The sequence below is a fragment of the Talpa europaea genome (assembly GCF_964194135.1).
Source record: "Talpa europaea genome assembly, chromosome: 6".
Lineage (NCBI taxonomy): Eukaryota > Metazoa > Chordata > Mammalia > Eulipotyphla > Talpidae > Talpa > Talpa europaea.
In genome coordinates, this window is record NC_140072.1 from 39,375,907 (window position 1) to 39,447,995 (window position 72,089).

Below are 72,089 nucleotides of genomic sequence, written 5' to 3' on the forward strand. Positions count from 1 at the left end.
TAGCTAAAGAATAGTGGATGAATGTTACATAGTATAGCTAAGTTACAGATTTTGGAGGAAGTTTGTCCTCAAGATTTTGGGGTGCTAGGTAGCTTTGAGAACTGTGATTGGGTGCTTAATGATGTTACATTCTTATTAGGAGCTGCTTCTTCTAGCAGGTGTTACTGATAAGTGTCTGGTTTGTTCAGTCATCCAGCAGTCGTATTGAGTACCTGCTGTGTGGCGGTACCATCAAGGTACGTGTTTCCTATCCTCATGGAGTTTGTCTTCAGTTTGACAAATTTAGCAGGCTAAGGGGATGGCAGTCTTTTTTAGGCCATGCCTAAATTTAGTTTTTTTTTCTTTTAAATAAAATAAGCATTAATTACAGAATGCTGGGAAATTTCATAACTGACCATCTAGTAAGTTACTTTATTCTCGCCCTCTTGCTCTGCTCAGCGCACTATGACTCAGTACCTTAATTTTCTGGTTTCAGCCCTTTGCTTATGAAATGTCTGCCTTCTGTCCTCCTATATGTCAAAGTAGATGTAGCCCTATCTCTCTGCTGTCCTTTCTGAAAGGTGAACAGAGGAGGTTTTGCATACGCACACATCTAGGTGTCTGCTTCCAGGGCAGGAGGTGCTGTGACACCTCTAAAGGGAGATGATTGGCTGAGGTTTAGTTCTGTCTGACACCACTGCCTCCTAGAGTGGTGCGGTGGTCAGGTCCTTTCCTCTTGGGGATAACAATATCTATCATGAAGCAGCAACCTGGCACACTTTTTGAACAGAGATTTCTCACAGGAACTTTGCAAACATTACACGTTCCATTTGCCTCAGTAATGTGAAACTTATTTTTCTAAAAAAGGTACAGGCAGATCCTGGTGTGACTCACTAGAGAACAATAGTTAAGTCACGGTTTATTTTTGTCTTTTTCCCCAAGAAAAGGAAAAAAATGATTAAATGTATAAGGACTGTAAGCAGGTTTCAATCTTTGGAGAGCTTGGATCAATGAATCATACAAACATTGATATGATTAAAACTGGCAAGTGCTGTGAACTGGGTTGCAGGGGTTCTTGCGGTGCATGGCAGGAAGTCTGGCCTCATCCTGAAGGGACAAATAAGTCTTCTCTGGGAATTGGCATTGGAGCTGATAACTGAGGGAATGAGTAGGAGCTAAGAAGAAGTGGAGCGTGAGGTTAGGGAAGAACATTGACAAAGACCTCGGCTGCCAGGAGATGGGGTGCTGTGGAGGCGGGGGCAGAGCAAGGGCACACATTTACGCTGGTTATGCACACAGTCTCCGGTTCAAATGCAGACCACCTACTTGTCTTGCTCATATTTAGATTTATCCCCAGAAATAGGTTCTATATTTAAATTTACCCTCAGGTATATGGCTTTCTATTCCTACCTGTATCTGCAAGTTTCCATCTGAGGTTAGAGCCTTTTTCCTTCAGTATTTATTTTAGTGAAGGATTGCCAGAGACACATTTTATTGTCTTCTTCTCTGAACATGTCTTTATTTGACCATTTTTTTCCTGGAAACACATTTGCTCGGAAGTTTTATCTACATATAATTTACATAGCAAGAAGTTCACCTGGTTAAAGTGTATAGTCAGTGGGTTTCAGTACATTTACAGAGTTGAGTGACTATGAACATAATTTAATCTTAGAATATAGTCATCTCCCAAAAAGGAAATCTTGTGCCCATTAGCATTTACTTGGCATTACACCTCTTCCCCTGACACTGTCCAACCCTAGGTAAATGCTAATCTACCTCTGTCTCTGTGAATTTACCTCTTTTGGATATTCCATATACATGGATCATACAGTATGTGGTCTTCTGTGTCTGGTTTCTTTCACCTAGAATAATGTGCTCAAGATTCATCTATGGTATAGCATGTACCAGCAATTTATTTCTTTTTATGACTGAATGGTATTCCTTTGTCTATACCATGTTTTTTATTTCTTCATCATTGGGCAAATATTTGGGTTATCTCCATTTATAGCTTACAAATACTACTGCTATGAACATTTATATATACTTTATGTGCACTTTTTTCATTTTTTATTATTGCAAAATTATATAACCTAAAATTTAAAAAATTTTAAAAAATTTTAACATTAATCTTTTTAAAAAAAATTTTAGACAATGTTTGCTTCCCTCCACCCCCTCACATTGAGTCCCTTAGAATTTCCTTCCCCAAGGCACCCGTCCACCATCATCACAGTCCCCTGTGCTCCTCCCTCCCTCCCTCTCATCCTTCTCCCTTCTCCTCCCCTGCAGCATGTCTGTGGTTTACAATTGTCTGTTTTTGTTTTGTTGTGGTTTGTACTGTAATTATTATTTTTTTACACTGATATCCTATTTGGTTCCCCTATATTCCTGTTATAAGTGAAACCATTCGATATTTTTCTTTTTCCTTCTGGCTTATTTCACTGAGCATAATTCCTTCTAGCTCCATCCTCCTTCTAGCTCCATCTATCCATCATTCCTTCTAGCTCCATGCTGCGAATGGCATGAGTTTATCCTTTTTGATTGCTGAATAATATTCCATTGTGTATATATTCCACATCTTCTTGATCCAGTCATCTATTTTTGGGCATTTGGGTTGTTTCCAGGTTTTACCTATTGTAAATAGTGCTGCATTAAACATGGGAGTACAGGTGTTCTTTTGAATCAATGTTTTTGTGTCCTTTGGGTAGATCCCTAGTAGTGGAATTGCCAGATTGTATGGTAGCTCCATTTTCAGTACATTGAGGAACCTCCAGACAGCTTTCCACAGTGGTTGGACCAGTTTGAATTCCCACCAGCAATGTAGGAGAGTTCCTTTTTCATCACATCCTTGCCAACATTTGTTGTTGCTTTTTTTTTTTGATATGTGCCATTCTTACTGGTGTAAGGTGGTATCTCAGTGTGGTTTTGATTTGCATTTCCCTGATGACAAGGGATGTTGAACATTTTTTCATATGGCTGTTGGCCATTTGCATTTCCTCTTTGGAGAAACATCTTTTGAGTTCTGCCCATTTCTTGACTGGATTGTTTATTTTGTTTTTGTTGAGCTGTGTGAGTTCTTTGTATATCTTTGTGATCAGTTCCTTATCAGTAGAATGGAGTGCAAAGATTTTTTCCCAATCAGTGGGGTATCTCTCTGTTTTGGTATAACCTAAAATTTACCAGCGAAATTATTTTCAAATGTAGAGTACCTTGGTCTTTAGTGTATTTGTATTGTGGTACAGCCATCACCCCATCCATCTCCAGAACTCAGTTCATCTTCCAAAATAGCAATTCTGTATCAATGAACATTCTATGTTTCCCTGTTCCCTGACATTTTATATTTTGTCTCTATATAATTTTGACTACTTTCAGTAGTAGAGTCATACAATATTCATCTTCTTGTGATTGACTTGTTTCACTTAGCATAGTGTCCTCAAGGTTTGTATGTCTGAATTTCCTTCCTTAAGGTTGGTAAACTGCTTTGCCATTTTATCTCTGCCTTCTGGGTTTTTTGTCCCTTACTTCCTTCTTATCTTCTTTTGTGTTAGGTTTTTTTTTGTGTGTGTGTTAGTTTTTTCTTTTTTTTTCTGATAGTGAAATGTTTGCCTTCTTTTCTCATTTCTTTTTGTGTATATAAATATTTTCTTAATGGGTACCATGGGGGTTGCATTTAACACTCTAAAATTATAACACTCTAATTTGGATCTATACCATCTTAACTTCCACAACACACAAAAGCCCTCCTCCTTTACATCTCTTCTCTCATTTCTTTTAGTTGATATCACAAAATGACATCTTTGTACGTGGGTCTGAAAACATAAATTGATAATTTAAAAAAATACATTAGCCTTTTAAATTATGTAGAAAACAAAATGTTGAGTTACAAAGTTACACTTATGCTAGCTTTTAGACTACTGATTGCTTTTTTAAAAATGGTATAGTTTTTTAAATCATGTAGAAGACAAAAAATGAAACTTACAAACTGTTGTTGGAATGATTCTAGGTCTATAATTGCCCATGTATTAACCTTTACTGAGATCTTTATTTCTTCATTTGAATACATGTTACTCTCTATAGTGCTTTTATTCCAACCTACAGGACTGCCTTGAACATTTTTTGCAGGGCAGGCGTAAGGGTAATGAACTCTCAGTTTCTGGTTATCTGAGTCTTAATTTCTCTCTTCCACAGAGTTCTTGGTTTGCAACCTCACCAACCCCCCCCAACCCCCACAACACTTTGAAAGTATTAGTCTACTGCCCTCTGCCCTCCACAGTTGCTAATAAGTTATTTGCTGATAATCTTGCTGTGGATCCCTTGTATGTGAGATTTGCTTATCTCATTGCTATCAAGATTTTCTATTTTAGGTGTTTAACAGTTTAATTGAAATGAGTAATTGTTTGATTTTAATGTGGATCTGTTTGAGTTTACCTTATGTGGAAGTTGTTGAGCTCCTTAGAAGTATATGTTCCTATTTTTCATCAAATTTGGCAAGTTTTTGTCTATTATTTATTCAGATATTCTCTCTGCTCTTTCGTCTCTCTTCTCCTTCTAGGACACTCACAATGTGTCCTAGATGTGTATGTGCCTTTTAAATCTCCTAGAAATCACTTCTGCTAGGAAGGGAGGGACTTGAAACAATGGGGATAGGAAGGTGCATTAGCAGTGGCTGCCCACTTTTCTAGTCTCCAACCCTGTGATCATAAGAGTCAATCACAGCACAAATCCCCAGTGTTTGGGTTTGACATTTTGATGAATAGTTTTCCTAAGTGACCATAACATCTTGCATTTCCATCAACAATGAATGAGGACTCTAGTTCTTCATATCCTTGCAGGTCTCTTCATTTCCTGCTCTATCTCTTTTATTACCACCATCCTAGTGAGTATGAAGTAGTAGTTTCTTGTAGTTTAGATTTACAATTTCCTAGAGGCTAATGATGCCAGGTGTCTTTTTACATACTTGCAATTCATTATACTTCTTGCACAAGTATCTGTTCAAATACTTAATATTTTTATTAAGGTATAATTAACATTTATGAACTGAAAAAATATCCTACTGCTTGTTAGTGATGTCTCCACTCTGGGAAACTGCTGAGCTGGCAACTGCAGAGGCTTGAAGTCAGCAAAAAGAAAAAAATAATAGTAGTTGTAGTAGTAGTAACTGTTTTGCTATGAAGTGCCATGCAACCAAATAAACACACCAAGGACACCATATTCCTTGTCATGTTGGAAGTTGCTGGGGGAAGGAAATAGAAGTGAATTGCACAGCCTGGTTTTCACTTCTGCAAAAGCCCACTCTAGATAGAAAAATCTTTGTAAGATTTGGCTCTTGTGCTGTTTCCACAAGCAGATCAAGTCTGACTCTGCAGTGTAAGAGATCCCTTTTGATACTATATATAATTTCCTTTCTTTTTACATTAACCAGAATGTACCCAGATGTCTCCTTTATCTCTGCTATAATAGAATTATGTATCTCCTGTGCATGGAGCCCATTTGCACAAACCCTATATAAGGGCAGGACTAGTACTTGAGAAATCTGGTGTCTCCCCTGCTTTTAATCTTCTGTTTGCTCTGAATAATCTCTTTTGTAAAATTTTTTCTCCAAACTTATATTCAGGGGTGATTCAGTTGAAACACATAAAATTTTAAGTTTCGGGTATACTGTGTAATTATTTGGTATTTGTTATATTGCTAGGTGATCAACACAGTAAGTCTAGTGTTAACATCCATTTCTAATGAATATGCTTTTAATGAGTTCTGAGAATTCTTTATATGTTCTGTACACAAACCCCTTATTGTATTTATATTTTCAGGTACTTCTCTGTGAATTGTCTTTATACTGTCTTTAAGAGGTTGAAATAAAATTATAATTTTGATGAATTCCAACTTCCCTGTCTTCTCTTTTCTCCTCACATCTGAGTAATCATAGCCTAACCCATAATCACAGACTTATTCCTGTGTTTTCTTTTAAAAATTTTATAATTTTAGTACATATATTTATATCTGTGATCTGTGTTTTCATGCACAGTGTGAAGTAAATGTAGTTTTCATTCATAGTGTGAAGTACAACTTACATTTTGTGTGTAAATGTGCAGTTGTTCCAGCACTGTTTGTTGAAAAGATTAATCTTCCCCCTGTTGAATTGTCTTGGCACACTTGTTGAAAATCAGTTGATCATAAATGTATGGGTTTATTTCTGGACTTTGAATTCTATATTTTGTTGATCTGTATGCCTGTCTAAATGCCAGTATCACGCAGTTTTTTTATTTTTATTTTTAAACAAAATACCAATGTTTACTCTCTTCCCTTATGGTAACCTCAGTTCTGTTGTCAGAGTCCATGAGTTTACTTTTGTTTTGTTCATTCCTCTGCTTTGTTTATGTTTCACACGGATTGGTGAAATCATCCAATATTTGTCTTTCTCTTTCTGACTGATTTCATTTAACATAATCTACTTGAGTTCCTTACATTTTGTAGCAAATGGCAACATTTCATCTTTAAGTACTTAGTAATATCTGGCTAAGTAATACTCTTTTTTTAAAAAAATTTTAAGACAATATTTGCTTTCTCCAACCCCCTCAGTTTGAGTCCTCTTAGAATTTCCTTCCCCAAGGCACCCCTGCACCATCACCACAGTCTCCTGTGCTCCTCCCTCCCTCCCACTGGTCCCTCTCCCTCCTCTTCCCCTGCAGGATGTCTCTGCTTTATAATTGTCTGCTTTTGCTTTGTTGTGTTTTGTATTGTTATTATTTTTTTATACTGATGTCTTATTTGGTTCCCCTATATTCCTGTTATAAGTGAAACCATCCTATGTTTTTCTTTTTCCTTCTGGCTTATTTCACTGAGCATCATTCCTTCTAGCTCCATCCACGTTGCTGCAAATGGCATGAGTTTATCTTTTTTGATTGCTGACTAATATTCCATTGTGTATATATACCACATCTTCTTGATCCAGTCATCTATTTTTTGGCATTTGGGCTGTTTCCAGGTTTTACCTATTGTAAATTGTGCTGCAATAAACATGGGTGTACAGGTGCTCTTTTGAATCACTGTTTTTGTGTCCTTTGGGTAGATCCCTAGTAGTGGAATTGCCAGATCGTATGGTTGGCTAAGTAATGTTCTATAATATTCTGTTTCTTTAAAGATTTATTTATTTATACAAGAACCGGGGTACAGGCCAGATGTGTGGGAGGGTGAGAGGATTCACCAGAGACAGAGCGGTGCACAGAAAAGGTAGACTGATGATATACACTGCTGAGGGGAGCAGCGGGTGAGGCAGGACAGGAGGGGTCTGCTGCGCCATGTGGGATTCTCACCAGCTGGCGGGGATCGAACCCACGCTGTAGAGGCTACGGACAGCTTCACAGTGTGGCACTCAACTGCCTGTGTCACCAGGGAGGCCCTATTTTATAATATTCTATTGTATGTGTGTGTGTGTGTGTGGATATATATATATATAGTGTATGTGTATATGTGTGTGTGTGTGTATATATATATATATATATATATATAGTGTGTGTGTGTGTGTGTGTATATATATACACCTTCTTTATCCAGTCATCTATCAATGGACACTTAGGTTGTTTCCATGTCTTTACTATTGTGAATATTGCTGCAGTAAACTTAGGGGTGCATAAAAGTCTTTTAGTTAATTATTTCATGTTCTTCAGATAGATATGAGGAAATAGTATTGCAGAATTGCAGTAGTTCTATTTTCAGTTTTTTGAGGACATGCCAAACTGTTTTCCAAAATGGTTACACCAATTTACATTCCCACCAACAGTGTACTAGGGTTCCTTTTTTCCCAGACCTTCTCTAACACTTGTTGTTACTGGTCTTTATGATGGAAGCCATTCTCACAGGTGTGAGATGATAACTCATGTGGTTTTTATTTGCATTTCCCAAATAATAAATGATAAGCATTTTTTTCATGTGCCCATTGGCTATCTGTATGTCCTCTTCAGAGAAATGTCTATTCACATCTTCTGCACATTTTTTTAAAATTGCTTTTGTTATTGTTCTTGAGTTGTCTGAATTACTTATGTACCTTGGGTATTCACCAGTGGTCAAATACATAATGTGCAAATGTTTTCTGCCATTCTGGAGCATGTCTTTTCCTTATAATGATAGTTTCTTTCTCTGTGCAGAAGCTTTTTAATTTTATCAATATATGATAGACAAGTTATCTTCTCTCATTCATTTCTTTTCATTCATTTATTTCATTCTTATGGTTATTTCCTTTTGCTCTGCAGAAGCTTTTAGATTTGACGTTTGTGTATTTTTTCCTTTTGTTTTTATTGCCATTAGGAAAAACATCTGAAGAATGTATCACCTTTGTTTTCTTCTGTATTTTTATGGTTTCTGGTCTTACATCTAAGCCTTTAGTTCATTTTGAACTTACTTTTGTGTATGGAGTTAGAAAGTGGCCCATTTTCATTCTTTTGCATATTCCCAGCACCATTTGTTGAAGAGATTTTTCTTTCCATATTGTATGTGGAATGGCTCCTTTGTCATGCATTGTATGTATCATGACTTCTTTATATAGATTAACTGTTGATATATGTATGGATATATTTCTGAGTTATCAGTTCTATTCCATTGACCCTTGTGTTCAATACCATGCTGGTTTAATTACTGTTTCTTTATAATATAGTTTAAAGTCAAGTAATGCAATACCTCCAATTTTCTTCTTTTCTCTTAAAATTGCTTTAGCTATTTGGGGTCTTCTCTGCTCCATGTAAATTTTAGCATTCTATTTCCTTATAAAATACCATTGGAATTTTGATAGGGATTGCATTGAATCTCTTTTAGCTTTAGTTAAGATGGCTATTTTAACAATGTTAATTCTCACCATCCACGAAAATGGAATATTTTTCCATCTATTTGTGTCTCTGTTGCTTTTAATAATGTCTTGTAGTTATTGCCATGTAAGTCTTTTACCTTCTTTGTTTATTCTTAGGTATTTAATACTTTTTGATATGATTGAGAATGGAGTTTTTTAAAATTTTTCTTTTAGTTCATTGTTCACATGTAGACATACAATAGATTTTGTATACTAAATACAAGTATAGAGCCTCCCCCGTGGCGCAGCGGTTGAGTGCTGGGTTGCGAAGCTGCCCGCAGCCTCGGCAGCGCTGGTTCGATCCCCGGCTGCTCCGCGGCCACTGGAGGAGGGTCCCGCATGGCGCGTAGACTTCTCCTGCCGCCCGCTGCTCCCCTCAGCAGTGTACTTCGGTCCTTCTGCCTGCTCTGCTCCCCGCTCTGGCTCTGGTGAATTCTCTCACCCTCCCGCGCTTCTGACTGTACCCAGTGCTTGTATAAATAATAAATAAATAAATCTTTTAAAATAAATAAATAAATAAATACAAGTATATCACCTCCCTGGTGATATAAATAGAAAGTGTTTTATTTCTAAGTATTTTATTCTTTTAGATGCCATTGTAAATAGAGTTATTTTCTTAATTTTATTTCTATTAGTTTATAAGAGATTCCTTTTGTTTACAAAATCATGTCATACACAAATAGGAATAGTTTTGCTTCCTCTTTTCTGATCTCAATGTTTTGTTTCTTTTTCTTGCCTAATTGCCCTGTCTAGAATCTTTAGTGCAAAGATGAGTTAGATGTATGAGAGCAGTTATCCTTGTCTTTTCCCTCATCTTAAGGAGAAAACTTTTGTTCTTTCACTTTAGGTTTTTTGTAGATACCTTTATCAGGTCAAGGAAATTTCCCTGTATTCCTACTTTGCTGAATATTTATATCATGAGAAGGTATTGGATTTTGTCAAATGTTTTCTCTGCATCTACTGAGTTGATCATTTTGTTTTTTTATTCTGTTAATATGGCAAGATATTATAAATGTGTTCATTGCTTTTCATATGTTGAAGGAACCTTGCATTGCTAGATAAATCCCACTTGGTTATGATACATATTATTTTAAATATTGCTGGAGTAATTTTTCTAGTATTCTATTGAGAATTTTTGATTCTTAATTTGCATGCCTCCCTTGAATGTATATTAATATTTCTACATTAATTGATTTTCATATATTAGACCAATGTGCATACCTAGAATAAATACCACTTTTATGTGTTTGCTGGGTTTGATTTGCTTGCACTGTGTTGAGAATGCTTGTGTTCATATTTGTAAGCGATTTTGTCTGTAGTTTTATTGTGATATCTTTGTTTAGTTTGCATATCAGTGCAATACTGACTTCGTGGAATGAGTTGCAAAGATTGCCTTTCTTTTGGGGAACAGTTTGGGAAGGGATTGTTTGCTGTTAAGTCTTCAAGTTTTTGATAGAATTCAACAATGAGACATGTAGGCCTGTATTTGATGTTTAAAAATGACTAATCCCTCTTCTTTTTGTAAGTCTGTTCAAATTTTTGTTTCACACTGATTCAGTGGTTTGTGTCTTTTCAGGAATTTCACCACCTCATCTAAGTTATCTAATTTTTTGGTATACAAGTTATTCATAATTTCCTGTAATCCTTTTCATTTTTTTCAATTCCTGGTTTTAGTAATATGAGTCCTCTCTTTTTCCTCTTGGTCAGTTGAACTAAAATTCTATCAATTTTGTTGATTTTTCATTCCTTTGAGGTAAAATTGGTTTACAACAGTGTTTATGATTTAGAGGATTTCCCCGTTCAGGTATGATTACCATACCACATCCACCACCAAACACCATAGTCCTCCATCATAGTCCACTGTGCTCCCTCTCCACTTTGTTCTCTCCCTTCTGGTAGCCTCAGTTCTATGGTCAAGTTTCCAGGGTTTGCTATTGGTTTGGCTTTATCTGCCCCTTTGTTGGGTTTCTCTATATTTCACATACAAGTGACACTATCTGGTATTTGTCTTTCTCCATCTGACATATTTTGCTTAGCATAATCTTCTACACCTCCAACTGTGATGCCACAGATAACAAGAGTTTATCTTTATTGATAGCTGAGTAAAATTTCATTGTTTATATACACCTTGTCTTCCCAATCTACTCATTTGTTTTTGGGCATTTAGGTTGTTTCCACAGCTTGGCTGTTGTATACAGCGCTACAATGAACATGGGAGTCATAATCCCCTTTAAATTAGCATTTTTTTATTCTTTGGGTAGGCATCTTGATGTGGAATTGCTAGATCAAAGATAGATTCATTTTTAATATTTTGAGAAGCCTCCATTACTATTTTCCATAGGGGCTGGGCCAATCTAAATTCCCTTACACTAGTAGTGTAAGAGGGTTCCTTTTTCTTGATATGTTTGCAAATACTTGTTTCTGATCTTTTTGTCACACACCATTCATTCTCTTAGGTGTGAGGTGATACCACATTGTGGTTTTGATTTGCATTTCCCTAACAATAAGTGATGATGAGCATGTTTTTTATATGCTATTGGCCTTCTGTATGTGTTCTTGTATTGTCTTCTTTCCTCTTTCACTCTTTTGCCCATTTTAAAATTTGGATTCATTGTTTTCTTTTTGTTGATTATATGAGTTCTTTGTAGATCATGGATATAAGCCTCTTCTCAGGTAGATGGTGTGCAAATATTTTCTCCCATTCACTATGGTGTCTTTTTGATTTAGTGACAGTTTCTTTTACTGTGCAGAAGCTTTTTAGTTTGATGTAGTCCCATTTGTTTGTATTCTTTTTTGTTTTTCTTGCTGTGTTGGAGAAACATCTACAAAAACACCTCTAAAGGCTGTGTTTTGGAGTGCTTTGCCTATTTTTTTTTTCTATGTATCTTAAGGTTTCAGATCTTACATCCAAGAAAGACTAAGTGAAGATACCATTATTTACAGATGACATGATAATGTACATAGAAAACTCTAAAGACTGCATTAAGAAACTAATTAAAACAATAAATCAGCAAAGTAACAGGTTACAGAATCAATATATAAAAAATCAGTTGCATTCCTATATGCCAGCAGTGAGTTAGAAGAGAAAGAAATAAAGAAAACAATCCCATTTGCAGTTGCATCAAAAAGAGTTAAATGCCTAGGAGTAAACTTAACAAAGGAAGTGAAGGACCTATATATATATACTATGAAAACTATAAGAATTGCTAAAAAAAAAAATAGAAGAAGACATAAAGAAATGGAAGGATATTCCTTGTTTATGGATTGGAAAAATCAATATTGTCAAACTGGCCATTTTACCCGAAACATTTTACAGATTCAATGCCCTATCAAAGTTCCAACGACATTCTTCAAAGATACAGAACAAACATTACTGAAATTCGTATGGGAGCACAAAAAAACCCCTGAATAGCCAAAGCAATCCTGATAAAATAGAGGGAAAATGATGTTTTCACACTTCTGGACTTTCAAATTTTGTTGATCTTTTTAAAGAGCCAGCCTTGTGTTTTCTAATTTTCAAATGTTTTCCCTTTTTTTATTTCATTTAATTTTTGCTCTAATATGTATGATGTACTTCTGCTTATTTTCAGTTTAATTTCCTCAGCTTTGGCCTGCCCATAGATATGAGGCATCCTGGAGAGAAGCTGAGGGGGGAGGAGGAAGGAGAAGTGGGTGAAGAGCACAAGGGAATATGGTGATGGACTGTGGGAGTTTTGGTGGTGGGAGAACTAGGGTGACCACACCTGCAGGGAGAAATCATGTATTGTCCATAAATTAGCAATGATCTAAGAAAAAAGTACTAGATTAAAAAATTTAAATAAACAAATTAATTTAAAAAATAAAGACAGCTACAGAGTTACGCATAATCCCTCTTTTCCTAAGTAAAAAGAAGTAATTTTTCTTTTAATTAGTTTTATAATATATGTATGTTGCTACACACACACACACAAACTAAAAATCAGTTTGGAAGGCTGGGCACACACACACATTACACACACATTAGCTCAGTGTTTTGTAACAAGGTTATTTATCAGTAATTATTTTTTCATTTCCAAGAAGAGTCAAAGATTTCTAATTTAGGAAGGAGCCAAGTGCAAATGGGTGAAATGATAATATCTGGATTGATTTGCTTTGGAGGAGTCAAAGCAAAAAATGTCCTCTGTTTTCCTTTGCTTCAAATTTTTCATAATCAAAAGTACAGTAAAGAAACTCAATGTAAATGAATGATGGTATAACTTTATTTCAAAATACTACATATCTATTGAGTAAACACTCATAAAGGACTTTCATGGTGTGGTATAAGTAGGACCATCAGAAAGTCAGTCTTCCTAATAGGGTGTGTGTGTGTTTGCGTGTGTGTGTACACACAAAACATAGGATAGAAACACTGGAAGGAAATACATTAAAGTATCAACTGTGGTTGTCTTTGGAGGGATTATGGATGCTTTTCATTTTCTGTATTTTCCAGGTCTTCTACAGTGAACCAAAAAACCCCCCTAATTTATGAAAAATGTTGTTTTAAAAAAATTATGCATTGTGTAATTTGGTGAAGTACTTGCTGTTGGTATCTGTTTCCCATTCAGTTGTTCTGTCAGCAACTAGATAAAGGCCTATGTAGTTACTAATCTTAAGCAGTAGATATATTTTTGCCTTATACTGGCCTGTACTCTGCCCTGGAATGTGTCTTTGCTGGGTGTGTGCAGGTGAGTTCATAGGCAAAAAGCATTCACCATCATTTCATTCTCTATCAGCTACTGCTAGACATAATTTTTTTGTTTTTTTGTTTTTATTTTATATATTTTTTACATAATTTTTCATTTTTGTACAATGTATGCATTTTTATCTTGGTTATAGTCCCCATAAAATTCTCACCACCCTTGTTTTGATCCTATTCCCTTCTCCCCTCTTATAGTGTGTTTCTGGTTTATAGTTGCTTGTTGATTTTGATTTTTACTTTATTATAATTAGTGTTTTGGCTAAGATCAAGTGTAGACATCATTTTTTAAAATATGAACTTCCATCTGATTTTAGTGATTTGGCCATGATTTCCACAAGAGTGATGGACATTAAGCTTCGGGAGGCTGCAGAAGGACTTGGAGAAGACAGCACAGGTAACACCCTCACTTTCCTTGCTCAGGACAAACCCTCACTGGGCTTGGGGCCCAGGAGCTAGCCCTTTGGGGCTCTCTGTATGGAGACTGAGAGTGCACAGCATGCTTAGAAATCCCCAGACTCTCACAATGTGGAGGCCACATCCAGATTAGTTAAGACCGCCTATTGACAGGACAGTGCTCCTTTGCTTCTCTAACAAAATAGGGGGTGAGGGTAGGAGTTCAAGTCATTTAGCTCATTCCTGGAGGTAAATATGTCCCTTGCTTGGCTGACTTGAAAACAAAGGAAGAGGGATTCAGTAGAATCATTTATCTCCCAAGAACATCCAGAGGTATCAGTAGGAGGCTGGTTATCCAGAAGAAATAATACTGAGAGAACCTTTGAGCCATCTTTTTTATGACTTTTATTCTTCTTTAGACCGATGAATCATCATCTCATAACACATTCCAAGATTTACCCAATTATGTGATTGGTCCACTGTTATTCATTTATTGCTGTTTATCTCTTAATCGAGTCATAAAATTGACATTGAAAAATCTTGACCTCCCTTTCCCTAGATTGCAGCCATCAAGGAATATAACAAAGGTCTCTGTTTCTTTCTTGTTTAAGGTCAAAATGCTAATAGTGATTTTCTTTGCTGTAGTTCAGGAGGAATTGCTTCCAGTTATATTAAATCCTAGCTGCCAGTCATTTGCTTTAGATACTAACTTCTTTAAAGACTCATTTCATATATTACAGATTTTTCTTACTAGTCCATATTAGAATTACTTTTCTTCTGTCACATTTCAATAGATTGCATATATTATAGGTAGACTTCCTTATTATTACATAATAGAATTACTTTTTCTCTGTCACATGTCAATAGATACCAAATAAACACAATTTGAGGTGGGGCTTTTTAATTGACCCTGAGTTTCGATATTTCTCATATTATGGAACACTGAAATATTACTGATTTTAAAGAAGAATATAGTTTTTGAAGATGTATTTCATTAACCTGAAACCTCAGTAGATACTACTTTGGGATAACATGAAAAATCAATTTTTTAAAAAAGACAGGAACTTTATTTATTGATTACCTTTTAAATTTTTTTTTTTATTTTAAAACAATATTTGCTTCCCCCTCACCCCCTCAGATTGAGTCCACATAGAATTTCCTTCCCCAGGGCACCCGTCCACCATCACCACAGTCCCCTGTGCTCCTCCCTCCCTCCTTCTGATCCTTCTCCCTCCTCCTCCCCTGCAGTATAAGACAGGAACTTTAAATATGCTTACCCCTCCACAAATGGTAGTGAGTTAAGTTATTCAGACTAACCACTTTTCATTTAAAATTTTAAATTCTAGATAAGAACATTAAGATTTTTTTTAAAGATAAGAAATAATGAGGCCAGAATTGAAAGAAAAATGATAAAACCTGGAGGGATCAGTGAGCAAAGAATTCACTTTTGCCCTCAGATCATTTATCAGTCTTGAAAACTTTGAATTTGCTTTTTATATCTTCACGGGGTGGGTGGTACAGGAGAGGATCAAATATCAAAATATAGGGCCTGTATCAAAATACAGGGTCTTCTCATATAACCAACTAGGCAGAGGCAAATAGTGACCTGGCAAATGCAGACAGCACTCAAGAGTCTTTCTAAATAATGAACTCTCTTTGAGACCCATCAACTAACAAAGTAATCATTTTGTGACTATAAAGGTAAGGCAACATCTACTAGAAGTTAAGAAAATGTTGCAGTGGAACTGATTTCTCTTTGGGCAGGGATTTATTCCACTTAAGTAATATATAAATTCCTACTGGAGTAATACTAAGTGTCAGTAATTCTCCACATTGAGATAAGATCGTGAAAACTCCTTCAGGGGATATTAATCTAAGCAAAATATAAATACTCTATTTGGGTTTTTTGAAATTCATCTTAACCAAATTATTTACTTATAAAACAAATAAATTAATTAAGCTAAGTCTCTGGCTGTATGAGCATCATGTAACTATGATGTTGCATCCTATTTTTAGTTCTCATAAATATTCAGAGGAAAGGAATGAACTTAGCTGAGCTGCTGAAGTGAAATCACAGGATTCTTGGTATTACAGAATTTGTGAGTGAGAATGAAGAAGACACCAGAGAAGAGGTCAAAAAAGGTTTAAAAGTGTAAAATCTAACAATCCCAGAAGCATGGCAGAGTCAGCCTCACCACTGTTATTTCTCCCTGAAACTGCTCATGATAGCTTTTGACGCCTCAGGGAGCACCTTTTGCAGATGAAGCCAGACCTCTCTGATTACCCTTGGTGTTCCCATCCATGCTAAATGAAGTATTTAAGAATTATTGTGAATAATAATTTTGAGTTATCACATGGCCTTTGTCTTATCATGACTTTTTGCTTTGACTGTCAATATTTTAGAAATTGAAATTTGATTCAGGTGAAGGGAAATTTGCTTGTGCCTTGATCCTGTAGTCATGCTTCAAAGATTTCTTGGCCCGTTTATTAGATACTCAAAATAAACAAGTCAAGATTTTTTTCAGGTGGGCAAAAATGCCTTGCCATATTACTTGTGTATTTCTGTGTAGTAGAGCTTTTCTGGAGAGAATAATTGGTGTGTGGACAGAAATCTAGCTGTCCCTCCTTCACATGTACATCTCATACTTGCTTGGTAAAGGCTCTCATGCATTCTTTCTGCATAGGGAAGAAAAAATCCAAGTTCAAAACATTTAAGAAGTTCTTCGGGAAGAAGAAGAGAAAGGAGTCACCCTCTTCCACAGGAAGTAGCACCTGGAAACAAAGCCAGGCGAAGAGTGAGGTCATTCCCATTGAGGCCGGGCCAGTGGGCTACGACTCAGAGGATGAGCTGGAGTAAGTGACCTTTCACCTCCTGAGGGCCATGTGCCTGTGAGCAGGGGGGCACAGGAGACCCATGACTTTTGTCTTGGTCACTTTCTGAGCCTGCTTTCCTCCAGTAACCCCACTGGAGGTTCTTCCATAGAAGTTGTTTCTTTTCATACATAGAGATGGAGAGATTTGGAACAAAAACACTATGAGGTAATTGCTGTAGGCTAGGTGCTATTTATATTAAAAGTCTGTAAAAACTGTGAAAGAGGAGGTATACTTTTGTAGATGAGCAAACCAAGTTTTAGAGAAATTTCAGAGAACTTGTCCAGTGCCCCACAGCTGAAAGTGGCAAGATTAGGATATTAACCCTGATTTAATTTGACTTAAAATTCTTTGAGGGGCCTCCCTGGTGGCGCAAGGGGTTAAGCACCACACTATGAAGCAATCCACAGCCTCTGCAGCACGAGTGTGATCCCTGGCTGGCCAAGGAGAAACCCACATGGCGAGGCAGACCTCTCCTGTCTCTCCTGCTGTTCCCCTCAGCAGTGTATTTTGGTTAGTCTGCCTGTTCTGTTCCCCGCTCTGTCTCTGGTGGATCCTCTCACCTGCCGCATCTCTGGCCTGTACCCCAGCTCTTGTATGCATAAATAAATAAATCTTAAAAAAAATAAAATAAGGACCTTGGTACTATACCAAAAAAGAAAAATCTCTCTTAGCTTGAACTTTGAGTAATCTAATGAAAAAATTTTCCATTAGAGACCTGGAGTGGTTATGGGAGAAGACATATTGCTGATTGGTCTTAGAAAAAAATCATCCAAAAATATTATTGTAAAGAACAGACACAATAGGTGTGAAAATTTGGGGAAGTTTAATGGAGAAATTCTTATTTTTGTAATTTGCCTGTTATTCCAACAGTTACTTCTGTGAATAAAGGGGATTTATCGCCATGCCACCTTTTATATTTAACAACAGTAGCCCCTTAATTTGAGGATAAAACTCTTCAGAAGGCATAATGACCCTCGGGAGAGGGAAACAGACCATGTGGAAGTAGGGTCATGGGCTGCAACGTGCCAGTGATGTGACCAGTCCACCTCTCCTCATCAGCACATTGCCTGTTTTTAAAGGAGTAGAAATTACACTGAACACTTGGTGGCACCAAACGACTGAAGAAGAAGGAACTGAGGTTTTCCTTTCAGGGTTTTATTTATTTATTTTTGGGTTTTTATTTTATTTTATTTATTTTATTTTATTTTGTGCTAACAGGAAACACATTGCCTCTTGTAAATACAGAGGGGACAGACTACACACATTTTAAAGGCAAACTCGGGGAGCAAAACATTACGTGTTTTATTCCTTATTATTAGATGTCTTTCCTGGGGGAAATTATAATGCTCCTGCCCCACCTACTATCTCTTGATCAGAACACACAGTGGCCCCACTGACAATGGCCAGAATAGGAGAACAGCAGGAGGGGAAGTGGGGTGAATGGCCTCTCTACTTGTCCATCTTCTCTTTCAACAAAGCCCATGAAAACGGGGACAGTATCCTTTTCATCTTTATATTCCCAGCACCTGGCAGCGGTCTGATCCTCAATTACTGGTAAAATTTGCTGGGGGAAGCTGGGGTGAGGTATGGTGAAGGCGGGGAAGTCCAAGTAGCTTTTTTAGAGAACAGCACAGAGAATGGTTCACTGCAACCAGTACTGTTTGTTTATTTTTGTACTAATGATTTCAAAAACTCATTGCTAAGATTCATGTCCAGGAACTTATTGGACAAGGGGTAAGGTATTCTTCTAGGAGTTTCTTATATTCAAATCTTTAATCCATTTTGATGTTTGTGTATGATAACCATTGTCCAGTATCATTCTTTCACATGGGACTGTCCAGTTTTCCCATCACTGTTTATTGAAGAGACTGTCCTTTTCCCATTGTAGAGTCTTGGCTCCTTTATCATAAATTAATTGACCGTATAAGAGACAAGATCTTGAAAACAGTCTTCCAGAGTTTCTGCATCTTCCAGGGTATTTACAGTTTTTCAGGCATTACCATGAATAAAATGAGTTCTGTGCCTTGGTAAAGGCACCATGAATAAAAAGAGTTCTCCTTGTCATGGGCACTTGTGGGTTTAAAAAATTGATACCCACTTACTAGGTGTGTGTGGCTATGCTTAAGTTTCTTATCTGTGACAATTTGCCCTCTCCCTCTTCTCGTTTCCTGTGGTTGATCTGATGGAGGAACAAGGTTATTTCTTCTGCAGAATATCCCACATTTTGGACTTGCTTTCCCTTTATATGCTTGAACCCATTCCTTTATGTTCTGAATTTCTTGTAAATTATTGGATGAATCTAGAAATTTAATTAAATTTCATTTTAGGATGGTGTTGGATACTTACAGTCACATCATATCATAATGCACAGACTTTCTGGTTGTCTCATTTCTAGTAACACTAAGACTAAGCAGTGGGTTTAAGGGCATTTATACCCACAAATTATTATTGTCTAGATTCATTATTTCATTGGAAAATGGTGGTTTTTCTAATTCTACCATTCATTTTGCATGTGTTAGCTGGGATTCTTCTATGAAGAACTTCCCTTCATCAATATTTTGGTTGCTCTGAAATTAGTTTGTATGGGAAAGCCAGGATCATACTTGAGTCTCCTTTTATTGATCCTCCTTCGAAGTAACGATCGGGTACCCTAGCAATTTCCAACACTGACCAATGAGTTTTGTTTTTTCTTTTCTTTTTCCTTGAATATAATTGTGAATGTGTGGATTCTGGTTTGCTTTAACCCACTTATTTTTATGCTCATGTTGTCCCATTTTATGCTATTGGAAGTGACTTCAAAATAGCTTCTGGGTTCTCTTGACTGGGCCCGCATTTGTCTTTGAAAGCTTCCTTGATTTTTTGCAGAATGAGAAACCCTCCTCTAATTTCTACATTCCCTGCCCCAGGCCAGTAACCAGCCATTTCTTCCTAGGATCCTGGTTCCTTTTAATTTGAAATGGTTTTTACAGACCACAGTGTGTCTGCCAGGGGTGATGATTACTTGTTGGCTGTTACGGCTCCTAGGCCTTTACTATAGATACAGCTAGTAAATATGTTTTATTTTTAAAGGGAAAAACAAATAATTAATTTACTGACATTTCCGTTTTATGTTCAATAAGACAGCAGTTTTACTTCTGTGATTCTTTGCTTGAATTCATTTTTCTCTTATACTGGAAATTTTGGTTCCTAAAGATATTAACAAAATTACTTATTTTCTTCATCATGTAATATACATACAATAACTTCTTACACAGAGATTACATATTATAAAAGTTGTCTGCACTATTTAGTAAATTAACGTTTCTACTAATAAAATTAACAAGTGTAATTTAATATTTTTGTCATTTTTCAGGTTACTACTAATAAGATATATCTTTTTTGTTCTTAGGATTTGTCCTATTATGGAAATAGAGTCAAAAGTCACTAAGATATCGAGTGAAAAAAATCAATTGAAAGTATACTTCTATGTGGTTATGGCAACAATCTGATAGAAATTTAGGCAAGTTTGTTTCTGCTTTCTAGTTTTAGAGCTTGTTTTATTTCTCTTTTTCTTTGATTTTGTCTTTACGTAAAGCATTTACATGGCCTTAAAGACAACATTGTAAATGTAATAACTTGATTCCATCTCCCCATCTTATTCTGTCCTTCTTCTGAAGGGAAACCGTTTTTTATTCATTTGCTGCTTATCCTTCTGTTTTCATTTGTTAAAAATAAAAGCGAATGCCCACATCTGTTCACATATGTTCAGATGAATTTATGCCTCACTTTCCTGCACAGAACTGACCACACCATAAGCATTATTCTGCTTTCTGTTTCTTAATTTTTACTTATCCTGGTGCTGCCTGCATACAGTTTTAAGAGATCCTTCTTACCCTTGTTGTCAGCTGCACAGTCTCTATCATATGATGAAACCTACCGAGGGGCGTTTGGATTGTTTCCATTCTTTTGTTTCTATGATGCAGAGTGAATAGCTCCATATGCCATATGGCATTGTATGTCTTTGCAGCGGCCTTTTCATGCTCTCTCAACTGGAGTGGGGGTGTTGAGGCAGTGGTTATGGCTTTCAGAGGGTGTGGCCATGGGCTGCCTGCTGTGGGAGGTGTGCATGTGATCATAGTGACAATAACTGCGATGGGCAGGGAGGCCTGCCCAGTTCTTTCACTTGGCTTGACTCCCTCCCAGGAATGTGAGGACAAACCCTCCCAGCCCTGGGAAGAAGTTTAACTTAAAAAAAGCATCACTAGCCAACACAATTTGATGTGCAGTGGAGCAGGGCCACACCTAAGTGTCCCAAAATGCCCCTCAATGGACCGGATGCCTGGGCAGGGTGGGTATGGGGGTTGTAGTAACCAAGATGTTCAGTGTCTGTGGGGGCAGGCTTTCCTTCCTTTATCATCGAGTCTCCTTCCACCTATTGTTCTGGCAGCCACCACTGTTAGGAAAATCTGGCTACTAACTTTAACATCCTCTTTGTACTCTGTGATAGTCCTGTAGGTTCAGTTGCACATGAGAGACTTGAGCTTGGAGCTGGGGTGGGTGTTGGGATAATGATGATAGGAGCTTCCATGGACACTGTAGGTAGGCCCTAAGCATAATACAAGATAGATTGCCCAGATCATATGAGGTAATGAAGAGGGTGTGGCTTTGAAGATTTGTAATTCACATTTCAAATCCAGCCTTAGATGTATGTTTTGGACTGCCTTGTGAGGAAGCCTCTGGCAGGCAGGCAGGCCCCAAGCCTGCTGTGCAAACATGGCCTCCATTGGGCCTCCCCGGTGGCGCAAGGGGTTAAGACGCAGCCTATGAAGCTATCCGCAACCACTGAAGCACAAATTCGATCCCCTGCCAGGGAGGAAACCCACATGGTGCAGCAGACCTCTCCTGACTCATTCGCTGCTCCCCTCAGTAGTGTACTTCAGTCAATCTGCCTGTTCTGTTTCCCTCTCTATCTCTGGTGAATCCTCTCACCCCCCACACCTCTGGCCTGTACTCCAGTTCTTGTGTACATAAATAAATAAATCTTTAAAAAAAAAAAAACTCAAAAACAAAAACATGGCCTCTGGTGCTCTGAAGGACTGCATGCCTGTGCAAAAGGAATGATTTTGATCTCCCCAGGCAATAGCCCTGCCAGCCAGCCAGCCAAGTTCCCGGTAGCTGATCAAGACTAGGCCCACCCTTCCTTTCTGTAGGCTGTTTTCTTGGATCTCATACCTCATCAAACCTTGGTTTTTCCATTAATAAATAGAATTGACACAACCTTCCTATATGATCAGAAAATTCCTATCTCTGCAATATTTCTAAGAGTTGACTATGGTACTTGACTGGGTGGGGATATGGTGAAGTTAGGAGTAATTAAAAATAAGGGCTTATTGTCGGGTATATCATTAAGGCACCCCCCCTTTCTTTGTTCCCCTGAGTACCCCCCGCCCCCGTAAGAGATGGAGGTGAGCCGAGTTTCACAGTGCCTCTTTTGTCCTAGGGAATCCAGGGGTGCACTGGGTAGCCGGGCCCTTTCACATGATAGCATTTTCATCCCCGAGTCTGGACAGGACCCTCCTCGACCTGTGCGGGTGTTTTCCCAAGAAAATGTGTGTGACCGCATTAAAGCTCTGCAGGTAAGCTTTTCTTTGGCAGCATCACTTGGTATGTAGTCAAATATAAATCTGGAGGCTTTAAAATAATTTCTGCTTGCTTTATTTTATATATTTGCTATTTTAAATTATAATTACACCTACATCACCACTCAAGTTAGTTTACAACTGGATCTTGACTCGTTCTTAGTTATAACCACTCATTTTCAATATGACAGCAAGAAGGCTGGAGGCTCTTCAGTCCTCTGCGCCAGAGAAGAATGTTGAAAATATCTCTGGAATGAATGAATTAAAGCAGTAATATTTGTTGGTGAAAGTCGCCAATGAAAACAGCAAATGTTCTTGATTCCATTCTAGTTAAAAATACAGTGTAATGTGAAAATGGGGCCACCACCTCCTCCCGGGAGCCTTCCTGCCAAGCGGGGAGATGATGCCGGCATGAGCTCTGAGGACGACGGGCTGCCCAGGAGCCCCCCTGAGATGTCTTTGCTGCATGACGTGGGTGCTGGCACCACCATAAAGGCAAGTGTGTCCTGTGCCACCCCATGGATCCATCCATGCTCACCAGAGGGCAGCTGGGGGTCTTGGGGGCCCTGTGCCTTCCCCTGAGATTTCTGTGGGTGGACATGGACTGCTCCATGTAGCCAGGTGTTCCAGACCAGGTGAGTGGGGCCACCATCAGTCCTTGGGGTGTTTTCATTTTCAGAGAATTCTTTTAGGAGCTAGGGTTTTGGGTAACATTTTTCATGTAGTTCTAGGTCTGATACAATCAATCCTGTATCTGGTTTTTCCTGTCCGAGTAGATGACCAGACTAGGCATCCAGCTTTAAAAGAGAGAAACACCTTTGTTTCTCTTTTCTGTTGTCATAACATTTGACTGGAGGGAGCAGGGAATGGCAAACATATTTTGCTCCTATATTTGACTCTAGGATTATGAGAACTTGTTGATTAGGGCATGGTGCTGGTAAACAGGGCAGCAAGGAAAGTTTGACAAGTAGGAGAGGTGTTTATGACCTCAGCAGGGCCTGGGAAGTGGGCCCAGAATGCTCCCCCGACTTCCCAATGAGAATTCACAGGGGCAACTGAATGCTCTCTCATGTATAAACAGCATGGCTCAAGGAGTTGCCATATTAAGCCCATTCAAATTCCTTGGACATAAGTGATCATTCCTCCTTGTAGACAAACCTTACTATGGTGTGGATGGAGTTGGAGTTTTCCATGTTCTGATGCAATCAACCCTGTAACTGGTTTTTCCTGTCCTAGCAGATGACCAGACCAGGCATGCAGTCTTAAAAGAGGGAAACACCTTTGTGTTTCTAGGTTGGTTTTAGAAAACCAACAAGATAACAAAAAACCTAACAAAATTTAGAGTTCATTTTGTATAGCCACAAACCTGCCTATGTGTCCTTGGAGCAGTTACTTCTGCCCTGCTAGAGGGCATTTACAGTTAAGTCTTAGGGGTTGCAGTGTGAATCACTGTCTTGCAGATTCTGTGTGGCTCTGAGTATATGCGATAGTCACTTTAACCTGGACATCCAGAAACAACCTACAAAGACAGAGGAAGGATATCTGCCTAGTATTATCTCATCTGTGCAGCTGTGGCTACCCAGAGGTTCACTAGTGCAAGACAGAGGATTTCTGTCATGAGCCTGAGTGTCAGAAAGCCATAGGTTTGGAGGTTTACACAGAGATGGCTTAAGGCTGAGCCCTGTGTACTCTACAAGCAGGGTCTGAGGAGTGTGGACTATCCACACCTGCTTTTCTACCTTGAGGGCAAAGAAAAAAGCCCAGAGAGGAAGGTTTGACCTAAATCCTGGACTCGGTGCTAATCCTGCACCCATTAACACCTTAAAATACTGAAGGGGACAGTTTTCAGACTCGCAGCTCCCTGCGAGGTGTAATTATCATGTAACAGACACATCTTTGGGTCCTTATATAAATAGTGTCAGTGTCCCCTGCCTCGGCCCTGTGGTAGGGAGATGGCTGCCATGAGCCAGGGTCAGCCGAGTTCCTCATTCCATCCTCTGTTTCTTTGATGCCTGTGGCATCATTTTTAGCTGGGGTAGGCAGTACAGAAGACAGTAGTTTCGAACCCCATTCATTAAGTAGGGAGACCACCCCCAAACCCACAGAACACCATGATGTACAAATTCCATACTCAGTGAACTGCTCACACTCACACAGGGCAGGGCTATCTTCATCCTTCTCAATGTCACCCCTGTGGTTGTTCCATTGTTTAAAAAATATTCTAGGCTCTGACCAATGTGAACAATACACTAGCTTCATACGAAGCCAAAATTGAGCCTTTAAGACTTAAAGAAAGAACATATAACCTCTGTCTTGTGGCTTGGAAATCACAGTGCTCATGTTTGTGCCTTGAATGTTTTTTTTGGCACAGTCAACCGATTGAAAGGGAGAAAAGGCTCTCTTGAAATTGTGTTTATATAACGTAGGGCATTTGATATAATGGTGCCTTAAATACCTTAAGGGCTGTGATTATGAGATATTTAACCTTTTTCCTATTGGGAGACCTTGTTTGGTCTCACATGCCTGACAGAAACTTAATGAAGGTTAGTGGACAAAAAGGTCTTCAGATGTAAGTATTTGATGAATATCACCTAGGTGATATTTCCTGATAGAATAAATTTTTCAGGAACTATATGGAATTTATTTTTTAATTTCATTACCATGTGAGGGAACAACTTATGAAACTCCACTTGATGACTTTTAAGGTAAAATTGCATTGACTGGTCATATTCTAGGTTTCCCACCATTCAGTAGGAAACACCGAACAGAGGATAGCAAACTGGCAAAGGTGGGCCAAGGTGGGGACAGGTTCCATCATCTCTAGAAATCTGTGTTCTCAGAAGGTTTTGGAGAAGATTAAGTGAGACACGGTGGGACACACCTCCCCTTCTCTCACAAGGAAAGACATAGGGCAACCCAAATGGGAAAGAGGCAGACAAATACAAAAGCGTTTGTCTTTTGGGCTTTGGACTGTGATGGTGATAATCAAAGGCCTGTGTTGTCATGACAAAGTAATCATTCTAGTTCGTGGAGCCCCTGCATTTACAAAGCAGCTCATCTTGTCGTTTTCTTGAGTCCCAGACAATAATAAAGAAGAAAAAAAAAGAAATTTACCAAGTGTTATATACACTGTTTCTCTAGACAAGAGTGGAAATGAAGGATTCTGTGTGATTTTGAAATGTGCCTATGCTGCTTGTGATCTTTAAGGAGGGTGCTTGGGGACGGTGTTGACTGTCCCTTTGGAAGGTGACTTCCTGAGTCATGAGCCACAGTAGTGGAAGCCAAAACCACAGCACTGAGAAAGTTCTGGCCAGGCACCCTTATTTTTTTTTCATATTTTAAAAATATTTTATTCCCATAAAACCTCCAGCAGGTAAAATAAGATAGTTACAATAGATTATGCTATAGCCCTTTACCCCTTGTTTTAGTAATAGTCCTCTCCTGGTTAACAGGAGTTAATTTTATGCTTCCATCAGAAAACATAAGGCACCTTTGTGTTAACAGGAAAAATAAGTTCTTCTCTGAAGTAGTTCGCTTACATAGTCCCTGTGTCAGAACTGGCTCTCCATCAGTGTCATCTTTCTGGCTCACCTTCTAGTTTAGGGGAGGTCAGGGGGCCATGTGATCTGTGTAGGGCACCAGAGGTATGTTGATGCCCTAGGAGCCTGCTTGCTGTCTGCATATTCCTCACTGCCTCCTCCTGAGGAGACTTTTTTCAATGACAGGAAATCATGGTGAGGTGCATAAAATTACGGCCTTAAGTTAAAATACAAACTGGACACCACCTCATACCCATTAGGATGGTTCCTTTGGGAAAAAAAAACAGAAATTGGAACCCTTGTGGCCTGTTGATGGGGATGTAAAATGGTATGGTTGCTGTGGAAAACAGTTTTGCAGTTCCTCAGAAAATCAAGGCTAGAACGACCATGTGATCTAGAAATTCTACTTCTGGGTATGTACCCAGAATTGAGAACAGTTTGTACACATGTGTTCATAATAGCACTTTACACAATCGCTAAAATGTGAAAGCAACCCAAGTGTCCAACAGATGAATGAATAACAAAATGTGATGTGTATTACACACACACACAAACACACACAAACACACACTCTCAAACACAGTGTAATATTATTCATCCTAAAATCTGACTCATGCTACAACATAAATTAACCTTGGAGATACTGTTCTAAGTGAAATAAGCTAGAGAATAAATACTTGAGAGTTAATGATGGTAACTTAGACACAGATTTCTCCAGGAGAATGCAGGAAGATACATAACCCTAGAATGAACACGCAAAGCTCCAGTGATGGAATTCTTGGTGGTGGACTCAGCACATGCTGTGTGCTCTGGTCTGTGAAATCACACATCTGGGTACCCTCTTGGCTTCCAGAGATAGGACTAAACCTGAACCTCTGCCCTTGGAGAAATAAGGTTGATCTGCTTCAAAGGAGAAAGTAGATCTTGCCTGAAGCACCTGTATTGTCTGCTGTGGGAGGGTGAGGCAATGTTACTACATTAAGGGTGCCTACCCACAGGTTCTCTGAGTGACCTTGGAAATGAGTGCTAGGTTTCCAGGGATTGGCCCAACAGTTAAAATCCCAGCCCTTTACCTTTCTATAGGAGTATCATGAACCCTCTTTGTTGAGAGTCCAATTTGAAATATGTTCTTCATGTAAAACCTAGAGACAGCATCAGAAGGGAGAGAGGGGTTAAGGTGTTGGCTGTATCCATTTCATATCAAGAAGTTAATGTTTGATGTGCTTGTTTCTTGTTCCATGTGAAGGTCTCTCTTGTTTCCTCATCCCGGTCGCTGTCTCCAAACCCACAGTTCTCCAGGCAGCTGAGTGAAGCCGCCGTCTCCCTAAGGACCTTGGACAGCAGCATGGCACCCCTGGCTGATTTTGATTACCCCCCGGAATTCTCTTCCTGCCTGGACAACTCTGCTGCTAAGCACAAGCTCCTGGTTAAACCCCGCAACCAGCGGTCAAGTAAAATGAGGCGACTGTCTTCGGTAATTGGGCTCCTTCCTACACTCAGAGGAAGGGCAGGCAGGCTTGGCGGCCCCCTCCCCTATCCATCTTCACCTGGCTTCCCTCAGGATCATGTTCTCTCTATAAGAATCCCCATCAGCAGGACCACACTGTGGGAGCTGGAGCCGCTAGTGTTTTTCCAAACAAATCAGATTATGTCTCTCTCCTGCATGAACACTCCATTCATTCATGTATCCAGTCATTCATTTGTTCATTCTACAGTACTTACCAAGAACCTGCCACGTGCTGTGAGTCTGTTGCCTTCCCATTGCCCTCAGTGTAAAGGATAAAGGCCACACCTGGCAAGACCAGGCCCCCCTCTCAAACTTCCTCTTGTTCTTTCTCACTCAACACAGTTTGGCTTCTTGAGCCCTCCAGGCCTTTCCCCCCTCAGGCCTTGGTTCCTGTTGTGTCCCCTGCTACAGGTGATCTTCTCCTGGCTGACTCCATCTCAGGCCCTGGGCTCTCGGCTCAGAGGTCCTCTCCTAGAAAGACTTACCTGACATCCTGTGGAAAGCAGTCCCACTTTCCTATCACCATGTACACTTCCCTCATAGCACTGGCCACACACAGAGGTGACCTCTGTAAATGTATATACTTACTTGTTTAGTAATAGTCTTCTGTAAGGCCCCATTCCAGATCCAAAACAGTTCTAGTTACAGAACTGGCATTCAGTAAATGTTTTTTGAGTGGATAAATGAATACACAAACTCATGGACTAGTGAATGAGTGAATGGCAGGAGAAGAAGCTGAGCACTGGAGTGGACATCTGCCTTGGACAAGAATCTGCCTAGTACAGGATCACGCCCCTGGTAGAAGGCAAAGGCATGCAGCTGGGAGCAGTCGTGACCTTTAGTTGTGGGAGCCTAACTCACTCATGGAGTACTCCTGCTTCTTGGCATCAGTGGGTTAGAGGTCCACATAGGGTTGTTCCCTTCTTCCCTACCTGATGGTGTCTATGATGCTGACCCCCAAAAGCGCTGAGATGCAGGGTATGGGGCTAGCCTGGTCAGAGAGAATGGCAGTGCTAGGAATGAGATGTTCACACACCAAAGTTCTTTCCCTCTTTCCCTCAAGATAGGATTATGACGTTGGATGAAATACTCGGGATAACTAGGTGCTTCAGCTGGAGACAGTGGGCTAGAGTCTTTCAAGCTGTCAGGGATTCCCTGGAGGGGAGGGTGGGTTTTCTGTGGAACATAGAAGATGCTTTTTAAATTCAAGCCAGAAAGGTTGACTTTGGAGGGGACTTTGGAGGGGACTAACACTGGAGAAAGAAGTGAGCTGTGATTACTTTCGTTCTGATGTGCCCCTCTGCAAGGCGGGGACTAGTGCAAATGCACCTGCCTCCAGCACATTTAATGTTCAAGATTCAGTACTTCTGGGATTTGACATGGTCCATTAATTCCGGATCTTCCTTTCCTCATGCTGAGCTACGAGGCAGGGCCACGTTGTCTCCCTCTGGCTCCCCAGCTTGAGTTTTATTCCCACAGGGATGGCTTTTGCCCTGGCAGGGATATGTGTGACCAACTACAGCCTGACCAAGACTTGGGGACTGCATGGCTCATCTTCCAGGTGGAAATGAGCCTCTCTTCACTGTCCCCAGGCAGGGTTGCACCTCTCTCTCTTTACTTTTGAACCTAACTCTTGAAGCCCATTTTTCAGAATAACAGAAAATCTGATGGAGTCAGTCTGGGTAGACACAGTCATTCCTTGATTTATACTCTGCTATTTCTATATCTTCCCTCATTTTCCTTCCTTTCTTGGTTGAGATAAGACAGTTTTTGGAGATATCCCTGTTTTCCTGGCTGGGCAGACCTATCAGGCCAGTGTCCTTGTTGGGCCCTAAATTGGAGACCTTTGTCCTTCAGTTGACAGCCCCCTTTGCCTTTGGTCATGAGGTACCACTACTCAATACTGAGAATCTGGCACCCTGGCCTCTCTCAAGGAACCAAAGTGCTTTCAGATGAGTCAGTCTTGCTTCCAGGATGGGGAAGAATGAATAGGCTGCCCTCTCTGCTGCCCTCCTGGCCCCTGGGACTTTAACAGGTGTTCCCTATCCTTTGAGCTTCACTGGACAGTGAGGTCCAATTTTCCCTTAGTTCTGATCCCCTGTAACATCTGGGGATTTGTTCTCCACCCACTCTCATTGCTTGCTCCCCTGGATTAGGCATCTTGAGATTCTCCACTTCAGTCACTTCCTCCTGCTGCCCGAGTTCTTTCCTCTATTTGAACCAAACAGCTGGCCTTGTCTGGCCAGGCGTCCTCCTGCAACTATCCACACCATCTAGACTCTGCATCCTTTTGGAGTTCTAGGAAGAAAGGAGCCTCAAACCCTGTTGTATATGTACAGGAAAAACAAATCAAGTAATATTTATTATGAGTTTGAAAACCCATTCAGAAATAAGTTTGGCTAAACCTGCCCCCACCAAAGCAGAAGTTGAGAAAGGGAAACACTGGTTGTTATCTTGACATTTTACCCCACTGCCCAGAATTCTGCCCTGTGTATGGCTCCAGTGCAGGAGATGGGGAATGCCTGAAACATTTACACTAACATCTCACTACACCAGTTGGTCCTCATCCCGACTCAGGCAGTGCCAGTGCAGGGAACATTATTAACTCCATTTGAACAGGACCAGCACAATGAGATGATTATCCAGAGATCATGTGGTTGGCCAAGCTGCTAGTTACAACTCTCAATTCTCAGATGGAAATGGGCCCCTCCTCTTCACCCCAGTTGTTCAGTGGCAATGTCCTCTATGCAGAGATGACATGGACACTGTCCCAAGACACTTTGTCTGGCAAGAGGAGGCAGCAAACATAATCTGCACCTTGGTGCAGCCCTAGTAGGTTCCCTACCTTTTTTTTTTTTTAACTTGGGAGGGTGGAAGCTGCTTAGAGAGCCCAGACAAAGAAAGGAGGAAAGTCTGGGGACATGAAGTAGACACAGGAATCTGTCCTGCTGTTCCCGGCCAGAGTCTGGCTGAATCAGAATCCACTTTATTCTCTGAAAGGCCTCTACATCTACCCTCTGGATGATGCCTCATGCCAGCCTTCATCCTGCCTATACCTCTTCTGTTACTTTCTTATAGCTTCCAGTGACTCTCTTTGGGATTTTGGGATATGCCCAAGTCAGGTCTCCTTTTCAGTTTCCTGATGACTTTAGTGCAGGTTCCAATAGTTTTAAAATGTGATTCACATTCTGAAGAGGTTTCAACATCAATGACTTCCTTTAGTAGCGAAAGGGCAAAAGGTAGCAAAGTCAAGAACCTGCAACTTTTGAAAATTCTGCATAGATTTCTTTGCACATCTTTTTATATCCAAAGGAATGAGATTGTGTATTTTGGCAAGAGTTAGCTTATTGTCAAAAACATCCCAGTTATCCTGTGTCCTGTTAGCAAGTAAATGCCACCTAGAAAATGTTAAAATGATAGCAACAGCAAGTATCTTTTGTGAAAACTCCCTAAGTATCACATTCCCTAAAAATGGGGAGGAGAGAGCTGCAAAAGCTTGGTAACTCTCCAGGTCTGATGTCATAAGCTGTTTTAAAAAATCAACATCAAATTTGATCATTTTCACACTGCCTTTGAATGATTCATGTGTACCTTAGTTTCCTTTCTAATGGGGAACTGTCTTTGTGCACTGTAAGGAGGAAGTTGGGCTAAATCTGAATTCCAGAGACCTTTCAGAAAAAAATACTGCAAGGAGGAGTATGATTGTCAGCCAGGAGAGCAGGGAGAGCACCAAGCTGCTGGGAACAAGCAAGGTTTCCTGTAGAAGTGGAGTCTGAGATAGTCCTTGTAGGTGATGGTAGAGACATGGGGAATGGAGGGTGGGCAAAGCAGCAGCCGGGCACTCAGGCCCAGAGTCTGGCACTTGGTAGTGGTGGGGACTTCACTCAGCCTCAGTAGGGAATGGGAAAAACCATTTCAAACCGTAGCATGGGACTTTAAATTTAGCTGGGAGGAGAGAGCACTGATATGGGACGCCAGCTCTGAGTCAGCACAGGGTCATGCAGTGTACCAACTTTTCAGCAAGGCTACCTTTTAGCTCAGCCATTACAAAGGTATGGATCTCTCTGAGCTCATAGTTCTCCAAGTGCAAACAGGGAGTAACACAGGCACACCTTAGATCTCAGGGTCACTTCCAGCACCCCACAATAAAGCAGGTCACCTGAAGTTTTTGGTTTCCTAGTGCATATAAAGGTTGTTTATCCTATACTGTAGTCAGTGAAGTGTGCAGTAGCATTATATATAAAAAATACACACACACACACACCCCTTAATGTGACAGACACACAAAGTAAGCACATGCTGTTAGAAAAACCATACCAATAGGCTTGTTCAATGCAGGGCTACCACAAACCTTCAATTTGTAAAAACCTGAAATATCTGCAAAGTGCTATAAAATGAGGCATGTCTGTAATCCTTTTCTCAAAAGGATTGCAGCCTGTGGCCCAGGCTGCAAGCCCACTGGAATCAAGGAGTAAGTGAAATAACAAGCATAGAGTGCAAAGCATGGCAGATGCCTGGCTGTGTGGTCCCCTTGCTGCACTGTAGAGTATCATCCACTAGTTTTGCGGCTTGTTCACAAGGGCCTTAGGTGACATTTATTTTACAGGCATAACTGCCACTGTTCTGCTGAAAGCTGAACTTGTGAGCTGAGATTCCAAATAGATCATTAAGGAGGGACTAAGAAAAGATGCCAGTGTATGAATGTCTGCTTATGTGCTGACTTTGGAGATATACTGCTCCATTTAAACCACATTAAATCTTGAACAAAATGGGGAGGTCATAACCTTCATATTCGACATAACAGTGCTGTCTTCTGTCTTCCCTGTTTCTCATAGCGAGCACAGTCTGAATCCTTGAGTGACCTGACATGTACCCCAGAGGAGGAGGAATATGATGCGAAGCCATTACTCCAAGCCAGTGCAGAAGAAAAGCCCAGTTCCGTACAGCAGGATGTGGTACTGGAGAGAGGCCCTGCGCCTGGGGAAGTGGTGACCACGCTGCTGCCCATAGGGCCTCGGGCTAGAAGGGCACGCCTGCAGCACTGCCCAGCACTCAGGGCCAGTGCTGAGGAGGAGGGCACCCTTGGGGACAGCCCCTCCAGTCGCCCGGTCACCCCAGAGGCCTCTGAGCCTGTGGATCCCTGCTCAGAGTCTTCATCTCTTCCAGAAGGCTCCCTGCATCCTCATCCTAACAGTGAAAATCAGAGGGAGGAGCCATCCCTTGAAATCACATGCTCCCCAGCTGGGGACACAGTTGATGAAGTGGCATGTGCTTCTGGAGACGCTGAGAGTCAGTCCTCTTCCTGCATCCCTGAGGGGGACATGACACCTCCCGAGACTGGTTCCACCACCACCTTGGAGATTTCCTCTAGTCCAGACATGCCAGACCAAAATGTCCAAAAGGAAGAGGAGCTGACACTGGAAGTTCCCAGTCCCGAGGGAACAGAGAAAGAATCTTCTGTCACCCCAGCTGGGAGCCCAGCAATCCCCAAGAGCTGCTTGAAGCACAAGGCTGTGGCGGTGACCGTGACTGTGAGCCCCAGCACATCTCCCACACCACCCACCTTAGAGTCCCCAACAAAGGAGCCCGCTCCCTATCCCCTGGATAAAGAGGCCACCTCCCCAGAGTCTTCCAAGGATGAGCAGACAAAGTCCCCCAAGACTGAGCAGGTAGAGTCCCCTCAAGAGGAACTTGAGAGGGTGACCCCAGAACCAAAAATGGAAAGAGGGGCCAGTGAGCTGCGAAGTGTGAAAAAATTTTCTGTGACCTCAGGCCGGGTGTGGCCGCACCAGGGGAGCACCCACCTGCTTGAGCACTCAGGCCCCTCCACTGTCCGACTGCCCCTTGTGCGGAGCAGCCTGGCCTGGAGGAGCGAGGCAGCAATTGATGACCTTCGGGTACTTCCTGAATCCCAGGACAGGAAGCTGGCCCCTCAGAAACCACCCTCACCAGTTGAGGGCAGCTCTCAGGACTCAGGAGATAAGGTAGCCAGCCAGCCTGGGCCAGGCAGAAGCCCCCGAAATGCACTGTCCACGCCAGGCTTGCGAGACCCATGCTCAGCTGTTCAGGAGCCTCCCCCATGTGAGGACAGAAGCTCCTTCCCTGTCAAGCTCCGGTCCACTTCTCTTTCTTTCAAACACAGAGATGTGTCTTCTCCGGAGGTGAAAGGAGTAAAGAGATACAGTGCTGAGGTCAGGTTAGAAAAAGGAGGACTGACTTTGCTCTCAAAAGACGAGAAATGTCAGATGGGGAAAACCCCAGTCACTCGAGGTGCCAGGTCCCCGAAAGACCAAAGAAAGGGAAAGGCCCGGCCATTGGAGCCGCACAGCTCCAAACCACCTCTGCCTAGAAAGCCGCTTCTGCAGACCCTCACCCTGCCACACATGCCTACATCCCCTGACATAAGCTCAGAAGAGCCACCAGAGAAAGTCACACCGCCACCAGACCCCAGAAAGGAGAGTCGGACAGCAGAGAAAAAGTCACCACACAGGGGAACTGGTAAGACTGGGGGCATTGGAGGGTGGCCCGGGAAGGGGCAGGGCGTGGGGACATCAGCGTCCTTGGACTCTGTTGCCGGACATCTACCTGTTGCAAGGACATTGTAAGAAAAAGTCAAAATTCCTCTTGGTACTACTAATGTGTTTGATTAAGAGTTAGGAGTAGAGTGTGTAGGAGAGGAAACAAATATCAAGACTTTGTGTAAGTGCAGAGAAGGCAGGAAAATGTGCAAACTCATTTCGGGCATATTCCCTGAGAGATGAGACCCCAGTGGATTACTCAGGTGCTTCCTCCACTTTTACCTGGGAAGGCCCAGAATCCCTGATTTGTGTAGTCTTGTTAATGAACGTTCTCCCCAGGCCTAAGCCACTCGTGATTATAAAGGAAGCATTTGGCTCTCCTATCTCCTATCCTATCTCCTATCTCCTATCTCCTTCTGTCCATTCCCCTCCAGAGGAGAATTTCCTCCTGTTTAATACTGAGGCTCACGTGGCCCAACTTGGCAGTCAAGAGCCTTTGTGAAATGTGAGTTCCTCAGTGGGGGAGGGGAGCGCTAACTCTGTCCCAAAAGGGAGCTCTTTTGAAGATTAGGGCAGAATGTCAGAATTTTGTAAAGTAACTGTCTTTTAAAATGAACAGAGACAAAATAGATGATCTTTCTACGGCTCTGACTTTTGCCACATTTTATTTATAGTATTTCAAATGAAATGAGAAATCCCTTGGGAGTGGGTATGTGTGATGGAGCTAAAGAATCTTTCATTGCTGTTTTTTTATTAATGGAAATCAGTGTACCAGAAAATGAAAGCATTAATGAGTTTGTGTGGGATGGGTGGGGGTGGGGTCGGTGGAGGGAGAAAGAGCGGGGGCCAGGGGCCCTTAAGTGAAATTTTCCATGGGAAATTATAAGTAAAACTTTCAGGGTATTTTAACTGAATACTGTGTGTCCAGGACTCCACTTAAGCACTGCAGTGTGGGAAAGAAAGGAAATATTTTCAATAGAACCCGCTTGTTCTCCTAAAAGGAAGATGAAAGGTATGCACAGGAGGCTTAGCTTGGCTAAAACAATGTGAAGACAAGATCAAGGAAATTCTGATCTTGTCTTTCTCCTCCTCATGAGCTAATAGAAGTGCAATGTATAGAAGTACTTTGACGTTCTCAGGTGACACTCTAGATGTGAGCAGTTCCAGGGAGAAGTGTCAGGACAGTTCACCCTGGACAGGACCCAGGGTGGCTTAGCCATTTTTTTTGCAGCTTCTGCTGCAACCTCTACATTAGGATCATTGGTGAGGAAGTCTTGGGGGAGGTTCAGGCTGTAACTGATGATCTACTCTGCAAATTGCCAGCGGGCTTATTGAAGCTACTGTAGAGTGATTCAAAAAGCTGGAAAAATAAGGGAACGGGGGTTTGCTTTATGCAGATAAAACCCTGATACTTCAGCCCCACCAACTTCATGGCCTGGGATAGAAAATGTCCCTCAAGTGCTTGCTGAGTGAATGGAACTTAAACACCGGATGCCCAGGTTCCTGGTGAAAGCTGGGGGAAAAGCTTCAGAGGGTGACGCTTTGCTACATTAATAATTTACAACTTCCTCCACCTAAGCTGCCAGTGTTAGCCTTTGTTCGTTTACAGCTGCCTGGGGTGGTCTGTAGTTAAAGATCTTTTTTTTTTTTTCCTTTGATTTGTAAAATACAATGTAATATTTATTAATGATTTTGTTTAAATAGTAGAAGAGAATTGTCTATCTATCTTTAGTAAAATTTTCTAAGCCACAGAAATAGCTGATTAAATGAGTTCTGGAGAGAAAAAATCTAGGCTACTTTATAGGGTCTGGGGACTGATTTTCATTTCAGTGCAGAGAGAAAGGGAAGTATCACTCACATTTTTGGGGGAAATCAATCCTCCCAAGAAGGGATGGTACTTGAGAGGACAGTCCATGGCAATGGCCAGGGTCCCACCAGGGACCTTCAGATCTGAGGGCTGCCTCATGCAGATCGGAGCAGACCCCATCAGTGAAACTGCACTTACACCTTCCGCAGACACTGGATCTGTTTGTGTTTTAATTCATTATTACTACTTCTATTATCGTCCTCATTGCTTCCAAATTACAGCAGCTAAAGACAATTAAAATCATATAAAACAGATAATAAAAGTTTTAATAACAGTCTTACCCTGTTTTCCAGAAAGGCCTAATTATTGCTGTCTATTATCTTGGTTGGCAGGCATTTACCCAGAGCTCCCTGATGGGCTACCATCTCCCAATCTCCTAGGGGTGCACACCATAAAGTTAGGTTATTGAAGTGTCTCAGATGGGCTCATGTTATGCCTTGCGAACTCAAGCTGCTTTATCCCAGCCCTCCTGTGTATTCCGCCTCTTCTCCCATCCTGACTTCCCTTTTGAGGGCATGGAGAAACCCTTCAGTGAGAGAGGCCGGAAGAATTTGATGGTTTTACAGTAAACAGAGGATTTGCAGTTTGCTGAGGGGGCTGGCCTCACAGAGCCACCTGGGGGTGATTATTGCAAGTCTAGTGAAGTGTTTGTGCTCATCTACACAAAGGAGACCTGTTAATCTTCTGATTTGCCTTAAGAAGCCAATGGCTCAAGGTTATCTATCAGTCTTGTCTATTTGTACAGATAAGACCCATTCTCTTGTTAGACCAGCCCACCACCCCAGAGTCTGAATGACAGGTCAGGAAGCAGCTTCCTTCACAAGGAATCTCAATTAAAACATGGGATTCTTGTGTGGGAAAATACAAAGAGATTTGGGGAAAAAATCACTTATGATTTCACTCTCTAGATGTTCTCTCCGTTGGCCTTTCCTTCTAGTCTTCTTTCTCTCTGTGTGCGCGTGTATTGTGTGTAATTTGTTCTGTATGTAGGTGTGGTCACATGTTGGACAAATTGCCATTCTCAGCCGGGGTCCCATTTAATAACTGGCCTTGGCCACATTCCAAGCTCATCCCCCAAGACTGGAGGGACACAGTGACACACCCTGGTCTCTGGCCATCTTTTTTTTTAATTTATAAATTTTTACATCATTTTTCATTTTTGTTCAATGTATGCATTTTCATCTTGCTTATAATCCCTGTACAATTCCTACCCCCCCTTGTTTTGATCCTACTCCCTTCTTCCCCTAAACCCCCATAGTGTGTCTCTGGTTTATGGTTGCTTGTTGATTTTGATTTTTACTTTATTATAATTAGTCTTTTTCCTGATCCCTTATTTAGGTTTTCTAAATTCCTGCTATGAGTGAGACCATCCAGTATTTTTCTTTTACTTTCTGGCTTATTTCACTGAGCATGATCCCTTCCAGGCCCAACCAGGTTGCTGCAAATTGCATGAGTTTATCTTTTTAATTGCTGAGTAATACTCCATTGTGTGTGTGTGTGTGTGTGTGTGTGTGTGTGTGTGTGTATATATATATATACACACACCACATCTTCTTGATCCAGTCATCTATTTTTGGGCATTTGGGTTGTTTCCATAGCTTAGCTATTGTAAACAGTGCTGCAATAAACATAGGGGTGCAGGTGCCCTTTTGAATTAATGTTTTTGTGTCCTTTGAGTAAATACCTAGGAGTGGAATTGCTGAATCATATGGAAGCTCCATTTTTAGCAGATTGAGGAACCTCCACCCAGCTCTCCATAGTGGTTGGGCCAGTTTGCACTTCCACCAGCAGTACAGGAGAGTTCCTTTTTCTCCTACATGCAAGAGAATGAAGCTTGACTACTACTTCACACCATGCACAAAAACCAACTCAAAATGGATTTAAGAACTAGACATAAGACCTGAAACCATAAAATATATAGAAGGAAACATAGGTAAAACACTACATGACATACACCTCAGTAACATCTTTAGAGACACATCACCCAAAGCAGTGATAGTGAAGGAAAAGATAAACAGATGGGACTGTTATAGGACAAGGAGAGGGGTAGCCCAAGCCCCGCAAACCTGCCTATTCTAAATGGGTTCTGCCATCCGCCGCATCAACACAAAACATAGGAGACTTTAATGGGAAGGAACTTTAATAAAACTAGGAAACAATACAGGTAAGGCAAAGAGTCTAGTTTCTAAATCAAGCACCCAAAGTTACCCGTCCCCTCGTGGGTAAAAGTCCATCCATATGGGATTGGCCCAGAACAAGGCCCCAAAGCCTGCCACAAGTCTAAAGCATCTTCCTGTGGGGACCCACAGAAAAGGGTCAGAAACAACCAGACAAGCCCGGAAGGAAAAGAGCAAAATCAACATCAAGATAAAAGCTGCCATTGTCACCTCCCCATGGGTCTCACCCACGTCTGTGTCACCCAGTCCACAACCCAAAGACAAGCGCAGTTTCTTCACGTGTCTCTAGGCTCCATGCGCCTCCTCCAAGTCTCCTGGCTCCATCCTGCTTCCTTCCTTCCTCAGTCTCTTCTGCAGCTTCTCCTCTTCCTGCTCAGCTCCACCCTCCCTTGGGTGGGGCAGGGAACCTGGAACCTCCCCCTTTCCTGGGGACGACCCTGTTACAGGACTACATCAAATTAAAGAGCTTCTCTGACCATCTTTCTCTAGATTCTCGTTCTCATTCATTCGGGTGTTCATTCTTTCAACAAACACTTGGTGAACTCCTGCCACAGCCATAGCTCTGTGCTGACCCCAGAGGCAAGCATGAGGACTCACCCTGGGAGAGCTGCTGGCCTGAGGAGGCAGGTGCATCTGGATGCCATGAGACAGTGGAGACAGATATCCATCTTGTCTTTGGTTGTTGGGGACATAAACTCAAAGAGACTGTTAGGTTCTCTGCAGTTAGTCAGTGTATTCAATATGGGGGGGGGGTTGGTATCACAGTAAAAATATATTCATATATCTTGAATTCTTAAAGAAAACCTACCATATTCAAACCCACTTTGCTTTTTAGCCTTATCCATCTCATGACAGTCCTCTTCTGAGTGAATGTGGTTGAAAACTCTGGGCCTCAGTTTTTCTACCTTCCCTGTGCCCCTCTCACTGTCTATCTTTTCATCCTTGCTGGCCTCCCAATGCAGCAACCTATCTTCAGTTCCCCTGCATAAGACACATCACAGATTCCCTCCTATTTCTTGACATTGTCTCTTCCTTTGGCTCCCCCTCTGTAACAGTCAGCCCCTAGCCTTTGTAGGCAGTCATGATTTGACATGTCAGTATTCATAATTCAGTGCATCAGTACCTTCCTCACCCAGTTCCTTTTCTTCTGAGTAGTCCCCATCCAGATACTCAAGCCAGAGACCTCAGGGTCATTAAAAATATCTTAATATGAAAAATACTGAATGGTCTAAAAGTTATAGAAAGAATCACCTTGTAATCAATCTGATCCCATTGCTTAAACAGTCACATAAAGAAACTTGCATTTCTGACCAAATGGATTAAACGGGTAACACCCAGCTCTCCCACTAATAAAAAATACATAAAGTGATTATCAAGGGACTCTGAAAGGTTGTAAGAGTTGGTGAGTTGGGCAGTGAGATCAGGCCCCTCGAGAAGACCCAGCAGAAAGTACCAGCAATTAAGCACGGTCCTTCCTGCCCTGTCTGTGGTACCAATTTATAACTTCTGGCCTTGTAACTGGAGTTTGTACCTTTTGACCACCTTGACCCACCCCCTACCTGTCACAACCACCAGTCTGTTATAGTTTCTGTATCTCTGAGTTGTTTTTTTTTTAATTTCCACTTATAAGTGAGATAATACAGTATTTGTCTTTGTCTGACTTATTTCATTTAGCATAATGCCCTCAGGGGCCATCCATGTCACAAATGACAAGATTTCCTTTTTTTATGGTTGAATAATATTCTGTCAATATATACATGTCATATTTCCTTTATCCATTGATTGGTTAATGAACACATAACTGTCTCCTTGTCTGCACCATTGAACAAGGGGGTGCAGCTATATTTTCAAGATAATGATTTTGTTATCTTCAGATAAATACCCAAAAGTAGAATCGATACATCATTTTGTAGTTTTAGTTTTATGTTTTTGAGGAGCCTTCAAAATTTTTCCATAGTGACTATACCAGTTTACATTTCTACCAGCAGTACAAAAGGGTTTCCTTTTCTCCACATTCTCACCAAGCCTTGTTATCTCTGTCTTACTGATAACAACCACTGGAAAGATGTGCTGTTGGCTAGCATTTCCATGATGATTAGTGATATTAACTACTTTATCATGTATCTGCTGGCCATTCAGATGTCTTTTTGGGAAAAAATACCTATTCAGATTCTTTTTCCCTGCTTTTAAATTGGATTGTTGTTTTCTTCTCTTTAGTTACCTGAGTTCTTTATATGGAATATATTTGAGTATTAATCCTTTATCAGGTATATGATTTTATATACGATTTTGGTATAGTTTGGTATATCAGGTATATGATTTTATATATATCAGATATATGCAGGTATTTTCATTTTGTTGATAGTTTCCTTTTCTGAACAGAAGCCTTTAAGTTTGATGTAGCCCCCCCCCCTTGTTTGTTTATTTTTGCTTTTATTGCCTTTTGGGTTTTTTTTGGGGGGGGTGTCAAATCTAAAAAATCATTACCAATACTGTTATAGGACAGGGAGAGGGGCAGCCCAAACCCCGCAAACCTGCCTATTCTAAATGGGTTCTGCCATCCGCCGCATCAACACAAAACATAGGAGACTTTAATGGGAAGGAACTTTAATAAAACTAGGAAACAATACAGGTAAGGCAAAGAGTCTAGTTTCTAAATGAAGCACCCAAAGTTACCCATCCCCTCGTGGGTAAAACTCCATCCAAATGGGATCGGCCCAGAACAAGGCCCCAAAGCCTGCTACAAGTCTAAAGCATCTTCCAGTGGGGACCCACAGAAAAGGGCCACAAACAACCGGACAAGCCCGGAAGGAAAAGAGCAAAATCAACATCAAGATAAAAGCTGCCATTGTCGCCTCCCCATGGGTCTCACCCACATCTTGTCACCTAGTCCACGACCAAAAGACAAGTGCAGTTTCTTCACGTGTCTCTAGGCTCCATGCGCCTCCTCCAGGTCTCCTTGCTCCATCCTGCTCCTTCCTTCCTCAGTCTCTTCTTCTGCTTCTCTTCTTCCTGCTCAACTCCACCCTCCCTTGGGAGGGGCAGGGAACCTCCCCCTTTCCTGGGGACCACCCTGTTACAATACCAGTGTTAAGGAATTTATTGCCTGTGTTTTCTTCTAGGAGTTTTACAGTTTCAGGTTTTAACTTCAAGTCCTTAACCTACTTTGAGTTGATTTTGTTTATGGTGTGAGACAGTGGTCCAGTTTCATTCTTTTGCCTGTGGCTGTCCAGTTTTCCCAACACCATTTGTTAAAGAGACACTTCTTTCCCACTATATATTCTTGACTCCTTTGTTGTAAACTAATTGCCAAAATGTGTGGGTTTGTTGCTGGGTTCTCTGTTCTGATTCACTGATCTGTGTGTCTGTTTTTATGCCAATACCATTCTATTTTAATTATTATAGCTTTTTAATAGTTTGAGATCAGGAAACATGGTGCCTCTGGCTTTGTTCTTTCTCTGAATCATTTTAGCTATTCAGTCTCTTTTTTTTGGTGTCATACATTTTTCAGGACTGTTAGTTCTATTTCTGTGAAAAATGCCACTGAAATTTTGACAGGGATTGCATTGAATCTGTATATTGTTTTCAGTAGTTTCAACATTTTAACAATATTTTTACAATTCATGAGAATGGAATTTCTTACCATTTGTGTTGTCTTCAGTATCTTTCATTAATGGCAATCCTTCTTTTAAAAAAACAGCAAAAATTGCTGTGTATGTTGGCTTGCAACTTGCTATCTCCACTCCACAATAATGCACGGACATCTTTTCCGATCAGAATGAGTCACCCCCATTCTTTTTAAGGGCTTCATGATATATATATATATACATACACACCATATTTTGCTTACCCATTCCCCACTGAAGGGCGTTCTGATTGTTTTGAATTTTCCTTCCTTTTCCAGTGCTGCAGTAACCACTCTTGTTCATTTTATCTCTATGCGTTCACACTATTGTTTCTTTAGGATTGACTTTTTTTTAATTTTTTTTTTTAGATTTATGTATTTATTTATACAAGCACTGGGTACAGTCAGAAGTGTGGGAGGGTGGGAGAATTCACCAGGGAACAAGACAGGCAGACTGACAAAATACACTGCTGAGGGGAGCAGCGGGTGTGGCAGGAGAGGTCTACGCGCCATGTGGGGCCCTCACTGGTGGCTGGGGATTGAACCGGTACTGCAGAGGCTGCGGGCAGTTTCACAGCCCAGCGCTCAACTGGAGGCCCTAGGATTGACTCTTAAAGTGGATTTTTCTGACTCATGGGACATATGAAGTTTTACTTTTGTAGGCAGTTTCAAATTACCCTCTGTAACGGTTATATAATTTACACTTCTTTCAGTAGAACAGAGATACGAGCCTGTCATCAGTACTGGGTATTATTGATCTGTTTTTATTTTTATTTTTCTATCTGATATATAAAAAAAGTCAGTCATATTTCATACTTTAGTCACCAGGTCCCGGTCATCCTTTTATGTAGTATTTTTATCCTCCCCTCACATTGCCCCTAAGCCAATGCTCATCATCTTTAACTTGATACCTACCACACCTCCTTGCTCCAACTCTCTGCTCACCCTCTCTTCCAAGCCACGGGTCTAATCATGGAGCCTTTTCCTTTAATAACTCTCCATGCCTTTCTGTTATATACAGAAGAAAATTCAAACTTCCATGTAAAGCATTTAGGCTTTTTAGATTCTGGCCACAGTCAACATTTCTGCCATCCTTGTTCATCTGCCAGTTCTTCACTTCCTTTGACATCTCCCCCAGCCCAACCCTTGTCATCAGCTCCTCTCATCAGGCAGCACACGCTGCTTCTACCTCTGAGCACACTCCACCTGCCCCTGTACTTCACACCAAGCTCCCTGAGAACATCAGCTTATTACTGTGTCAAGTATTCATGTCCAGGGGGCTCCTGCCTACAGTGGGTGGTCCTCATGTTTACATGCCCAGGTGCAGGGACAAGGGAGGGATGCAAGCAAGGTAGAGGTTTGGTTGGTGAGTTTGAAGAATGTGGGTTTGGCGTGGGACTTCTGAGCAAATGGATTTCTTTACCTCTGAATTTTCATTTTCTCCTTTGTAAATGAGGTCATTAGTTTTATATATATTATATATAATATATTATATGGCAGCATATAATTATATAAATGGCAGCAAAAGAATTTTAACTATAAAACATGATGTGTTTCCATTCCATACTGTAATAGTTCACTAGGAATGAGCCAATATATACTTATCTGGCTGCATAGAACAATGTGTGGGGAAGGAATTCTCCCTGTCCTAGTGTGTAGCTAGAAGATCCTAGAGATAATATGTGCAGAATATTGTGGGGAGTCATGAACCACCACCACCCTGAGAATAAAAGGTGTCCTGTGTGGGGAGAGGAAGACAGGAGACTTGGAAAACACTGTTTTAAAAATCACAGCTGCAGTTCTGTGAGCCCCGGCTCAGGGAGGTAGGAGCATAGTTTATTTGAGGGCTGGGGGATGTGGAGAGGATGGGAAAGGTCTGCTGACAGAAAGGACATCCTTAGAAGAGTCCTCACTTAGCTCCATGATGCAAATTTGCCTAATTTTTATTAGACAGACATTTAACCTCTTCTTCCTGGTTATTCTCCAAGCACCAAGCTAGGTCTGGTTATCTTAGTCTGGTTTTTGTTTTATTTTTTGCTTTTTTTTTTTTTTTAAAGATATATTTACTTATTTATTTATGCGTGCACTGGGTACAGTCAGAAGCGCGGGAGGGTGAGAGAATTCACCAGAGCCAGAGCGGGGAGCAGAGCAGGCAGAAGGACCGAAGTACACTGCTGAGGGGAGCAGCGGGCGGCAGGAGAGGTCTGCGCGCCATGTGGGACCCTCCTCCGGTGGCTGGGGGAGCAGCCGGGGATTGAACCGGCACTGCAGAGGCTGCGGGCAGCTTCGCAACCCAGCGCCCAACCGCTGCGCCACCGGGGAGGCCCTATTTTTTGCTTTTTATTGAAGATTGGTATATTATATACAGGGAAGTGCCCAGATCACATGTGTGTAGCTCATTGAATTTTCACAGACCACACCAGACCAAGAGGCCCTTGAGGGCCCTCCTGAGCCCCCTTTCTGTGTTCTCTGGACTATGGACCGTGTGTTACTGTCAGTGGATCCTTCTATTCCTGTTTGCTCTTAAAGGAGGAGCCTGTGTGTGGTACTCTGGAGACATGTTTCAGATTTGAAGCATCCTTCCTATATGGAGATTCGGCATCTGCCATGGGTCTAGTACCGGTGGGGACTTATACACGGTAGTTTTGCTTTATACTGTCACCGCAGACTCTCCATTAGCAGATCCTGTACCGTTGCTCCTAGGGGAAATATGGGGAACCTAAGTTCCTGTGAGCCTCTGATTAATACGTAATCTTTTTTATGTGCTTCTGTTTAAAGACACCTGTTTTAATATAGGTTGTTGATTCAAGTAACATCCAGCTTATAGCCAATAGCACTTACAGCCTAAGCAAAGCTTACCTAACAGATGCATTGCCTCTATAGGGCACGCCACTGCATTTTTGTGCTTAGGATTGCTAGACAGCACTTCAGAACTAGACTTGGGTACTATTTTGAACTGTAAAACCACCAACAAAAAGCACAAAAAAGTATACATTGAACAGGACACTTTTTTTAAATATGAGAGATAAATAAAAAAGAAATAGACCGTCCTCTTGTTGGATGTCAGCTGGAACATTCAGGGGAGTCACATTTTTCACAGTGCTGCATTTTTACAGATTTCCATGAAGGACCACAAGTATTGATTTTGGAATTACAAATACATTTTAGCAGGTAGGCAAACTCTCAAATATAGAGACCACGAATAATGAGGACTGACTATATTGTTGAATAAGGAAATGAAGGAATTATTTAACTTGGAGATGGATATAGGACATAGTCCATTGTACATAATTAAAAATGGAAGTTTTCTCTGTAAAAGCCCTTGCTCAATCAAAATGCTCAGCACAGTTTTGAGATAAAGGCAAGCTTGCTGGAGCACTAACTGCCCAAGTCCTCTGGTAAGAGCACCCAGCCTGGCTCATGGCTAAAACTACTGGAGAGTGACTGCAGACTCTGCCAGCATGTATTGATCAGAGACTGTGTAAGCAAAGACAGACAACAGATCTATAAATACTTAAAAAAAAAAAAAACCCACAAAACTTTCATACAGGAAACCTAACTTAAGCCCTCTGTGTTGTAAGCCAGCCCCCATGTCCCTGGGCCCCACCCCGCCCCCAGAGGCCCCTTAGCATCTCCTTGCCTTTAAGCCAGAGGGGTGGCAGGGGAGCCAGAGGGACCACAGAGACAGGGTGATCACTCTGTTGTAAAGCTCTCCTCTCCCTTTCTCTTTCTTTTCTCTGATTTCTGAATTTGTACAACTTGTATGTGCACTTCTATGAACAAGGGAGACATTTTATGAAAGGAAGCAATTCTTAACAGTTGCTATTTTTTAAAATGGCAGCATCTACCATTTTTTTTTTTTTAAAGTAAGAATCCTGCCATCCAGCCATGTGTTAGCTCAGGTTAGAGTATCAGCTTTCTTAGCCAAAGTGCAAGAAACCATGATAGTTTCACATTGTTTGGCTCATTGCCTCTCACTAAGAAGGCAGTGTTCTCCACATCTCCCAGCTTCCAGGCCACAGCTGTGTCTGCCGTCCAGTCCTTGGAGATGTAGACCACTGTTGGAGCCCCGCCCTTGCACTCTCAGTGATTCATTAGGAAGTCTTTTTGAGTGAAAGAAAGGGTATCTTAAGTCTGAGTTTTAATACGCTCCCCTCCTGGGGGAGGGAGGCAGTAAGGAAAGGAAAAAAGAAATTCATCATCCATCAGTAAGTCAAAACAAAGTGAACAGAGGCAGCATTCTCACAGAGCTCACCGGGTAGTGGAACATCTCTAGAAACCGGGAATAGTTTACTTAACATTGAGGGTTTTCAGAATGGTTAACTTTAGATCTTCTGAATACAAATAGCTTGGTTAAAATGCCAAACATGGGTCCAGAAACTGCGGTTTCCTTCCCCATTGTAGTTAGAGTTCTGGGCAACCCTAGGCAGGCAGAATTGTTGGCTTTTGCCAGATTCTAAAAACTTACATGCCTTATTCAGGAGATTAATCCAAGTTACTCCTCAATTGGGAACAAAAACAACAAAAACAAAATGACGAAAGCAACAGTTGGGGAGCCGCTCACATTCTTTAGCACACAGGTACAAATGAGGCTAAGTGCTTTGCATGGACAATCTCACTGAATCTGCAGTCACTGAGGAAGAGTAGTTGGTAGATCATTTTCTTTAATCTTCATAGTCACATTAGGAGGTGTAGCTATTGCTATTTCCCTCATTATACACTGAAATTGAGTTACAAAGAGGTTCTAGAACGGCCTGAGAGCCTGTTCCCAGCCTAAGAACTGAATCTCTGACCCAGAGGCCCTAGGGCCACATCATTAGCCAGCACTGTTGCTTGCCCCAGGGAGGAAACATCCTAATTACAGCAGCCCATTGAATCAACCCAAAGAACAAGAGCTCTCGGAAATGAATGCTTAACAACAGATACTTTTCAAACTAAATCCTTCCAATGGGGGTGGGGGGGGGGGAACAGGTTAAGAAGGATGGGAACTAGAGGAAAGCAAACTTGTAGCCTCCTCTTTTGAAGAAGTCTTTACAACAACAACAAAAAATCTTTTATCAAAAGGAGTCTTCAGGTGAAATTAAATTACATAACAGAGCAAGCTTTGCAGCTGTTACAGCACCTCGAGGCTCAGTGTTCTGCTTTCTGGGTGTTCTCTCTTCCTATGCTGTGCAACACATCAGATTTGATGCCTTTCCTTCCAGGGCCGTTGTGTTTGGGAGATGCACTCTCCTGAGACCCTTTGCAAAAGGGATCATTGCAGATGCAGACATGACTTGCTGGTTTGCTATGTGTGAGAAATGGTCCTGGCCTTCTCATTGCAAACTCAGGCACTTTTAACATTTTAAATCTTTTGTCCTTTTGGGAGGGGGGATTGAGAATGGCAGAGCCTTATAGCCAAATCTTCAGGGAATTAAGGTTATCTGTGTATTGAAGCAGAGAAAGGAAAAGACCAGTTTTCAGCTCCTTTTATTTAATTTGACACCACATCTACATTATCCTGGGATTGGTGACAAGTTGAACAGTTTAATCTCAGAAGCTGTTTTTATGGTGGAATTTTGACCCTATATGTTCCTGCTGGAGAGCTCTCTTTGGCCTCTGAAGCCCACTTTATTGGGCAAATTACCTGTGTCTTTACTCCTTCCCCTTGCCCTCCTTATGTGAAGTACAGCATAACCCTTGTCCCCTTGTCCCCACTGTAGGCACCAAGTACAGGAGTTCAGGCTATAAATCAGAATGGCCACCTAGGCCTTCTGCAACAGAGCAGATTGGCTCTCACTCTGTTAGGGGGAAAAGGATGTCCCAAAACAAATTCCATCTAGGCTTGTGGACTCCACCCCCACCCCAGGTCAAAGCCAAAGACACTGGGAACTCCAAATCCCATCACCACCAAAGGGAAGGTGGCTGGGACCTGAGGGTGGGGTTAAGCAGCCAGGTGGATACAAAAGGCAGACACGTGGGCTTTGGGGGGGGGGGCCTCCATTTTTGGCTCTCCGCCAGCTCGCAGCTGTCCAGCCAGCTCTGAGAGTGACTTTGGGTTTCCAGGTCGGCGGATCGGGTAGGACGCATTAAAGACTTTATTTCCCTATTTTCTCCCTGAGTTGTACATTTCCTTAATTCCCTTTCCCTTATAAATAAACCTTTTATTAACCCTTTTGTGTGTGTCTGTAGTAGAGTATTCATAAGTCCCTTTAAAGCGCGCGGGTGAGGACCCACAGCCAGGAACCCGTTTAATATCGGGGTTGCTCTATAACAACTCTGCTGCTCTGCCTGTGCTCACCTGGCACAGGGACTAACCTGTAGGTTTATGAGGCTCCGGTGGAATCTCAGGTCTTTCTGTGGGGCTTTCCCTCCTTTCTGGTATCTGGAACCACGTCCTCCACTCCCATGCCCTCTACCCTAGAGCTGGCCCTGATAGTTCCTTTGAAAGGGTGTGGGGGGCATCAAAGTCCCTCTGACACACTTGCATTCTTAGCAAGAAAAAAGTGGAAAGGAGAGAGTACAGAATATGAGGAAAGGACACGGATTCTGGTTAGGCAGACTCTGAGGACTCAATGGAACATGGAGCTGAGAATGAGGGGTAAGAATGCAAACTTTATGTAAAACTTGCAACTACCCAGGCCGCATTTCACATGCTAGGCCATCACTGGATTGTCTGGACAAGAAATAAAACATAAACTTACATGGAAAATGATCTAATATTAGAACCGTACCTGGTATGTAGTCCATGGCATGTGTTTGTTAAACAAGTTCTTATGACCAAAAGCATTTATCAGTGGGGTAAATGGTTAGCTAACATTATGTCTAATAGCATGCGGTGGGGTAAATGTCCCAGAAGAGTCACAAAATAACTAGGAAAGGGAGCAAATGTCCTGGTAGTGCAACAGGGTGGTCCCCAGGAAAGGGGGAGGTTCCCTGACCCACCCAAGGGAGGGTGGAGCTGAGCAGGAAGAGGAGAAACTGAAGAAGAGACTGAGGAAGGAAGCAGGATGGAGCCAGGAGACCTGGAGGAGGCGCATGGAGCCTAGAGACACGTGAAGAAACTGCGCTTGTCTTTTGGTCATGGACTGGGTGACACAGATGTGGGTGAGACCCATGGGGAGGTGACAATGGCAGCTTTTATCTTGATGTTGATTTTGCTCTTTTCCTTCCGGGCTTGTCTGGTTGTTTCTGGCCCTTTTCTGTGGGTCCCCACTGGAAGATGCTTTAGACTTGTGGCAGGCCTTGGGGCCTTGCTCTGGGCCAATCCCATTTGGATGGACTTTTACCCAGGAGGGGACGGGTAAATTTGGGTGCTTGATTTAGAAACTAGATTCTTTGCCTTTCTTGTATTGTTTCCTAGTTTTATTAAAGTTCCTTTTCATTAAAGTCTCCTATGTTTTGTGTTGATGCGGCGGATGGCAGAACCCATTTAGAATAGGCAGGTTTGCGGGGCCTGGGCTGCCCCCTCCCTGTCCTATAACAGTAGGGTGACCCGAACAGGCTTTGTGGAGGAGCCAGGATGATTCTGAAACAGGTGTGCAGTCACCTCACTTGGACTGAGGCCACAGCCTCCCCTGTCACTTCTCTGACCCCCACCCTTGCGGTCAAACACCCTCCAGATGGCTGGCCTCCAGATGGTGTGCCCAGGGTTAAACCCCAAGGCTCCTTATTATAGACAGAAAAAGGTTCAAGAAGACCTGCCTGCTCTTCAGCCCCTTTGGGCTGTCCTGCATGCAGTTCTTTTCTGCCTCCTCCACCAGGGTGGGCTTTGCTTGCATCTCAGCTCATCCCCAACTGGACTTTGAGCTTTATGAAGTAACAATTTGGTGTTTCTTTGTCAACTTTCCCACTACCTCAGTGCTCTGCATAGCAAACAATGGATGGTGTGTGCCATTGTGTGGAGCAGGGGTGTTGGCTCTAAGAACAGAAAATTGGGCTGGATTGTACATTTGAAATTAATCTGAGTGAATTCTGAATGTTGAAATTGGGAATGAAAGAGAACATTTCAGGAGAAAGAGAGGACGATTAAGGGTAGGGAGCAAGGAGGAATTCCTAGGTTTGGGAGCAAGAGTCCAGTGAGGGCCTGGAAAGGAAATTCTCAGGACAGGACGGGCTGCCAAGAGCACTTATGTGGGGAGAGGAGGGTATAATCAGAGCTGCAGGGGGTAAAGCAGGTTGAAAATGGGCAAAAACCTTAGGATTTTTGGTTCAGTTGTTGGATGAGTAGAGAGACCTGTGTTCATGTTGTGGCTGGGTCAGGAATTAGCTGGAGACCCAGGCAAAGGCCATTTGAGCTAAGGGTAGCGGAGAATGAAGAACTGGAGCTTCAGGGGGATGGCAAGGCTCAGTGAAGGCTTACTGTTCTTGGCGCTGTGGCAGATCCAGGAATTTTGCAAAGCAGCAGAACAGAAGTCATTGACCAGGGAGAACTTGTGAAGAGATAGGAAGAGACAAGGACTGATGTGGGGTTCTCAGGCAACCAGGAGTGCAGAGGCCTCAGGGAACAGCCAGAAGAAAGCAGGAGCCAGTCCCAGAGGCCCAGACCAAGGTTAGTTCTGTGTGTGAAGCCAAATGCCCTCCTCAACCCTGGCGGGAAACTGAAGGTTCCTCACCACTCCTTAGTCACCAGAGAGAAAAGGACTCCAGGTGAAACTGGACACAGAGGCAAAAACAAATAGAATAATATCCTATACACTGAGGAGGGAGATGTAGCGTGTGTGAAGCCACAGACGACCTGGACTCACAAAGACATCTGCATGTGTTGCGTGTGGGAAAGGCAGCACTTCACCTGTCTGACCCCAGAGCACTGCACAGAAGGGACACAGGACAGGGCCGGTGCCACATGGAGAGTTCTCTTTGTTTCATGTGGTGGCAGGCAAGCATTCATACAGGCAGGCTCATGGGGAGTGCATTCAATGTACGTTGTACCCATAAGAATTCATAAATTGCATCCATAAAGGTTTCCTTGAATAAAAAACATGCTCAATTCCTTTTGTGGCTGATGATGAAGGTAATAAATTCTCATCATAGAAAACATGGTAATACAAAAGAGTTCAAGTGTTAAAGGGGAGATGAGACACAATTTTCCTACCCAAAGAGAAGCACTGTGAACATGGAAGAAAATTCAGAAAAAATGTTAGGATTTTAAAAGCTAGTTTTGGTGTCTCCACAAAGGGAAGGTTATGCTTACAACTTTTAAAAGAAAGAAGAAATAATAGTGTCTGCAACTTCCAGGAAATCAGGTGATGTATGGAAGAGCAAATTGACAAACTTGTAATAAAGAAATCTGAGCTTGTTTGTGCACTCACTTTTATCTCATTCCAGAGAGTCTCTCATAGGATGAAGTGGCTTTAAAATGGGCGTTTAATTTTTTGTGGCTCAGGCTACATAATCTCTTTAATGTATTTTAAATGAGAAAACAAAGTCCTCTATAGAAAAGTAACAATCTCACCAGAAAGACTTCCAGATCCCCTTTCCTTCTGCACACCCACTCCTGTCCTCTGAGCCCCTGCACAATGTTCTCTGTATGGGAGAAGCCAAAGGTGATGCTAAAGAGGGAGTAGGACTAGGGCTGTTTTGCATAACCTGTGTCTTTACTCACAGAGAAGGGCCTGCCTCCTGCAGCTGCAGGCCCTGGAGCTGACAGCCAGCCTGCGCCACCTTGGATCACCGTCACTCGGCAGAAGCGGCGAGGAGCCCAAGACCAACCACCCGACCAGGAAGAAAAGCCGGGGGTGAGGCCTCTGAGGTCTGAAATAGGGAAGCAAGCCAAGGTGCCCGAGAGAGCCCAGGTGCTTAGAGCAAATACTTTCTGTCTTTAGGGACAGGAGAGTGCAGCCAGCTGGGACTTGGGGCTGGAACCCAGAGATGGCCACACATCCTACATGGTCATTGTAGAAACCATCACCTGTGATCACTGATATCTGCCCTTTGCATGCACTGGGCCTTTAGGGAGGCAAAGAAGTGGGTGAATCACTTAGGCAGTGGAGACAACTCTTTGTTCCCTACCTCCTGCACAATACAGCACCTGGAGAAATGGAATAGGGTTAGAATAACCTTTCAGTGATATGCACAGTGACGATGTCAACAGTTCTGTCTTGGCTCATTGCATGCTGATGGATGAGCCCTGCCTTTGCTGCTACACTGGGCTACTGCCAGGCTCCTTTTTCCTCATGTAAGGCCGCAAGGTTGCAACCAAAATTTCCATTTTGCACCCTGGACTGAAAAACGCTTTTTCAAATGCTGACAACTGTGCTTAGAAGCAGGCTGAGACTCACCACTCTTGTATTCCCTTAATAGCCTGCATAGTAGATCCCCCCACATGTTTAAGCTGTGTGGAGAAAGGACCCAGAGCCTGTGGGAGGATGTTTTAACCAGACCTTCAGCTGGACCCTCATACAGGCTAGGGGAATTTATAAAACAAATATTAGTGGATGATACCCACTCAGGGCATCCATGATAGTACCCTGTGTTTCAAAAAATCACAAAACTATTTTCAAATAGAATTAATTCATTTTGACTTTTGAATGAAATCCCTACCATCCACCATTTGGGGACCTGGGGGAAAGTCAGGCCCTGGTTTGAGTTCCAGTCTTCAGAATGCTCAACATCAGCAAGTGCGCAAATCACAGCTTTGCCAAGAAAGTGCTAGCGCTCAGTTCATCTTGGTGGGGAAGAAGCTGCATGACCCGCCACTGTCTCTGACTGCGTTGGCTCCTGTGTAAATCTCATGTGACTGACAACATGTGTCTTTTTTGTGCCCTACAGGAGCCCATGAAACAAGCTGATTTTGTTCGAAGCAAGTCTTTCCTGATGACTCCTGCTAAACCCACTGGGGACCGGAGGCAGGAGACAAAGATTCGCCTCCAGGAAGGTCTTCAAAGAGGGATCTCCTTGTCTCATCAGAACCTGGGTACGAAACCCTCACTTAGCATAGGTCTCCAGAATTGGACCTGCCGGTTTTATTTGTTTTTCTGAGTTGTCTGCCACATTGATTTTTTTTTAAAGATTTATTTTTATTTTTATACAAGAACTGGGGTACAGGCCATAGGCTCGGGAGGGTGAGAGGATTCACCAGAGACAGAGTGGGGAACAGAACAGGCAGAGAACCAAAATACACTGCTGAGGGGAGCAACGGGTGCGTCAGGAGAGGTCTGCCGTGCCATGTGAGTTTCTCCCTGGCCGGCCAGGAATTGAACCCGCGCTGCAGAGGCTGCGGACAGCTTCACAGCGCTGTTCTCAACCTGCTGCACCACCAGGGAGGCCCCACATTGATTTTATTTTAACAGCTTCTATTGAAAGATCATTTATGGACAATGGAACTTACCTGTTCTAGGTGTGCAATTCATGGTATATGTGTTTATGAGAACAGAGGACTACAACCGCGACAATCCAATCTTAGAACATTCCCCTCTCTCATGCCCATTTAAATTCACTCATCATACCTAACCCCAGTTCTGGCAACTACGAATCTACTGCCTATCGCTATGTATGTGCTTTTCTTTGACTGTTCTTATAAATGAAGTCATAGGATATGTTTTCTTTCATGTCTGGCTGCTTTTATTGAACAGTAGAATGTCTTTGAGATTTCTTTTGTATCTCTGTAAGATTTTTCAGTGTTTTCTAATTTATAATTGTGGTAAAATACTCATAACAAAATTTACCTTTTTTTAGTCTACAGCTCAGTAGTGTTAAGCATATACACCCTTTGTGCAACCATTCTCCACAGTTCCTGCAGTTTTATTCTGAAAGTTTCTTTCATCTCACTGCATTTCTGGAACTGCCTGAGCCTGCTCTTAAGTCTTTTAATCACATAAATTAGCCTGTGCCTAAATCTCTACATGTTTACACATTAGTGGATTTTATGTTTGAAACTACAGTTAAGACCTTGGTGTATATTTTAAAGATATGCAAGAGGTTTAAGTGAAAATCCAAACTCATTTCTCATGTTTCTGTTTGTTTTTTCTTCTTTCCAGCGGCTCAGTCTGCTGTGATGACAGAGAAAGAATTGCATCAGCTGAAGAGAGCCAGTTATGCCAGTGCAGATCAGCCATCCTGGATGGAACTTGCCAGAAAGAAATCTCAAGCTTGGAGTGACATGCCCCAAATTATAAAATAAGTTGACTGTGTACTAATAAGAACGTCCACCACCTTGATGGGTTACCTACTTAAAAACTGCCACTAAATAAGGCAAATGAATGTGAAATTTAAGAGTGACTTTAATCATCAAGCGAGGGGAGAGCAAGCTAGGAGAAGAGGAAGGAACTAGGCAAATAAAGAAGACAGACTCCCAGCCACAGCCCTGGGCCAGAGACCCAGAACATAAGAACACCATTGAAAAGAGCCAGGAACAAGGTCCTGTGCTAAAAGGTATGAATGTGAGTCTTTCAGAATTCCCTTGATGAAGAGGGCTTGGGCAAGGAAGAAAATGAAACTTGGATGCATAAACAGGACACTGTCAAAAGCCCAGAGAGAAGTTGTTCCAGGGGAACGTGGATCTGCACTTGCACACAAAGCGACTCATCTCTGGTCATTATCTGGCTTTGGAGCCTGTCTTCTCCTTTCACGTTTACTGTTAGGCATGACGTTTAGGGTAAAACAGGGATGCCGTTTCCAAGAGCAGCTATAAAAAAATCAGTTTTCCTGAGGATAGCCACTCTAAGAAGGCACAGAAGGAACACAGCAGGGTTCATCAATTCAGAGACTGTTCCCAAAAATAATTTTTAAACTTTTCCACAAGGCATCTGTGTCTTTAGCCATTGCGCAATGCATTGCCTGTTCAATAAAAAGTTTTAAGCACAATTTTCTCATGTGTGTTATTTTCTGCTCTCATTCGATTCTCCAAGTGTTTCTTCTTTCTTTCTTTGTCCTTTGAGTCTTTCCTTTTCTTTCTTGGTTCTTTTCATATCCGTGTCTTCGAGAGTACTGATTTGTTCTTCCATATCATCCGTTCTATTTTCATGTCTTTTTCCAGAATTTTTAGCTCCTCATTGACCTTTTAACATCCTGCATTTCCTCTGTATTCTTACTCAAAGTTTCAGTCTTGTTCCTCTGCTGATTTTGTTCCTCATAGCATTTTGTTCCTTTTCTTCATCTTCTAATATAGTTCTGATTTGTTTTTCTGAGCTTTGTTTGTGTTGTTCAAGTCTGACTCTTAATTATGGCGATTTTGAATTCTTCATCTGACAGGGAGGAGAATTCTTCTGGGTCGGTGTTAGGTTCTGGAGTTTGGTTTTCTCTCTGTGGTTCATTGTTCCCCTGAGGGCTTCCTTGGCCATTTGTGTTTCTCTTTCTCACTGTTGTTTGCTTTGAGTTTGCTCTGCTGTATTGGTGTCCTGGTTGTTTATGATTCCTTTTCCCCTGCTGTTGTGGGTGTTTAGTTGATGTTGGATATAGCTACTGGGGTCTTGTAGGATCTGGGGTGGTGCTAGAGCCTCCCTCAATGCTTCCCCAGGCCTGGTTCTGGTGGCTGGGAGGGCAGGAGGGTGAGTTGTGAGTCCAGAGACTGAGTTGTGGAGAACTTACCTCTCCCAGGAGCAGTGGCTTGGGGTCGTCCTCCAGTGTCTGGGAAGGCAAGGGGTTGCCAGAGATTCCTGGAGTTAGTTGAGGGCTCCTGATGATGGACACGGCACTGAGAGGGCCAGGCTGGGGCCCAGTCTGCTGGGAGGCACTGTCAAGCTAAGTGGGATGCACTTTCTGTTGTGGCCCGGGGCCCATGGTGAATATCTAAGTCTTGCAAGTTTGCAACTCAGGCCTCTGTCTACTCCTGAGAAGCTGGTTTCTGGTGCTGGGGTCAGGGGTGCTTACCTGGGGATAGCTGAGGGTCCCCAATTCAGGACACGGTGCCGTGAAGCTTCGGCTATGGCCTAGTTCCTTCAGGGTTGTTCTACTCACATTTAGAGGACATCTTCCAACGCTGAGTTAAATACAGTTCATGGGGTTTTGTATAATACATACTAGATCTTATTTAAAATCTCAATTGTAGTGGGCAGTATGTCTGTCTCATAAGATTTCTATTGAGTTGATTTTGGAGTTTGGTTTTTTTAAGATAGTTTTTCCAATATGGTTTGGTGTTTGTATTTGGAAATCAGAAGATTATACAGATTAATTTTCTCATCTTTTGGGTGCAACATCTTAAAAATATAACATTTCCTAAAAAGTTACAATTCCTTGGTGTTTAATTAATCTAACCTGAGGAATTCAATGGAGGGTCGTCCTGCAACTGATACATTCCTGCAGGGAGATTGTGACCCTATGCACAGCAAAAGGAGCTGAGACAGTGCCCAAAGTTTGAAAATGATGTAGGACATCTGGAGTGGCAATGGAGATGGCAAAAGTGTGCAAGGGAATGCCACTGTTGGCTTTCTTTTTTTTTTTCTTTTTTTTTTTATAGAGGCATGTTTTTTATTTATTTATTTGTTTGTTTTGTTTATACATGCACTGGGTACAGTCAGAAGCGCGGGAGGGTGAGAGAATTCACCAGAGCCAGAGCGGGGAGCAGAGCAGGCAGAAGGACCGAAGTACACTGCTGAGGGGAGCAGCGGGCGGCAGGAGAGGTCTGCGCGCCATGTGGGACCCTCCTCCGGTGGCCGGGGAGCAACCGGGGATCGAACCGGCACTGCAGAGGCTGCAGGCAGCTTTGCAAACCAGCGCTCAACCGCTGCGCCACCAGGGAGGCCCCACTGTTGGCTTTCTTAAGAGAGTGAGCGATTACTGAGTCTCTCTTACAGCCAGGCACTGCTCTGAATGCTTCATATACATTTTAGTCATCCTCTCCACAGCCCTTTGGGGGTGGGTATTTATCTCCAGTGTGCAGATGAGGAAACTGAGGCATATTGAGGTTAAGGTCACCTATCCAAGTTCTCACAGCAGGTGAGTACCTGTTAAATAACTATGGGCCACATGCCTTTATTATTATTTTTAAAGATTTTATTTATTTATTTATACAAGAACTAGGGTACAGGCCAGATGCACAAGAGGGTGAGAGGATTCACCAGAGACAAAGTGGGGAACAGAACAGGCAGACTGACGAAATACACTGCTGAGGGGGCAGCGGGCGTGACAGGAGAGGTCTGCCACGCCATATGGGACCCTTGCTGTCTGGCTGGGATCAACCGGCACTGCAGAGGCTGTGGACAGCTTCACAGCGCGGTGCTCAACTGCTGTGCCACCAGGGGATGGGCCACACGCCTTTAAATACTATACTCAATCGATGGCCCCATTTTAAAAAAGCATTAGTGTAGCGGTGAATTGTATCCTCGAAGATACAGGGCAGACAAGGGCACACCAAGCAGGGCCTCAAAGACTCCTACATGGATGTAGGCTCCAGGACTGTAAGAAATAACTTTCTGTTATTTAAGTCCACCAGTTTGTGGGGCTTTGTTTGGGCAGCCCTAGCAGACTAGTGTACCTCTTGGCAGTCACCAGCACCAACTTGCCAGCCATGTGAATGAGCTAACTTCAACTTGGCTCCTCTACCCCGAGTCAAGCCTTCAGATGACAGCCACCCAGCTGACATAGTGACGGCAACCTAGTGAGAGGTCTGCCAGCTGGGTTGCTCCCAAATTCTGACCACTGAAATTGTTAGGCAATAAATGTTTGCTATTTTTTTTTAAATCACTAATTTTTGGAGTAATTTGTTACACAGCAACAGGTAACTAATACAGAAGTTTCATATTCTTTTTCTATGTCCTAAATCAGCAAGTCCTTAACTTGTTTTAAAGTTAGTATTTTACTTCGGGTTAAGAACACAACCATGAGCATGGTATGAAAATTTTATTGAACACCTTCCAAAATGCAGTATGTCTTAGGTAATGTGGCAGAGGTGCGGGGGAGGGGAAGGGAGGTAAAGCCAGAACCCATGACCCCCTTACAGAGAATGCCTTGCATCTGGAAGCAAATGCTCTGCCATGGATTTCACCCTCACCCACCCATCCACAACACCTACCTGTTCGTGGGACTTGGCCACTGAGTTCTGGCTCATGGATAGAAGAAGTGTGCAGCCCATATACAAAGTACTTTCTCAAGAGAGAAAATCAAGATGACAAAGAAGTGTCCCATGGAAAACACTTGAGAGAAAAGAGCTGTGTTTTCCCGTGGAAAACACTTGAGAGAAAAGATCGAGAAAGGGGGGAGAGTTTTATTCAGATGTTTGAAGAAGAGGGAATTGACTAATTCTGTGTAACTCCACAGAGAATAAACCAGGACCAGAAATGAAAAAGGGAAGGACAAAGGAAGGAGTGCTTTAACTACTGCACTTTCCCAGCCTGGGACAGGATGCCTGGGCAGGAATGGGTTCCCTGACACTCGGAATGAGTAAGCTGAGAGAGGCTGGCCACCCCTTGGAGGCTGGAAGGACCTTTACCCTGGTGTGAGTTTGGACTGGGCGATCCCAGCCTGGATCTATCTGTATCCACACATATAATTTAAAGTGGAAACTTTTACATCAGCTTTGTAATGTAATTACATTATATTACTCCTAATACTAATTATTACCAAGAAGCAATCATCCAGAAAAGAATCCAAATGGGTTTTTTGGCAGGATGTAGTTATCCAGAGCGCTTTGAAAGCTTTTTGTTACCAGAAGGCAGCTATGTAGAAACAGCCAGTCAGGACACAGGATCTCCCCAGCCTGCCTCTACAGATGGGGGTGCAAGTCTGCTTTCCCAACCCCTTGAATTTCTGGCTGACTCTTTTTAACTCCTGTGTGGAAAGAAATATTTATTCTTTGTTAGATGAAAATGATCTCTGGAGAGTAGACTTCCTAAAACTGAATTGCAAAAATAATGCAGGCTGAATGCATGTGTTTGGGGTAATAGTGGTTGACATTTGCCTTCTATGCATTGTCTAGCTTCCTTCCTGATTTCTCCATAGGGAAATTATCCTCATTAGCATGGAAATAAAAGAGAAATGTGTTTGTGATGTCAAGAATATCATAAAAAACAATGGTCAGGCTGGTTGTTGGGGTGTGCTCCAGATCTCATTGACCTCTTCTAAAAGGACCCTGAAGTATTTGCAGAGAAGCCAGAGGCCTCCAGACTTGCATGCCTCTGACCCTGAGCAGCCCTCCCTCCCAGGCACCTCATTCCACAGCTGCTATAACATTTGCAGAAAAACAGGACTTCAACATTTAGCTCATTATCTAATAAAGAACAAGTTGCCCTGAAAGATACCCTGCAGAAATAAGAATTCTGATATCAAAGGTAGGAAAAGGCAGACTTACTACTGAGACAAAAGAAACTAGACAAATCACGAGGGAGTCCTTCAGACAAAATAAACCTGATCTTTCAGAAACTGGTGTCTTGCAATTGAGAAATTCCAGCTTTCTTTCCAAAGAAGAAGGAAGTGGTGATATTATTTGCATTATCACCACCCTGCCACCTCACTGCCATCTTATGTACAAAGATCAGGCACTCTCACCAGGTGGACTCAGACTCCCAGAGACTGAAGCAAGAGGAGAGGTTAGATGCCCCCAACGTGCTGATTGTAGGGCACCTTTTCAAAGCCCATACCTCAAGTTGCTCTGTCCTTTCGAAGCACTGACTTATCCCTGCCAGTGCTGAAATGCTCTCATCGTGGAAAGAGTTTACAAAGGATGTGGGTCTAGGCTCTAGTTTCAAAGCGTCCAAGTTGGGGACTGTCCTTTTTGGCAGCCTGACATATGCTGGATGACCTGGGAACTCAGCAATCCCAGCAACTCCTGCCCTCATGAGCTGCAGTTCTATGCATCTACTGCACATAGCAGGGTCTTACTCTGGCCCTAGCAGGTTTCCAGAGCTCTCTTGTACTAATGATCTCTTCCCACAAGGCACTGGTTTTCCAAGCTTCTGTAGACCTGTGGCCCCAAATTCACATGTGGAAGTCTTAAGCCCCAGGACCTTATAATGTGACTGCAGATAGGACCTTTAAAGGGTAATTAGAAGTCTCTAGTTGGCCCTAATCCTATACGTCTGCAGTCGAAATAATAGATTAGGGTACAGACACACACAAGAAAGATGGCCATCTACAAGCCAAGGAGAGAGACACCAGAAAAAAACCAACCCTGGCAATGCCTTGATCTTAGATTTCAATGGATACATTTCTATTGTCTAAGGCACCCAGTCTGTGGTGCTTTGTTATGGTCATCCAAGCAAATTAGTGCTAAAGTATCCCAAAGGCTTCAACTCCCTCCTGTTATCTGTGCTTTTGGTGTGGGCTATTTTGTGAGTTTTTCTGAAGATGTGCTTTCTATTTGACTTTGAGTCTCCCTGCCACTCCACAGAAAGAACAATCCCTTGCAGTTCTCCCTGCTATATTGTGCCGTGATTTTTCTGGGTACCTGGCAGCCTGTGTGGGGAACAGAGGCAGGGGATCATTCCCTGATGTTCTGATAAGCCTCAGTCTCAGGCAATCCTGTGAACCTGGGTCTCAGAGGTATGCCGCCACAACTCTTCCTACCCAAACAGAGGTAGCTGTTTGTTTTCTTTTAAGTACCTCACACCAACATAGCCCCCCGGAGCCACTTTTTTTTCTATCCTCCTTCCCCAGCTGCCAGGGGATTCCACCATGAACTCGGGTTAGAGTTTTTGGCCACTTTTTCCTCTGTACACTTCTGTTCTCCACGGAAGATAGAGGACATAGGTCCAACTGGTTTTGGTGCTGACTGTTGCTCCTTTCTCTCAATCAGTTCTGCAGCAAAGTTTTCTTGGGGTTCTTTTCCTAGCCTGTGAGCATCTGGTAAACCCCACAAGAGAGGATTTAGTTCACATAGAGCTTTTAGCAATTTGCTAGAAAATTTTAACTGAATCATTTGATTGCCTTATATAGCATTCAGTGGCCTCTGTCCTGGGAAGCAAATATTTGGATCTTGTTTCTCCCAGAAAGCCTCTGCCTCTCTTTGCAGTTCACTGTTTATCTTGGAATCTCAGTTCTCAAATGGGGGTCCACACTAAGTCATTCATTACTACTTTGTCTTGCTATTCTCTTATTGGGAGTGTGGAACAACTCTCTTTCAAGCCCTCTACTTCTCAGAGCTGAAATTCAAAATCAGCATTGGCATTTTAATTAACACAATGCCCTAGGGAAAAAGGAAACAAATCTGTGTCAGAGTTCCAGTTTTTCCTGTTGCATGCACCAAAACCCAGAAACTGCAAAAAATTGCTTCAGTAAGAGAAAAGACACAGAGCATATGCTTCCAAATACTGTAGCTTTTGCCTTGATATCCTCTGTTGGCCACAGATTGTGAGGCAGTGCTTTGTTTTCTCAGAGCAAATAAGTGTCCTGCAGTAGGTGAGCTCCATGTAGTCACACTCAGAAGACTTCATGTCCTTACTCTTTTAACCAACTGTGTTCTATTATTTATTATTTGAATGTTAAACAGTAATATCTTAATTATAAGTGCAATTTTTGAGGGTTTCTCTTACTTGCACTTCCTTTAACTTAAAAAAGATGTTTTACAAAGTTGTCATTAGGAATAAAACAAAAATTGATTTTCCAAAAACCTGGAAACTGGGCTTTCTGCTGCGGGAAAGGTTAACCAGGCAGAAAACTAAATCCCCCTCTGTGTCAACATCTTCTTGAGGCTTCCATGGTAAATAAGCTATGTCCAGGATCCAATGCATTGTGATTAGAGATGATTTAAGAAAGAAAGAAGGCATGTGGAGACTCTTATAACCTAGAGTTCAACTCTTCAATGATTTGGAAATAGGTATTGAAAAGTTGGAAGTTTAGCTTTTTCCTCCACATGCATTTTCTTTTTTCCAAATTCACGATAATTCACAGTTTTTTTTTTAAGGATGTATTTATTTATGCATACAAGAACTGGGGTACAGGCCAGAGGTGTGGGGCGGGGGTGTGTGTGAAAGGATTCACCAGAGACGGTGGGGAGCAGAAAAGGTGGATTGACTGAAGTACACTGCTGAGGGGAGCAGCGGGTGAGTCAGGAGAGGTCTGCGGCACCATGACAGTAGCTCCCTGGCTGGGATCGAACTCGTGCTGCAATGGCTGCAGACAGCTTCACAGTGCTGATTCTTAACCCCTTGCATCACCAGGGAGCCCACCATGCACAGTTTTTAAAAATTATTGTCCACAGGAGCAGTTAGCAGTTACTTTCTATAAAAGGCCAGGTAATAAACACTATAGGATTGCAGGGAATACAGTCTCTGTCACAATGACTCAACTCTGCCATTGTTAACACAAATCAGGGATAAATAGTACAAATGAGTATGACTGTGTCCCAGTAGAAGTTTATTTACAGAAACAGGCAGCCAGCCAGTGGGCCAGAGCCTCCTGTAGCCTGAGCTACAGAATAAAAGAAAAAGAAATAGCAAAGCCCTGCCATCCCCGAGGCAGTCCTACTTTCCAGAGCAACCACACTTCATGGTTTCCTATATTGTTCGGGTGGTTACACCCACTATTCTAGCTCACAGGCTTGTGACTTTATTTCTTGATTTATTAATTTTACGTGTCATTTTCTGCATTCCCCACCTCTGAAATGTAAGGAAATTGCCTCATTCAAGATACCTCTTCCCTCCACAACTCCCTAAGACTTGCTTTTTATAAACATATTTATTGTTTCTCTTTTTTCCCTTTATAAGTTTTCTGTTTCTCTTTCCATGAACAGGACACCACTCCTCTGTTCCTCTCCTCCATGACAGGAGGACCTTGCCATTCCTTCATCACTCCATTCTCCAGTCCTTCCCCGCCAGGGCTCCACTGTTACTCTCGCAGTACCCATGTGTTCGTGTTTGCATTCTGTTTTGTAAATTAGCTAAGTCTTTGGTATTTTGCCAGAAGTTAATTCTAAAAATTACACGAAGCAACATTTACCATACTTTAGTTATATAAATATTAGTCACTACAGAACCAAACAGTGTGATTAGCGAAATAAATATAAAACGCTTGTACTAAATCCATCTCTCCACAGAGAACGTTCCAAGCATCAAAGTCAGTGCGGATTATTTTTTTCTTATACGCTAACAAATATTGAAAATGATATTGTATTTTAGTTTGCAGTCTTATCCTGGAAATCTATCGTTAATCTTCAAGAACTCCTGCTCTCGGTTATGTTTCTAGGGCAACCTATCCTTGTTTCACAGAAGCAACATCCTCACACAGATCTCTGAGATTCCATTTCTTGAATTATCTCTCCTCCCCCTGAAAATCATCTTTCTGTCTCTTGTTTTGAGTCTTCTCTTTGAAGCTGTTGGTTTTCCTCAAGACTATATTTGTTGTCCTCTTGTGTCTAAGGATGAAAGCCAGACTGGTTGGTTTCTGTTGTGGGTTCCTCTGCACCTGTTTAGCTTCTTTCCCCCAAATTCCCCTTCCAGGAAGGATGACCAAATCCAAGAACAGGGAATGTCAACTGGTAGGCTCAATTTAAGGTTCCTAAGCAGGAAACAGCTGTTCCCTCACACACCCACCAAACCCAGATAGAGGACTTTCCCTGGCATGGACCACTGGCATCCACACTGGGGTATAACCCTAAGCCACCCATCCCACCATGCCATTGCATCGAGAGGGCAGCTCTCCTCATTTAACTAAGGTATTATTCAGAGCAGGCATGGTGGGGTAACTGCCCAGTGGAGCTACAGTTCTTCAGAGACCTTTATTGAACCAGCCTAATTTCAGTCCCTCTTTCTACTGGTATGTTTAGTGACTACAGCTTCTGAGCCTGGAGGTTTTTGATAGCCAAGACAAAGGTTTTGTTTCCAGGCAGTTTCTCTTTTGCATCCTCTGAACTGCAGCTTATTCTGCTACAAATGTCAGCACATGTCACCCTGTCATCACATCCACTTTCCACCTTCCAGAATAATATCAAAACCTGATCTGCTGCTGGGACTCCCTTCTGTTCTCATTCCTCTTGTGGAATTACTCAATTTTATTCTACAGTTCATTTCATTTTACAGAATCCTCAGTGGGACTGTGGGAAGGTGTTAAGATAAATGTATGTCTGTCTCTTACCTTCTCTTTCTTTCTTTTTTTTTTTTTAAATCATCGGCTGGAAACCAAGAAAACCTGAAGTTGTAGAGTACATTTGCTCACTGGTTGAAATACTGTGTAGATTTACCTTTGACAAAAACTTAAACCAAGTATTTTATGCAAATATATAATATGGGTAATCTTAGTTTCATATAAAAATTGCTTATATTTTATGTTTATAACAAGAAAAAATAGTATTTTTACAAAAGAGTTCTTCTAGTGTTTCTAGCATTTGTAAAAGTCTCCAAGATTACAATTTAAAACTGGCTTTCCCCTTCTCCAAAGAGTAAGTTATTTCCCACAGTTCTTCATGTTCTAGAGGAATTTGAGAGAATATTATTAACCCATTGGGCAGAGCTGTTTACTCCTGCCTCTCTATGCATTGATAATAATAGCCCTTTTATCTCCCTGGAGAGCTAGAAGTGAGGTCAACAGCCTAAGCTGCACTAAGTGAGGGGGGAGCTTTGAGCTCACATGATCCGAGCTTAGTGTTCCCAACAAAGCCCCTGGGGGCTCCTCAGTCAGCATTTCGTGATTGGGTGGGTGTTTTCCTACCCAGAACTACGAGCTTAAGGGTTCTTTCCTTGAGAGGAGTCCTTTTAGCACCTCAACGCAGGTGAGGAGTCCTTTTATGGTGCTCAAGGGACTAATCACTTGACCCTCTGAGATGGAAAAAGCTGAGTTCCAGATGCTGAATATGATGCACAAAATTTGAGTCACTGGTTCCAAGAACTTAACATTCTCAAAGAAGAACCATTCTGAAGCAGCCAACACAAATGGAAGCATCTTTAAATTAATTGGATTCCTTCGTAAATCCAAAAGATAAATTAGATACTCTGAGGCCAGTTGATTTGTGGTTCACATTTCTTCTAGAAAAACTCAACTGCAGATTTACTACCACGTTTTTGAAGCCATGTGATTTAGTGCTGAGGCCTTGTGGGGTTTTTAGTCACTGCCATGATTATTGAGGCCTTGGAATATATACAAATATGTTTTTCACAATATTTATATCCTCTGTTCGAAAAGCATAAACATGTTGCCAAGAAGTTACTTAAAATAAAATAGAAATAGGACATGTTATTTTTTTTTTTTCTATAATGTACCACTTGAATATCATCTGCAAATTGTAACTGTTCTATTACCACTTTATGGCTGTGTTGGGCCTATGGAATGAAAAGCAATAGCCTCACACAGGACCACCAAGCTGGGAACTTTGTTTTGAAAATGCCAAAGCATGGAGGTGTTTACTAGTTTGTATTTTGTAATAGGATAAAATGGATACTTAATGAAAATTTATCTCAATCACTGAGGAAAAAACTACCATGACCATACCTGATAGTTGATTCAGCTTCACTGGCTCACAGGATGCCTGATATCTGGTTAAACATTGTTTCTGGAATCATCTATGAGGGTGTTTTGGGAAAATATTAGGTTTTGAATCGTTAGACTGAGTAAAACACATGGCTGTCCCCAATATGGGAATCATCCCATCTTTGCAGAGCCTGAATCTTTGGGAAAAGATTAGGTTTTGAGTTGATAGACTGAATAAAACACACAGCCGTCTCCATTGTGGGAATCATCCTATCTGTGCAGGGCCTGAATAGAACAAAAATGCAGAAGAAGGATTGGATTTGCCCTTCCCCTGCCTCACTGCTTGAGCTGAAACATTGACCTTCTCCTGCCTTCGGTGCTCCTGGTTCTCAGATCTTCAGACGAGGACTGGAATCTTCTACCATCACTCTCTAAGTGTCAGGCATTGGGATTACACTACCAATTTTCCTGAGTCCCCAGCTTGTGGACAGCAGATTGTGGGACTTCTTAGCCTCCAAAATCAGGTGAGCCAACACCTTATAATAAATAAGTCTTGATGATAGATTGATTGATCCATAGATCCTATTCATGCTCTTTATCTGCAGAACCTTAACTAATACATCACCTAATAGTGATTCTAATTTTGTATTTCAAGAACAGCTGTCCTATCTGTCCTCATTTAATTCTGAAATGACACTAGGAAATGGTTGTGCAGATTGATCATTACCAGCTATCATTGCCCACCCCCCCACCACCCCGCTTCAGTAACAGGTGAAACATGGTGGGTGAGAAAATGTATTCTCTGAGTGGTATTATCATGTGACATTCAGGTGGGGGGTGGGGAGAGGGCACTTTGGGAGCAGGTGGAAGCCCAGGGAGAATGTTTCGATGGCTTCTGCTTTGAAACCAGAAACTGGAGCAAGGCCGTGTTCCTGGGTATTGCCTCTGTGGTTCTCATTCAGCTCTGCAAAGGAGAAGCACTCACCCATGCCTGTGCAAGGTTTGCTTCTAGCTCATAAGGAGGACTGAGAGGGAGGGGATTAGGACTGTCACCCACCCCCCCACACACACAACTGACTGTTATTCTTTGAGATTATATTTCAAGGCCTCTGAAATGACCCAAGTCTATAAGACACAGGTGGTCATGGGCCATCTCTTGACAAGCTTTTAGAATTTTATATCCTCATTACAACTAAACCACACCCTGCAGGTTACTTGAGAGCCAGCCCCACAGGGCAGTATAGTCCATAACTGCTTCCTTTCTTGCCAGAGAACAGCCAGCACGTGACTGACTGCCCAGTGTGGGTCTGAGGTGGGCAGAAGAATAAGTTGGGTATCCTCTTCCAGTCCCCACAAGCCATTCTCACCCCAGGGTACTCTGCAGGTGTCTTAATGATTAATAAAGAACAGGTCCAGATATTCCCTACTTGATTTGAAAAACTGACATATGGTTTCCACAACAAGTTCTGTCCTGCTTGGCACCTAGCACAGCCCCAGATAGTAAATCTGGAATGAAGAGACATTCTTTCCTATTCTCACTGTTGAGGGATCCTTGAATTACTCCAGTTGGCCTCATGCTAAATGCTTTATCCCAAAGTCCATGTCTCACTTTCTCCCCAGAGCAATTCATAGTCTCAGAGCTAAGACTCTTCATGAAGAGACAGGTCAGCACCTTTTTGTAAGTACCCAACCAATAAATGGACAAGAAATATAATAATGATGATGATAAATTAGAGCTTGTGCTCCAAAGAAAATACAAGTGGGCAGTGAGAAAGAGCCAGGCAGATTTAAAGGTATATTTACCCAAGGTGGGTCTGGGCGAGGTTTCTCGTAGTGATCAGACTTTTGAGACTGGTTTGAAATGTGGCCGGAAAAGGTGTGGCTGACAGTTAAGGAACAAATTGGCAGGTGTTCTGGTTTCCCAGGGAGCCTGGCATCTCTGAAAGTCTTCATGTCTCCCTGGGTACACAGTCCACAGCATCCAGGAGAGACTGGCTGGGGTTCTAGCAGCCAGAAGCTTCCAACACTGCCATTTGTATTCTAAGGGGCTGGTTCACAAGCCTCGGAAAACTCATTTCATAACATCTTCTTTTGACAAATATTTACTGACCATCCACTGTGAGCCAGGTACTAAATATGGCCTTTGGGGGCTGGGGAGGAGATACTGGAAGGAAAAAAAGGAAAGATGAGCTCTGAGGCCGAGTGAGGCCAAGCTCTCACTCCTCCTGAGCAGTGACACAATCAATGTAAGTAACAGCTGCCCGAGAGGTGAAGGGCCCTGCAGAGGCTGGGCAGAAGAGCGCCCCCACCCTGGCTTAGGGGAGAACAGAAGAAGCTGTGCCTGCAACTAAGACCCAAACCATAAGTAGAATAAGCTGAGGTGGTGGTGGTGGGGGCCACTATGGGAGAGAATGTTCAGGGGGTTTGAGTTTTTTCTAAAAATCCATGAGCAGTTGTTCTTTTTAACTTATGTGACGTTACTGTATGCCAACCCCCAGCTATATACCCCCAGTTATGTACCCTATCTGCTTGCCCAGCACCTCAGAAGTCCCGTAGGCACCTATTAGATCTGAACGTCTTCCCTATACACAAATCTGTTCTTCCTATCATAGTCTCTGTGATGATGTGATATAATCTGATCTATCCAGAGAGTCCCCATCTTATGATGGTTCGTTTGGCTTTACAAATTTTCAACTTCACAATGGTGCAACATCAATACACACGCAGTAGAATCCATACTGCAAGTTTTGAATTTTGATATTGTCCCAGCCCAACAGTATGCAGATGATATGCTCAGGTGATGCTGGGAAGAGCAGCAAGTCACCCCATCTCAGGGGAAAACAACCTACACTGTAGTGTGCTGTGCTGCCTGCAGTTTTAGGATATTGTGTTTCATGTTTTTGAATGTCTAAAAAGCACCCACCTGTATCTGAGGTAGTCAATACTTTGTTATAAAATAGGCTCTGTGGTGGATGATCTTGCCCGACTCTAGGCCAGTAAGTTTTCTGAGCACATTTAAGGCTAAGCTATGATGTTTGACAGGTTAGGTGTGTTAAGTGCATTTTTGACTTACAGTTTATTGGGACATGAAGATCTGTATTTGATCTTCGTTCTGGTTCCTGGTATAAGAACACCTAAAACCCTTATAATTTCCTGATGGGGTGAGAAGAGGTCTTTTGTTATGTATAATAAGCTCCTTTCAGTGCGCCTTTGGGAGCCTGGGGATGGTTGCCAGAAGAATTTACCATGTGATTAGGAACAGGAACCTTCAGCTCCGCCCCTAAACCTCCAGAGAGGAGAAAGGGGTTGAGATTGAGGTCAATCACCAATGGGCAATTAGTTAATCTATCAATTAGTTAATCTATTACATCATGGAATTTTCATAAAAACCTTTAACATCAAGATTGGGAGAACTTCTGGATTGGTGAACACATCAGGTGCTAAAAGTGGGGTGCTAGAAAGGAAAGGGCATGGAGGTTCAGCACCCTTTCTCCCATCCCTTGCTCTGTGTTTCTCTTGTATTGGGCCATTCCTGAATTGCATCCTTTATAACCGATGAGCAAATGTAAGTAAACCGTTTTCCTGAGTTCTGTGAGCCCTTCTAGTAAGTAGTTAATCCTGAGAAAGAGGTCCTCGCGAACACCCAATTTATAGCCAATAGGTCAGACGTATAGGAGGCCTGATACTTGCAATAGGTATCTGAAGTGGAGGTGTTGGGGTTCAGTGAGTGGGGTTCTTGTGTACCTCAGAAAGAATTTGGCAGAGTCTCTGTTCAGCAACACACAGCAAGTTAATTAAGGAAAGATATTTGCACAGACACAAATGGGTAGTCTTAGGTGAGTGCTGCAATTTGCCAAAGCACTGGTTATATATTGTTCTTTGACAGGATACATTACTTTGTGAGATTTTATCACTTTGTAGATTTTATTGCTTTGGGGTCTGCTTGGGTTTTTTTTTTTTTCTGTAATAACTGATAATCCCCTCTGCCCCCACCTCCGATTCTTGGCTTTGTAGAAACAATAGCCAGTTTAACATCTTGTTAATCTAACTCTGATTTCTGGTCTTGTGAAATGTCTATCCTAAATTTTCTATCTAAATTTCCATCAGGGCCTCCCCGGTGGTGCAAGGGATTAAGTCTCAGCACTATGAAACCATTGGCAGCCTCTGCAGCACGAGTTCAATCCCTGGCCAGGGAGCAACCCACATGGCTCAGCAGACCTCTCCTTTCTTACCCATTGCTCCCCTCAGCAGTGTATTTCAGTCAATCTGCCTGTTTTGCTCCCTACTCTGTCTTTGGTGAATCCTCTCACCTTCCCCCCTACCCCTGCACCTCTGGCCTACACCCCAGCTCTTGTATGCATAAATAAATAAATCTTAAAATAAAATAAAATAAATTTCCATCAAACCCCAACCCCCTCTCCCCCCAACCATATCTGGCCCAAAATCATTTGGGGAGCTGAGAGGACTAAGTCAGTCTTCTGTAACTGCTTCAAGCTAGAGTGGATCATACGGCTGTCTTTACCTAAGGGCTTGAGGTATGGTCTCTCTAACACTAGCCCCTGTAGTGGCCGGTGATTGATCATCCTGTTAGTTGTGGAAGGAGGTGTAAGCAGAGTCCAAAGGACTCCTTTAATTATTCAGTTGGTGCCACAAACACACAGTGAGCTCCTACTGTTCGAGCCAGCTACCATCCCTCTTGGAAGAGTAGTTGGAGTTTAACAGCCTCTAACTGAGAAGGGGCAAACTTAACAATGAAACTGAGTATGCAAGGTCCAGAGAGGAGAGTCATTCATGTAGTGACTAAGGGCCCAGGAAAGGCACTATTTGTAGAAGGGCCCCCTTGTAGACTCTGCAGGGGAGAGATTTTTCTTTTAGTCTGATAGCTCATTCTTGAAATTTCCTTAGGTTGGACATAACTTGTTCACTCTGGTTAATAAAATAATGACATTCCGCCTCTAGATAAAGGCATGTTCCCGGTAGAAAGCAGTATGTAGGTAACAATAGGAGTTTTTCCATGGTAAGATTTTTCAAGGGCCTTATTGGCAGAGGGTGGGGAAAGAATGGGAAGAAATTAAAGGAAGATAGAAGAATGGGTGTGTCAATCCAGCTTAGAGTCTGGTTTATCCCGCATTTATTTTCTGGATGGCTATAGTTTGGGCCATGCTCAACAGTCCTCTTTTGTGGTCTTTCAAAGAGGTATTTTAGGTAGCAAGATCACTGGGCCACAACATTCCTGTTTGTTGAGTAAGAAAGGGGAAATTTTGTTGTTGTTGTTGCAAAATGGCGGGGGCTCCTACTACAGAGGCTATCTTGAGGGACTGAGCCCTTAACTTAGGGAATACCTCCCAAATTCTAGTAGGTAGGGCCAGAATTAAGTTGAATTGTAGGACACCCAGCTGGTGTCCAGAAAGCTGGAGAATATGTTGATGTGAGGAAAATCTCACCCATCTGTTGTTGTTGCCAAACACCCTTAAGGTGAGGTTCCATTTGCCTTGTTGTTACAGATATTGCTCTGTTAAGGGGAGGCACCATTTTGCCTGTTCCCCACTTACAAGTAGCCCCCTTGGACTGAAGTCCAGAAGAACCCAACTTCCCGAGCTGGCGACCTGCTGGGAACTAGGGATAGAGCCAAGTAGCTAGGTGGAGCTGTATAACATGAAGGGCAGGCTTGCTTGCTTTCTTCTTCAGCCCCGCTTGCACCACAGCAGTAATGGGACTGCTGGAAAGGAGTCTTGGAGGAGAGATGTGGAGGACAGATATGTAGAGACACTTGAAAGAGACACACAGGTGAATGACCCTTGGGGAGGCTGCTTTCTTAGCCCTTAGCGACAGAGGCAGCTATTGTCCTGGTTTAGAGGTGAATTATTTGATATATTTTGAATTCTGACTCTCCTTTTGTCACAGCTCTCCAGAACCTGCCTTTTCCCTTTTTGTGATTCCCTGTCAAAGGTGGCTTAGACTTGCGGCAAGCCTTTGTGCCTCAGTCGCCCCGCACTGGTTGACCATGTTTGGCTGGGCCTGGGAATGGGTAATTTGGGTTTTTATTGGGAAACTGTTATTAAGAATATCCTTTCTTCTCTCTCTATGCACACTAATTCTAGCAAAGATCTTTAACACTAAGGTCTACTTTCTTTGCCTGTGAATGGATGGATCCCTTTTAGAACATGTACCCCTTAATAATTTGTGGTCCCTGGGTACTCCTCAGTCATGTTATGAATGAAATCCCAAAATTTAGAAACCAGGTTCAGTTTAACAAACCAAAAACTTGTCGCCTTATATATAATAGAGAAAGAGAAATCAAGTTTTTTATTAAAAAAAATAGAAAAAAAGACACCTTCTCCTTGTGCTTCAAGGAGGGGTTCCCTTTTATTTGGGGTGGAGGAGCTGGTATGTGATAAATTGAGGATGGAAAATTTCTCTTCATGTAGCGCTTCATGGACCTGTCTCTCTTGCACATGTCATTTCCCCCAAAGCAGTTGGTTGCTGTCTTGGAAAAACCAGTTGGGTCCAGTTCTGTGGTTAACACTCTCCTGTCTCACATTCCTGTGGAAAGACACAGTTTGTTGCAGTATTCTACCTCGCAGTTACAAAATCCCTCCTGTTTTATTCTACCTCCACCAGGTTAGGGGTCATTTTTCTTAGACTGTATTTTTTTCTTGTACTTATATTTTCAGTGTCAGAAGTATTGTGAGTAGAAATCATTCCAATGCCTATTGCAATTAATGATCCCTCTCTACCTGGGTGCATCTGGTGGGCAGACTTGGCCCTGCCCCCTCTGTTTCTCCCATCTTCCACATCTGGCAGATGCCCAGAGTCTGGAGTTTCCACCTCTACAATTGACTATGAGTGCATTCAGCTCTGTCCATCGCCACTGTCACTAACCTGCTCCAAGCCTGGTCTTCCTGGAATCACTTCAGCTATATCCCTAAAATGGTCCTAAAGAGTTTTTAAAACTTGCATTTTAAGTAGATTTCTAGATGAATGTGGAGGATACTAGTGAGAATGGAGACCAGAGATCTTTCCTTTACTTGTTCAATTGGTGCCACAAACACACAGTGAGCTCCTACTGTCCACCGGGCTGCAGATAGGGGACACAAGATCATGGCCAGATAGAAGGGGGGTACTGTAGGCCAAGCGAGTACTGGCTTGCCTAGACAAGGCACCAGGGAGAAGAGGCTGCGGGTTGAGC

At 42.3% G+C, this 72,089-nt stretch overlaps 1 protein-coding gene across 1 annotated transcript; it reads left to right on the forward strand.

Annotated features, from left to right (window-relative positions):
• Positions 1-13,846: 13,846 nt before the first annotated feature.
• On the forward strand, positions 13,847-53,750 carry CRACDL (CRACD like; the record flags this gene model as incomplete). The annotated part of the gene is made up of 9 exons (XM_084235043.1): positions 13,847-13,926; positions 16,610-16,778; positions 22,279-22,414; positions 22,748-22,912; positions 27,203-27,430; positions 32,299-33,961; positions 51,236-51,423; positions 52,400-52,544; positions 53,608-53,750. Exons 1-9 carry the CDS (start codon positions 13,857-13,859, stop codon positions 53,748-53,750), a joined length of 2,907 nt encoding a protein of 968 aa, XP_084091169.1. The 5' UTR covers positions 13,847-13,856.
• Between the last annotated feature and the right edge of the window lie 18,339 nt (positions 53,751-72,089).